General features: G+C 35.6%; 2 protein-coding genes and 1 long non-coding RNA gene across 20 annotated transcripts; 2 read left to right on the top strand and 1 right to left on the bottom strand.

The window, feature by feature from the left end:
- The first annotated feature begins 27,330 nt into the window (after nucleotides 1-27,330).
- Nucleotides 27,331-29,936, top strand: LOC110886548 (gibberellin 20-oxidase-like protein). The gene is made up of 2 exons (XM_022134359.2): nucleotides 27,331-28,055; nucleotides 29,315-29,936. Exons 1-2 carry the CDS (start codon nucleotides 27,526-27,528, stop codon nucleotides 29,880-29,882), a joined length of 1,098 nt encoding a protein of 365 aa, XP_021990051.1. The 5' UTR covers nucleotides 27,331-27,525; the 3' UTR covers nucleotides 29,883-29,936.
- A 1,594-nt stretch (nucleotides 29,937-31,530) lies between these two features.
- LOC110886549 (homeobox-leucine zipper protein ATHB-15) lies at nucleotides 31,531-38,411 on the bottom strand. 2 transcript variants are annotated; one of them, XM_022134360.2, is made up of 17 exons: nucleotides 38,371-38,411; nucleotides 37,997-38,252; nucleotides 37,015-37,174; nucleotides 36,811-36,917; nucleotides 36,641-36,731; nucleotides 36,453-36,548; nucleotides 35,824-35,937; nucleotides 35,487-35,726; nucleotides 35,324-35,398; nucleotides 35,141-35,247; nucleotides 34,335-34,527; nucleotides 34,060-34,245; nucleotides 32,995-33,075; nucleotides 32,757-32,891; nucleotides 32,344-32,660; nucleotides 32,137-32,242; nucleotides 31,531-32,033 (listed from the first exon to the last, which is right to left on the bottom strand). In XM_022134360.2, exons 2-17 carry the CDS (start codon nucleotides 38,197-38,199, stop codon nucleotides 31,737-31,739), a joined length of 2,508 nt encoding a protein of 835 aa, XP_021990052.1. In that variant the 5' UTR covers nucleotides 38,200-38,252; nucleotides 38,371-38,411; the 3' UTR covers nucleotides 31,531-31,736. The 2 variants fall into 2 exon arrangements, with proteins under 2 accessions (XP_021990052.1, XP_035834677.1); XM_035978784.1 differs by lacking the exons at nucleotides 37,997-38,252; nucleotides 38,371-38,411 and adding an exon at nucleotides 37,763-37,907.
- Nucleotides 38,412-42,131: 3,720 nt separating this feature from the next.
- LOC110886550 lies at nucleotides 42,132-48,018 on the top strand. 17 transcript variants are annotated; one of them, XR_002562879.2, is made up of 13 exons: nucleotides 42,132-42,478; nucleotides 42,575-42,681; nucleotides 43,377-43,570; nucleotides 43,681-43,763; nucleotides 43,922-43,982; nucleotides 44,073-44,145; nucleotides 44,219-44,320; nucleotides 44,559-44,859; nucleotides 45,204-45,303; nucleotides 46,026-46,122; nucleotides 46,510-46,590; nucleotides 46,819-46,927; nucleotides 47,665-48,018. It is a non-coding gene; the product is annotated as an uncharacterized LOC110886550 (long non-coding RNA). The 17 variants fall into 17 exon arrangements; XR_002562871.2 differs by having other exon boundaries at nucleotides 43,922-43,978; nucleotides 46,012-46,122; XR_002562868.2 differs by having other exon boundaries at nucleotides 42,134-42,478; nucleotides 46,012-46,122.
- The last annotated feature ends 24,071 nt before the right edge of the window (nucleotides 48,019-72,089 follow it).

Genomic DNA, 72,089 nt, shown 5'->3' on the forward strand with positions numbered 1-72,089 from the left:
CTCATCGTGTACATATAAGACCCCTTACATCTATTCAAGGTTGTTTGATACCTTGACCTCATGACCAATGCCTAAATGGAGGCATTGGGGTTGGGCATTCACATCTAGTCGCCACATACGGTAATCGAGTAATAACAACATCAAAACAAAACGTTGAACTGTCTTATACACACATCTGGTAACTAAGCGCATTAACAAAACTTTGAACTCACCAGCGTCGTCTGACACACTTGTCTGCATGCTTGCAGGTTGTAGGTTTATATCATTGGGACTTGCTGTCTGGGATGCTGGAGTGGTCATGGGTCGTGATACATGGAATCTCAACACAAGCTAAATGATTTATGTACACATGGTTTACTAAACACTTAACAAATGAGTTTTGCTTCCGCTGTACACAATAAATGATATGTAACGTTTGTAACCCTTTATGTTAATGAATGAAGGTTTTATCTAAATATATTTATGAGTTCAATGTGATTGGTGGCTTGGGTCCTGGAACGTCACACGCCTAACAGGGACATTCTCTAGGTGGTATTTTGGGGGTGTGACATATATATATATATATATATATATATATATATATATATATATATATAGGGTAAGGTTCATGCGAGAACCGCGAGAACCAATGTGAACACAAAATAAAATCTAAAAAAAATCAAAAAAGCACTCAAAATTTTTTTTATTTTTTTTAATATTTTTCCTAAAAAATTCGCTATATTTCGTCACCATAAAAAAAAACGTTTTTTTTTTCGGTTAACAGTTATCCATGCACATGTGCACATATATCATTACTTCGACAAATTCGGTAATACGTTATCAGGAATAGACAATTGCACTTTAATTTACAATACCATTCATAATACACTACTTTTTACATTACCAATATTCAAAATGCACATGTGCATCATTAGGTATAACCATGATATAACGTGTTTTGGTAAAAAAGTTTGTGATTTTGAATGGAGAAGTAGGCCCATATACATGTTTTTTGGTTAGTTATATCTAGTGGTTGATGGTTTGGTTATAGTTGTCAATTTATGATGGAATATGTTGATTGGATGGTATAAATGGTGTTTACATACATGTAATAAAGTGAAAATATTGGTAATGGTATTGTATTATAGATGGTAGGAGGTAATGGTATTGTATTATGGATGGTAGGAGGTAATGGTAGTGTATTATGGATGGTATGATAGATGAAAGGGAAAGTGTATTCAAAGTAGTGTACCAAAACACCTTATTTCATGTTGATGCATATAGATGCACATGTGCATTTCTAATATTGGTAATGTAAAAAGTATTGTATTACATATGGTAGTGTAAATGAAAGTGCATTTATCTAATAGTTTTAATGAATTACGGAATTTGTCAAAGAAATGACAAAAATGCACATGCGCATGTTTGTGTATTATGGATGGAATGATAGATGAAAGAGAAATTAGTGTACCGAAACACCTTATTTGATGTTGATACATATAGATACACATGTGCATTTCTAATATTGTTAACGTAAAAAGTAGTGTATTACACGTGTTAGTGTAAATGAAAGTGCAATTGTCTAATATTTGTAATGAATTACGGAATTTGTCAAAGAAAAGATACAAATGCACATGTGCATGGATAACTGTGACTCGGAAAATTTTTTTTTTTTTGAAATTTTTTTTATTTTTTTATTGTAAACTAAATATAGCGAATTTTACAAAAAAATATTAAAAAAAAAAATTTTTTTTTGGGTGTTTTTTAGATTTTTTTAGGTATTACTGTTTGTGTTCACACTGTTTCTCGCGGTTCTCGCAATAAAGGGTGGTTCCTAACGGATCTTTGTCCTATATATATATATATATATATAACAAATCCAAAAAGAAAATAGAAAGAATTTATGTATACCAACAATATGTTTGTGAAAACCCTTGTACTCTTTCAAAACATTAAAGCACGGCACCAGTGGATACAACGGAAAACCCTTTGAAACCTCATGTATACACGGAGTAAATTTTGTGCTTTCATTTATAACTATTTTGATACGACCATAAATTAACACGTAGCTTTTGTATGTTGGATAATCATTAAACTTGAAATTCTCAATTTGAAAATGAGAAACCGAAAAAACATGACCCACGAGTTCCATGCCATCAAATAAGTGAACCAAATTAGCGGGGACAATTGCTGCAAGTCTTCTTCTCTATAATATAAAGTATGTTACTTAAATATAATGTATGTAAACTTAAAAACGAAATAAATAAATAAATGAACTTACATCTTTATCAAGTAAAATAAGTAGTAATTTGTTTTTGCTGACATCATACCAAGTAAATTCAACACGTACAACACTAAGATTATACCATACTCCATAGTGAGTTAGTGAAGAAAAATCAGCTACAGTGTAATCTTCATCCATTTTCTATAAAAAACAAATACAAATACCATAAAAGACTTAAAAAAATCTCTAATAACAAATTAAAAGAATAAAAAATGAAAGAACAAAAAAAGTAATAATTATCAATAAAAATTAAAAGTAAAAAAAATGCAATTTCTAAACTATATATACAAATGGGCCAGGTTATTATATAATGAATTAATGTTCTGGGCCATATTCACTTAACAGGCCAGGTTTGATCTAAACACAAATTGGAAATGGGCCGGGTTCGATATAGAAATACGGATATTAGACGGATAATCCGATTTAAGAAATGGATACTACATAATGCTAGTTAACTCAACCCTAGCCACAAATGTGATGAATCCAGCCTCTTTCTTGTCCAAAATCGCTTCTCTCTGCATCACGCTTTCATCCTCATCATCAGTTTCCATGGCGATTCAAGATGGTTACACTTGTGTACACTCTCTTCAGCTCCGTCATACGTATCATCACTTCAATCGTTTCAAACTTTCAAGGTTTTTACCCCTCTAAACCCTAGCGTCTTATACACCATACTATTTTGTTCGATTAGGGTTCTTTATATTCGATTAACACCTTCATTGATAAACGCTTGTGCAGGATAACGACTGCAGATCTGTGTTTCGCCATTTTTTAGATTAATGGTTATGAATCTATGGTGTTAGGGTTCTTCGGATTCGATTAATACCTTTTGGATTTTAGGGTTTCAGCTATTGACACATGTTCGACCTGTATTTCCGCAGTTCTTAGGGTTAACGGTTGTGGAACGATGATATTAGGGTTCTTCATATTCGAGTAAAACTTTTCGGATTTTAGGTTTTCAATTGTTCAAATATGACAGATCTGAGTTTCGGTAGTTTGATAGGTCTAGGATTGTTCCTTGAAGTGAGTATGTTACCACTGAGATAAAGACGTGGTCTAGATAAGCTCCAGAACATAGACAAATGGAGCTGTGCTGGATCCAAAACTTGGTAGACTCTTGGTAAGTTTTGTTTTTTATGTTTATCACTACATTATTGAATCAATTATTAAAGATTTTTTCTGTCTTAATGGGCTAACAGGAACGTTCAAATGAGGGACAGAAGCTAGACTTATCCTTAAGAAACTGAATCATCTTACAGACCTATACTGCATCTTGCAACCCATGGTATTAATCATATATTATGGCACTGTAAGTGACTCTAACCACTGATTCAAACTCCTTAGAATGCCTATTTGTTTGTTTTAATACAAAATTGTTTGAATTTAAGGATATAATTTACACAATTCTTGTTGTTCACAACTGTTATAGTATGTGTTTTCTATATAACATTTTACAGTAGTTAGTTATGATCTGAGACTGTTAGATTCTACACATTTGATGAAAAAATGGTCTACATATATTAACACACATATGACAAACCTAAATGCTTTTAATTGCATTGTTTAAACCAGTGTTGCAAAAGTCGGATTCCTCGGCCGAGTACTCGGCGAGTACTCGGTCCTCGGACCTCCACCTTGGCGACTTCCTCCTAGGCGGTCTCAACTAGTCGGCCTCGGGAGTACTCGGTCCTAGTCGGCGCCTAGTCGGCCTAGTCGGAGCCTAGTCGGCCTTGTCGGTCTAGGCGGTTAACGTGGTTTGTTGACTTTTAATCGGTCAAACTCGGTCAAAATCGGCCTACTCGGCCTTGTACTCGGACTACTCGGCCTTGTACTCAGACTAGTCGGACTTGTATTCAGAATATTTGAACTTTAAACATGTTTCATTTTAAATTATTCCCAGTTGACATGAATTATGCTTATTTTAACACATAAATAATATATAAAAATTAATTTTCTTTATATTTACCATGTCCGCGTACTCCCCGAGTACTCTCCGAGTACACCGATTACTCCCAACTCCCCAGTCGGCCGACTAGGGACCGCCTAGCGACTTTTACAACACTGGTTTAAACTATAAAAACAAAAACACAAACAAACCTATTTGTAATTAAAGCTAATCTAAAGAGATTAAGAAACCATACTTTATTTCTCCAACTGGTTCTGCAAAGTTACTCAATATGATGCTTTTTAAGATAAACAAAACTGAAAAAAAGAAGGCGACATATCAAAAATCATAGAACTACATTATATAGAGCTAATATCCGATTTTTTCTCAGGGAAGTTAATCTATATTTAGACAGTTAATAAATCATGGGATAGTGGGAAAGTGGGCTGACTTAGTAACCTCTTTATAATAACTGCATAATCGGTTACTAAACCTATAAGTTTTATATCCCAGCTATTTTTTTTATTTGAATTTTTTTATAATCGAAACTGATCTTTTTTAAACTTTCTAACAAAAGCTTAAACTATTGATAGAAGTTATATTTTACACTAATAAAGACATCTTTTTAAAAACTCTTAGAAAATCTTATCAACCATAAATTTCTTGTTTATATACACATATAAGAATTGTATTTGTATATCCTTACTTTTAGAAAACCATATTATTATTATGCTTAACATTATATACTCTTTTACTAATCTACTTTTAGTATCTTGCAGCCCTAAGTGAACGCTACAGAACTGACTTGCTTGCACTTCATGCCATCAGGTGTTATTATTTCTTTCTTAAACTTTTTTCCTTTCCTTGCATTAGGCATACTTGTTGTCGGACTAGTCGGGCCGGTGGTTGCTGGGACACAGGGTGGGCCATCACCTGTTGCATTAACTGTGACATTTGTTTGAATCTATGTAATGCATTATCCGTGTTTGCTGTTTGGTTTGTTCTTATTGTCTAGCTATTTGCATTGTCAGATGTAGGTGGCTTCCTTGGCATGGTTTGCGGTGGCACCTTGAGTGATGGACCACTGATCTGACCCTCTGTCTCGTGATAGCTTGTTGAGTGTTTGTTTTGATTCTTTTGGTGGTATTATTTGTGAGTATGATTTTAACTTATAACATATAACCAATTGTTCAAAAACAACATTAACTTCAGAGATAACAACGAAACAAAAATAATTCAAAAGCATAAATAACATAAAATAAATGATAAACATACCTGAAACACAAGTTACTAAAGGTAAACCTAAACTCTAAATAAAGTCAAGAAGTTATTGTAACATGACTTGCAACATGAGACAACCTTAGGCCGACAATAAGCTGCACATACTAAACATGTTTTACCATTCACAACACCTCCTTCACTATAAACCACACAGTTCTCTTCACTATCATCATTTTCTTCTTCCCCTATAACTCCATCAGTTTTTTCGACTGCCTCCTCTTTCTCCATCTCCACCCCCTCATCTTTTTTTGCCATGTCCTCCGCAGCACGCACAATTCTCAAATGTTTCTTACCTTTAACATGAGTACTCAGATTTTCAGCACTCGTGCAAGTTACATCACAAAGCTCACATTTGAATCCATGAGTGGTAACAACTCCAGCATTCTGACAAATGTAAAATTATATTTAAAAACCTACCAAAATATATTTATTTAGCAAAAACAACAAAACCGGAAAGATTTTACCTTTTTAATATGCCCTTTGGAAGCAATATGCGCATAGTACTGTTGCACACTATGACACACTTTCTTGCAAAGGGGACAACTTAAAACACTGTTGGGTTTTGCCCCGTTTTGTAGCACGATTTTAATTTTTTTATCCATTCTGAATAACAAAAAGAATACTGATTAAATTATTTATACTATTCTAAACGGAAGTTACTATCTAAAAAATAGGAATGTGGGATTATGGGAAGTTATTTGTGAGAAATTTGTGGAAGAGTGGGTGAGTGGAGATTGAAGTTTTATAACTAACAATTTTAAAATAACCGTAAGTTATAAAACTTAAGGATAGATGTTAATTTTATAAGTTTGGGTTTTTAACTAAATTAGACTACCAACTTTTTATATAAATCTAAATATTAAATGTACCAACCAGTATAAATGTTAGTAATTATATTGGCACAACTAAAATAATATTCACATGTATTCAATTTATCAAATGTTAGTTTGATTTATATATACTTCTTTACTTTTAAATTCATACCTTTTACATGATTATTTGAAAAAACGTTTGTACTTGACTTTTAGTAGTCATACATTTGTTACTTGTAAATATTTGAAAGGTTATTATGTTGCAATTCCTTTTGAAGTGTAAAAATATATTTCTTCTATAATAATAAAAATGTATTTAAAAAAGAGAACATGTTTTGTTAATGAAGCATATAATACCTAAACAATTTTTTAAGAGTTATAGTTCACATCAAATTACAAAAAAAAAAAAAAAAAAAAAAAAAAGATAAGACCCTTAGGATAACAAACTTTAAAACATAAACAACTCAGTCATCACACTAACATAATTAGCACAAACATTCTTAAGACAAGCTAGGATATACACGAACTACTCGGTTTCGGCTTTGAATTGATACCCTACAAATCTTATTTTTTCTCTTAAAAGAGGCAATGGAATCCGTTGTGTCACTAAGCTCATGCTCTTCCCCATTATCTTCTTCAGAACTATCCACATCTATTACTTCTGTCTTGTTCTCTTCTCCAAGGGATAACGACCTTTTGTTTGTTCTTCCTTTTACCCAACGGTGCATCTATAATAAAGACGTTTAATATATTATATGACCACATGTATGAACACACCAACAAAATACCTCATCACTAATTCCTGCTCTAGCTCTAGGTCTAGATTTGGATCCTTTAGATCTTTGGTGATTAACTGCTCCATCACATTGTCTGATACATAGACCTTTTTATCATCTTCTTCAGCCCTGTAAGTTGCTTTGACCTTACATGCATTAAAGACAAGTAATTTATCAATATACATGTTTGGATGCATACTCAAATACAATGCAGCATGTTAACTAAGAAGAGATAATATACATACAAAAAAGCTAGATTCATACCTGGATTTTTTTCTCAGTCATAAACTGCATCGCCGAAATTAGTTTGGGCTCATACAACTCAGCCTTGTACACCGGTTCCATCTTCCAGTTAACACAAGCCAACAGTTAAAAAGTAATTGTTACCATCACACAACACACTAAAACATGAGTTCACTACATAAAATACCTTGGAATTATGTATTTTTTTTCAGAACGATTTTGACCATTCTGTTCCTTGCTGATTTAGACATATAATATTTTAGGAGGAAGTATCTTCTTATACTGTCAAAATACATGTACACACCACAAAAACTTGACACGTGGCCACTACATCAATGCCCACTAATTCATTTAACTAAACATACGACGGTTTAGGAAGTTTTTGGCTTTCAAATTACTTGGAGGGAAACAACATATATAATTAAGGTGTTCTATTTCAGTATAAATACATTTTTTTTGCAAACATAAAGTATAAAATGATGCTAAACTTTATATAAAACATAATATCTCAAAAAATGGGTTCAATTTACAAACTTTTACAACTTGCCGCATATACAGTTTTTATTCTTTTTCACAGTTTTGATCATTAGATTTAGGACATAATATTTTAATATTTTTTTTCTTGCTAACTGTTCTATCATGAATTCATCACACTAATATTTGCATGGAGATGGGAACTAACTGGAATTATAAGCTGAATCAAATGAAGAATGCATTCATATCTGTAAGGTAATCACAAAAACTATTTTACATATTTCATCACCCAATACTTATAACTTAGACATCTTATTTTGACTTCAATCTTATTGACATTACAGATAAGAAGGAAGCAAAGGATGCTCCCAAATTTTCAATGACCGATCAAGATGATGCAACAGTTTCAACTCCATGAGATAAGATCTATTCAGTATAAAGGACAATTTTTCTTAACAATACGTTAAAGGATTCATTTAAAAACCAAGGAATATTTGATTCCGAAGCGGACAATCAATTTGGCTTTTATTTAATCGAATCATTGGTAAGTTTTTGTTAGTTATTGTACCTTCACGGATTAATTATAATAATCAGACCTACTATATGTTAATATTTAGAAAGATTAGTTTTCTTCTATTAGTTAGTATACCTTTATTATTTAAAATAGAATAGAATCAAAATTATAAACATATTTAGAAAGTTTAGTTTTTTAGTTACTTATTCTACCTTTATTATTTAAAATATAATATAATACAATAAATATTGTAAACATATGTTACCTATAAAAATATTAAAAACTATTTGTTTAACAAAATTTTATCTATTACTTTATTAATTAGTTTACCTATAAATCTATTAAAAACTATTTGTTTAACAAAACTTTATCTATTACTTTATTAATAATTTTAATCAAACCAAATTTATGCTATTAAATAACAAAATCTATTATATTAATATTATATTAAACATCAAATCAGTTCACATACCCCAATAAAGAAATTTAAAACCCTAATAAATATAAAAAAAATACATATCTACTCATTTCTACTCATTGCTCTCTCTCATTTACGGTGATACTATTCACCTTCTTCTACACTCTTCTTGCCGATCAGAACTTTCAAGCCTAATCAGGTATTTTTTTTTATTTTCTTCTATATTTTACAGTTAGGTTTTACTATGTTCACTTTGATATCTTGATTTCATTTAATTTCAAGTATTACCTCAAAACTGTTTTGGTTTCTATTGTTTTTGTTTTAAATCAGAAATACATACTTCCCATAACCGCTTGACAGTTACCAAAATCGGTTGGCAGTTATCACCTATATGTTCAACTGCATTTCGATTGTTTTTATAAGTTTTAAAGTTTTCGGTTTTTCCAAAAATATATTTAGGGCTGGTGCTGCCAGTTATCACCTATATATGCTCAAATGAATTTCGATTGTTTTTATAAGTTTTAAAGTTTTCGGTTTTTTCCAAAAATATATTTAGGACTGGTCCTGGCAATGTTGGCCCAAACACATAAGTCTAGATAGATAAAATAAAAATAAGAAAACGAAATAATAGATCACTTTGACCCAAAACCCACCTGACTCATTCTAACCTTGCAACCAGAGATGTTATTGTTTTACTATTTTTAGATTAGATTTAAATTTGAACTAATGATTAAAACAACTGAAAAAACCGAAACTTTTCAAACAGTTTTGAGGGCTTGAATGTATATGATTCGAACATTAGTTGTCATTAGTTCATGATTTGAATTTTGTTCAAGAACTTTGTTCAATCGGGCTGATGTGTGATGCTCATTTTTAAAAAAAAATTCTAATCTCATCTTTACCCAAACTCATCCTTACCAACCTGACCCAAATCTGATTTCGACTATTATAAGTATGAGATTTTTATTTTTTGAAAACATTCAGATGGAGTTTACAATACTAACCAAAGTAGCTGATTACAACGACCTGCAAGACCGACTGGTAAGATACATCCTGACCCAAATCTGATTTCATCTCTTTTAAGTATTTGACTTTTATCCTAACATCTGTGTTTTAAATAAAAAATATTGTATATATAGGAACTCCCAAAAATATTGAGCAACCAGCTTCCCAAAAACTGTGAAATAATCAAACTTGTTGATTCTACGGGAATGAAATACAAGGTTGCAGTCGAAAGCTTGGGTCGAAGAAGAAAAATACTACATGGGCCCGAATGGATGAGGTTTTTTCAGTCTATAAAACATAAGAATATAGACAAACTATGTTTCAAAAGATTGAAAGAACTTAAATTTGAGATACTTCTTTTAAACACTGACGGTTTGGAAATCAGAAAGCATTCCTCAGGAAGAGATTACATTCATGGCTGTTTGGTACAAGCTAAAGCAGAAACATACCATCATCAGGTAGAACTTTGCCACCTTGTTTTATATACTATTGTCTCTATTTTCTGAAAGAGAAACTTATAATATATATTCTCTGTTTTGAATAAAATCTAATCTCACATTTCTGAAATGTGAGATCTAAAGGATTTACCGCATGGTTTGCTGTGGCTGCTATCCGAGAGGCGTTTAAAAATCGACAACTTGTTTGCTAAAGTACACGGCCCTAAGCAAAGTTGCAAGGTCGATGTGTGTTATGCTTTCCCACCCGGAAATGAAAAAGGATTAGCTGTCGGTTTCATGGGGTCAGGTTGGACCACCTTTTATGTTGAAAATGACATTGAAGAGGACTACCAACTGCTCTTACAATGGATGGGAAGCACTCCACAAGAGCACTTTAACTTCAATGTCCTGATATTTAACAAAGATGGCATCGGACTTCACGCAGCCACTACACATCAATGCAACCGCACCAAGCACCGCCACCACAACAGCCGCCCCAACTACCAGAAACAATTTGAACACCATTCCATAGAAACACACATGCTGGTAATTAAAAACTAACTATTAATATACTTTATTTTCATTATAATGTTGGAGATTGAATAACAAAACTGATGTGTGTAAAATGCAACATATAAATTACATCAAATAAGGCATAAAACTAACCCTTTTTGAGTACTAATGTTGGAAAAAGAGTGTTTTTGTCTTCCTTTTGTATTTTCAGGATGAAATGAGCTCAAATTCACAAAAGAAGCAAAAAGACAGCTAATTCTAACATAAATACAAGAAAAGGAACAAAAGTGGATTGCCCGAACCCTCAACGGCATCCTCCCAAGCAGAGAAGAGAAAACAGAAGACTGAACACGCCCGGTGCTCAGCCAGCACGGGGCCGTGCCCAAGAAGCAGCAGAAAAGACAAACCTATAGAAGCTTCCATTGCCCACCACGGGGCCGTGTCCAGTGAGCACGGGGGCGTGGTGAAAGTACAGCAGGCGTATTAATTGTAATTGCGAATTACAATTAATGAAGAGAGAAAGTGTCAGACGGGCACGGGGGCGTGTCCAGCGGACACGGGGCCGTGCCCAGCCTTCTGTTCAGCCTATAAATAGGAGTGCTTGGTTTCATTTCAACTCATCCCTTGGCACACCACCTCTCTCACACTTCATCCACCACCCACCACCACCATAACACCATCATCCACCACCATCATCCATTGTCCATCGTAGAGTGTGTGAGTCGTCTCGGGATCCAAGATTGATAGTAAGAGTTCTTGACAATCAAGGCCATGTTTGCCTAAGTCTCTTACATCACTTGGGGAAGACAAGTGTTTAGTATAATACTTTTTATTTTTAATCTTTTGCACTTTTTATTTGGTTTTGTATTAATGACTTTAATAACTAGTTGCTTATGTTTAAGGTGATCTTTCCTTATCGTTTGTCCGTGGTGTCTTGGCATTATTTTACTGTCTATATAAAATAAAAGATTTTCACCATTCATATCTCCACGGTCTATATGGAGGTATGTTGGCTACCTGGTCGGGGGTTAAGGGAACGGTTTGGTAAGGGTCTTGCCCTTGTTCAGCGTTTAGAGGTCCTGCAAGGGACCTGGGTCAATTTTAGTAGGATCTCCTTCAATACCCATAGGTATTGGATGGCGGGGATCCAAACTCTTTGACCCCCTCATAAGTTAACTACTATTAATACTATAACCCGGCTATTTAGGACTGTATCCCTGCTGACTCAGACTACTTAGCCGAGGGTAACGTCACCGCCAAAAGCGGGGCCTACCACAATTTGCATTAATAACTTAATTCATTATCTTCCAATAATCCAACCCCTTTAGGATTGTATCCTTGCTGACTCAAACTACTGGGTTGAGGGTAACGTCGCCTTCAAAAGAGGGGCCTACTACAATAACTAAGATAATCTCTTAAATAAGTGCAAAAGTGCGAAAATAATCAAAGGTTATACTAATACACGAGTCGGATCCAAGTGATTCATCTTGTCTATCTGTTTTTATTTTATTTTTATTTTTCAGCATTTAGTTAGTTTTTATTTTCTTAGTTTAAAAATCTTTTCTAACTTTTTGATTTGATTAGACGTTGAGGATAAACCGGTACTAAAAGCTTTTGTGTCCTTGGACGACCTCGGTATCTTACCAACACTATACTACGTCCACGATGGGTGCACTTGCCCATATGTGTGTTTAGTGTTAGTGAATATCGTGTTTTATAAATTTAAAACTTGGCTAAAAGTGTAAAAAGGGCTTAAATATACATCTAAATTATATAACACCTCACACACATCAAAAACCAACAATTTATTTTTACAGATACCGAAGAACTTTGTTCGGGATCACCAAATCAATGGCTACTGTAATGCTACGCTGTCATTTGGCCATGTTAAGTTTCTGGTACCGCTACATGTAAGGACAGATCCAAGAAGAGTGGATGATGAAAACCATGTCATAATGTATGCGGACTGGCAGCATATCCTGGACGAAGCGGGGATGACTAAGGACAAAGTGATGAGGTTTGAGCTGGTGGGAGAAAAAAGTGTCGCAGGTGATAAGGTCTACTTCGAAGTTTGTTAGATATCAATCGTAGAACTTTTTCGGATTCACTGGTTTATGTTTTTGTTATGTTTGTTGGACAACTTTCCTTTTCTAACTGCATGTAGAACTTTAACAGTCACATCCCATTACGATGTTATCGTAATTTTGGTTCGGGATGTCTAAAATATATAACTGAAATATCTATGACAATTGTCTTGGGCTATGATACAAACAGGGCCAGCCCAAGCCCAAGTGTTTTGAGGCTTGGGCTTTGGCCACCAAATTAATAGGGCACCAGATTTTAATAAAAGGTTGCATAAATTGATATATGATTTGGGCCTGACCTGCCAAATAACGTTAAAATGAATCAATATTGGCTCCAAAATGTATTTATTGTTTATCAAAAAGACAGGCTTATGACCCAGGCATCAAGTCTGAAATATACCGATGTCCCATTCTATATTATGAGAACCTAAAACATGGAAACAAAAAATGTTATGGAAAGCTTATATTAATAACAAAATATACATAAAGGAAATATATATCTATATATAACAACCAAACACATAAAAACCATGCAAAACAACGTAATTACAAATGGCATATTTAGTTAACCAAACCAGTATATAAAGTAAGTAAACATTAAATACAAGTGTTCAAGTAAGAGAGACATAATATGCTACCTTTATAGAAGCGTACACGGTAGCAATTCCACTTCTCAATAACAACATACAAAACACTTAGACCAATGCATCACTTGACATCAAAGGTAAGTTATAAAAAACTTCCTTATAAACAACATTTCTTGTTAATTGGTTAGAACACTTGCCATCATTTTATCAACATAAAATCGTAGACTAGCTCGAGATGTAACACGGGAGGCAATCACATAAAGTTGACCATGTGAAAAAACAGGCTTTACCAAGTAACCACAAACATGTTTAAATGTTTGGCCCTGACTTTTATTAATTGTCATAGCAAAACATAGTTTCACGGGAAACTGTCTTCTCCTAAAGTGGAAAGGCCAACATGTAGAAGTTGGAGTCATATCGATTCTAGAAATAAAAGCTCTTTCTCCGACATGCGTACCCGTAATAATAACGCCCTCAATAACACGATGACTTATTTGAGTAACCACTAAACGGGTCCCATTACACAATCCTTTCTTGAGATTCAAGTTAGTAGCAATATGATTGGTGCCCCAACCTTTAACTTTAATATGTGATTCGGTAAGCCAGAAAACTGTAAAGTATTAAGAAACTCCGTAGGATACATAGCCTGCATTTCTTCAATATTATTTGTACTTGCACAAATGGAATCGAGACTAAATAACTCATGATTGTCACCTGGCAACTTATCAAGAACATGTAGATTAATCGTATCAACCTCATTGTTAGTCGATGATAAAATACAGCGCTCCTGTAGGTAAGAAACATCAGTGAATCGTTCTTCTATATTAGGAAATGTATCTGAAACAACTGATTCAATAGGATTATCTGAAACATGAATCAATAGATCGCGAGGTATATTAATCCAAGTTCTCTCATCTTCCCCGTCTAGCGAAATTGCAGGAAGACGACCAGACCCCATATCTAAAATCCACTTATTGAAATCTCGATGCTGTATTACAACATCGTCATTAACACTTGAACTATTCAACCGCATATTAATTGTTAAAGAAAACACCTTACACGCACCCCATATAGTCGATGACTTATTCACAACCGAAACAACAATCTCACTACGCGGAGCAAGCGGAATAACAGGAAGAATTTGTCGAAAGTCTCCTCCAAGAGCGACACATTTCCCTCCAAATACTCGACGGTCTGCACCAGGTATATTATTTCGACAAATATCTCTAAAAGTACGGTCAACCGCTTCAAATGCATAACGATGCTGTAGCGGTGCCTCATCCTATATTATAAGCGCAGCATCATTAATCAGCCCAGCAAGATCCGTCTCAACATCAATCGAGCAGCAAGAATCCTTATCAAGTTCAAAGGGAATCTTAAAACGCGAATGCGCTGTACGACCACCAGGTAGTAGAAGAGAGGCAATCCCAGAAGAAGCAACAGACAAGACGATTTGGCCACGTGAACGAAAACAGGAAATGAGAGTCTTCCATAAATACGTTTTTCACGTCCCTCCGCTACCAAAAATAAAAACAGCACCACCCGTCCGTCTATCAACACAATCACATACATAATCAAACACCTCCCTTTGTTCAGCATTCAATCCACGAAATAAATCATGAAAAAGCGTCATTTCTTCTTCAATATTGAAGGTGCGCTCAGCCATAATCAACCGATTTTCCATAGTATCAACCAATTGACGATCAATTTGAGGCAAATTAGGAAAATCTAATAAACTTTTACCATGACCAATTAAAACTCTTTCAATCTTAATCAATGTATAATTGAGAATCTCTTCATCTGTGAATACCACATCATCATTCTGCAGCATTGTGCGTCGATTGTAAGCAATATCATCTGATAAGTAAGGTAGACAATCAAAAAATAACCTCCGTTGATCACTAACCGTACAAAACAATAGAATGCAGACAAATGAATCACGAAGTTGATTCCCCAGCTACCATTGAGAAGCTTCACGTATTGAATCTACTCACTCAACATCATATCCTAACAAACCCAACGCATTGCAAGCAGACATATAAGTTGGATGCTCAACACCATCAATCGTACGAATGTCTTTAAAGCTTAATGGCCCACGTTGAACATTTAATAACATACGGAGGTAATACTTTTCACCCATCGATGGGCTCACATAATAAATGCGGCCAATACAAACCGTCCTATGTCGTGGCAACCACTCCTTCTCCTTTTCATGCCAAGTGAACTTTGATGGAAACTCTACATATGTCAAAGAACGACCATGCGGAAACCTTTCATTTGCACGCATCCATTCAGTAAATTTTGACATGCTAGCTGTAGCACGTTGGGCAACTTCCTCAACCTCATCATTATCATGAAAATACACTCTATTACACCCTTCCTCATGAAAAGGTAATCGCTCAACAGCAACATCACGGTACTTCATTTCAAATTCAAAAATCTTCCAACATGCCTCAATAGAAGATATATATCGACAATTTAAATATTCCTCAATTTCATTTTCATTATGTAATAAGGACGCAAACGTTGTCCTATTTTGAGCACCTTCCAAAACCACAGTTGCACGATCTGGACCTTTGTTTATATAAGTAAAAAGATACTTGACTAACATCCCTTGGTTGCACCACTCGACATTAATGTGACAACCATATTTCACCAACAATTCACGGTTATAAGGAACAACATACCGATTATCAAGCTTAATATCTTGAGAACCAACTTTAACAACTCTTGAATTATTGGGCCTCTTATAACACGGCCAACCATCATTTCGGATGAATGTCTCCTCACAATAATTCTTTGGGTACCCTTTACTACATACACCGTTATGCATACAAGGACTTGAAGGGTTGAGCAAACCACATGGACCATGCATCATTTGCGTACGAACAATACCAAAAGCTATAGGGTCTTCCACCTCCGAAGGAAGCTCAGCAGATATATATTTATCGATATTGTCAACCGTATTAATCTTATCTTCAGGTTGTAAAAAAAGCAGAATATGAGAGTGTGGAAGTCCTCGTTTCTGAAACTCGATTGTATAGATAACTAAAAAAATGACCAAAACAAATATTAAACCTAGCTATAGAATAAAAAAAAAATCGTATAATATTTAAACAATGGAAATGCTAGTAACAAACCTGCTTTCGTGTGTCCAAAAATATTCCTTTTCCTTATGTCTTTGATAAGTTCATCAAGTTTAATTTTGAAAACACGGGCAACAATGTCCGGGCGGTCGGATGCACTCATACCAGGGGTTGCTGCTTGAATGTGTCGGGTAATTTCCGGCCATTTTGAATTGCATGTCATAGTAATAAAAAGGTCCGGAGCCCCGGCCCAACGACAAATAGCCATTGCATCCTGATACTGTTGAATCATATATCTTGGCCCACCGGCAAATGTTGCTGGCAAGATAACACGTCGACCAACTGCTTCACAACTTGTTTCACCATCAGTGATACGATCATATAAACCATTATACAAATCCGAATGAATAGTGTTTTGGTTTTGTTTAAACCAATTCATCTCATGTTCAAGGATAGCTGAATAACAGTCCACAACATACGTCTGAAATAAACGGCCAGATTTGTGTAATGTCTTACCTTCATTCCTCCTAAGTTGTAAATGGTAAGAATAATATTCTCTTAATGAAACCGATTGCCGCCTACTTGATGCAGATATATTACATAGAGGAATATTAAGATGGAATCCATCTTCTCCATACGGAAACAACAAAGGATACTGCAACGCCATAAAACTTGGGTGCAATTCAGATATACGCTTTGCACTACGACTACCACGTTCTTCAATAATAATATCACGTGAGTCCGTAGGATTTCCGTCACCTGGAATCAATGCAGCCACTTCAGGAACAATAGGCAAAGAATATTGTCCTTCTCTTCTATTTCGCGTACCAAGCAAGCGAAGCGTAAGAGGTTGCATTGAGTTGTCATTAAACCTTTCACGTGCCATCCTAAAAGCCTGCACCAATGCATTGTTCGCATCAAGCATCAACAGCAAGTCATTCACTAATGTGCGTAGGATGACTTGATCAGACGTTGGTGACACACAATTTCGCAAAGCATAAAAGCGATTATCAATCTCATTTTCCGTGTCATAAACGTACAATTGAGCAAATCTAGGGCGTCCATCAGGATGCATAGGCAACAATGATCCAATATTATGATGGTTGTGGCCATTCAAACGGAATGTATAAGGCCCACGACCATCATTTAAATCCGTAGATATTCTCCCACCGGTTGAGGTAAATGCAAACATCGCATTTAAAAGCTTTATGTTTTCTCTAAACACTCGAGATCGTGATTCCCCATTGTAATCAAGAAGACGACCCAACATTTGAGGAGGATGTCGAAGAAATGGCAAGCAAACCTTTCCTTCACTACAACATAATGAAAAACTTGGAACACGAGGAGTTAAACTTTTAATAGTTCGTTCCTCATACCAAAGCATAGCTCCACAATGAACACAACTATGGTTTGCATCACCGATATCACAATACGACGGACATCGCCCTAAAAAAGGTAAGTAAAGTGTAAGCAAACACTATCAATGTCATATAAGGTGTTCATATATACAAAGTATCACACTAAAAAATATGATGTTTACGATGTCTGTTTTCGTCTTGAAAGACGTTTGCACGGGAAGGTACTTCCACCTGATTCGAATGTAGACATCCAGATGTTTGTGAAACCGTTGAACCTAATGAAGATTGCACAGCTCCATTTGTTCTACTGGTATAATGCACAACGCCTCTGTTGATACGATCAACTAAAAAAAGCAAAGATAACAATAAACCTATTCAATTTAAAAGGCTTAACCCACATAATATCAAATCATAGGTGCTATTGGGTGAAAACACATAACAAACATGAGAACTCAATCAAGCGTACCATTGCAACGTCTTTGAGTACTTGTAGCCTCACATGTTAAATCAGAAGGGCGATCACGTAATCGAGGACGACCCATTTGGCCCGTCCGTCTACGCCCAACTTCAGTCGTTGCATTAGAAGATATATTTTCCTGAGTGGTACGTATAACCGCAAATGAATCCGAAATTGAAGTGATCGGAGAAGGTTGCACATTTTCATTTGGCATACGCATATAGCGTACCACATTTCTGCTAGAACTACCAACTGCATACACAGCAACAGTAGCACTAACAGGTTTAAAGGGTTTACATGGTAAATATAAACATGCAAACCCCATAACAAACGAACAATAAGGGGTGTTAGCATATGAAAAAAATCATAAGAAATACAAGAACATAGATAACCACACCGTAAGAACACCGTTGTGAGGATGCAACATCAGGCGTCACAACAGGAAGTCGCTCCCGCAATCGAGGACGGCCCATACGACCACGGCCCCTACGACATTCAACACGTGTAGATGCTGACGTTTCATGCGAAGGGACCGAAGAAATTGAATCGGAATCAGTTGATATAGGTGCACTCATATCAACACCTTCTGATACATATATCTTTAGAAAAGCATGACAAGAGTCAATTATAATGTCACACAAAACATAAAATGCTAGTAACATATATAATATCTCAAGGACAACCAAAACTTTAAAAATTGCAACATCAAATTACCAAAATAGAAGCAACAACAAAAGAAACATTATGACAACTACAAGGTAACACTTAAACTCAAAGTTACGAAAATTACAAGATAAAACTTTCTCAAACTAATAATCCGGGGAAGCTATGGTCTCTGTGTAAACCGCACCATGCATTTGCCTATAGAAAAACATACGGCAGAAATAACCTAGATGATCCCGTTGCAAATCAATTTCAATCACTTTTCCAAATTTCGTTATAACAAGACATGTCCCTAGCAAATTGTAGTATGTGAAAGAACACATAGTTGATAATGGCATCCACAACTTATAAGGATATGCAAAAACCTTCATCCAACTTTTATTTTTAAGCCTCCACAATACAATTTCTCGTCTATAGTCATAGTTTCCGATACAAACATACATATGAAGCTCCTCGTTTATGTTAACTAAACTTCCACTAACTTCATCGTCATATACATTAGGGAAACATAATTCAGAAAACGACTTTGAATTCACATCAAAACGAATAACCGTCAATCCATCTAAACGACCATGGCATTGGGTAACGACAAAATATAAACCACTACCACACAAAGTTGTTGGCGACCAAAGGTAGGTATAATGGTGGTACGGGAGGTGTTTTAGGAAGCGTACAGTACTCCATGAATTCAGCTCCATCGAATAAATATAAACGGTCATTGTACCTCGTCTACGTTTAATATGTAAAATGTTGTAATCATCAGAAGAGTCAACAAAAAATCCTAAAGCATCACTATCAACTTTGTAGAAACCTTGCGAATTAGAATTTGCCAACTTCTTGAACCTAGTCGTCAATGGATTCCAAACAACCAACTCACAAGTGTTTTGGAGACAAACACACAACATACCATCCAAACTTGCCAAAAAAACATTCTAGAAGGATGAGCATAGAACGGGCGGGTAACACCTCTTGGTAAAATAAATCCCGGGGACTTATAATTTAAGGAATGTACTTCGATAGTCTTCCAACCAACCATCAACAATTTTTTATCAGCCGATGCACGCATGTAATGACAATGAGCCCTTACAAACTTACGATCTAAAATGAAATCTAACCACTCCTTGCAGACAAGCTTACAATGAGCAACATTTTTTGGTGGAAGTCTTGCAATTATATCCAACATTACTAATAAAAATGGAAGGCACGACATACCGCTTTTATCTAAAAACACAATTTACAAAGAAAAATAAATTAAATCATCGTAAGTTTCAAGCATAAGATAAATACTAATAATAGGTCTTGAATATTTATACAAAATTATAACTAACAAAGAAAACATGTATTATCACAATATAGGATAATAAAAATATTAAAAATAAAAAATAAATCAACAAAAATATGTTAACTAATAACAATAAAACAATTATTACAAACTAAAGTACGAATTTGTATCAATATGGGCCAGATATATCACATTTGCATTTTGGGCCAGGTTATCAAACCGGATCAGGTAAACATGAGACGGGCCGGTTTGGATACAGAATACGGATAATCCAAATTAAGAAACGGATACTACATAACGGCAGTTAACTCAACCCTAACCACATATGCGATGAATTCATCCCTCTTTCTTGTCCAAGTCGCTCATCTCTGCATCCCGTATTCATCGAGACATCAACAGTTTCCACGGCCATTCACCATGGTTATACTTGTGTACACTCCATTCTTCTCCGTCATACTTATCATCAGTTCAATCGATTCAAAATTTCAAGGTATTTACCTCTATAAACCCTAGCATATTATACATCATACTATTTTGTTTGACTAGGGTTCTTCATATTCGATTAATACCTTCTTTGATTATCGATCAGGGTTAATGGATGTGGATCTTCATATTTGATAAATAACCTCCGGATTTTAGGGTTTGAGTTATTCAAACATGTCAGAACTGTATTAAGGCAATTTTAGGGTTAACGGTTGTGGATTGATGTTATTATGCTTATTCATATTCGATTAGAGTTATTCGGAATTTAGGCCTTCAGTTATGCAAACATGCCAGATCTGTGTTTCGGTAGATTGATGGGCTTAGGATTTTTCGTTGTCCTCAATATAGTACCACCGAGTTAAAGACATGGCGTAGATAAGCTCTAGAACATAAACAAATGGGGGCTGAGTTGGATCCAAAACTTGGCAGACACTTTGTAAGTTTTATTTCTTATGATTATGACTACATCATTGAATCAGTAGTAAGGTTTTGTCTATTTTAATGTGCTAACAGGAGGGATCATATGAAAGACAGAAGCTAGGCTTATCCTTGAGAGTTTGAATCAGCTTACGGACATATTGTGCATCTTGCAACCCATGCTCTTAATAAAAAATTATGGCACTGTAAGTCTTTCTAACCACTGATTCATACTTCTTATTATGCCTATGTGTTTGCTTTAATAAAAAATTGTTTGAATTTAAAGGTATAATTTGCACAATTTATGTTTTTCATATAAGTTACAGACTGTGTTTTAGATATAACACTTAAGTGTGCTTAGCTTTGATCTGACACTGGTAGAATGTTCACATTTAATAAGACATCGGTCTACATGTATTTGAACACATATCAAACACCTAAATGGTTTTGATTCTATTGTTTAAACTAAAAAAGCAAACACACATTCAAACTGATTTGTAGAAAAAAGATGAACTAAAGAGATTAGGAAAACATACCTTAATTCTCCAACTGGCTCTCCAAAGCTACTCAATATGATGATTTTTATGATAAACAAAGTACGAAGAAAGAAAGCGACACTGTAAAGTCATAGAACTACATTATATAGAGCTAATATCCGAAAATTTCTCATGGAAGTTAATATTAATTCAGACAGTTAATAAATCATGGGATAGTGGGAAAGTGGGCTAAACTGAAAATATTTTTAAAATAACTGCATAATCAGTTACTAAACCTATAAGTTTTATATACCAGCTAAATTTTCATTTGAATTTTTTATAAACAAAGCTGAACTTCTGTAAACGTATCAACAAAAATATTAAACTATTTGATAAAACTTTTTTTTCCACTAATGAAAACATATTTATTAAAAACTTTTATGTGTACTGACATTGGAATACAATAACAATTAAAAATATAATTTTATATTTATCTAAACATAATATATAAGCAATTCTTTATAAACAAATAATACACAAACAAATAGTAGAGTAAAAAGCAAACATTAACTAAAAAAAGAACATTACATCCGATGAAGGAATTTTTCAAAATTCAACAAACATTTCGAAGCAAAAAGAAAAAAAAAAGGATTAGCAAACAACATGTATTACTGAAGACTTGCCGGCACAATAGTTTCCACATACATTGTTGTTCGTATAGCATGATTCCAATCGCTTGGTATGAAAAGATCACATGTCTTCTTGTTCAAATCGATTTCATAAACCTCACCCCAATCTGTCATCACAAAACACTTTTCTTCTGAACTAACATGTGTAATTGAGCACCAAACTGGCGTTGGAATATAACTGATCTTCAGAAACATCATGACCTTTGTCCAATGCTCACCTTCATAACGCCATAGATCCACAGCCATATCTATAAACCCATGACTAACAAACACGTGAAGTTTGTTATTCATATTAACCAAGTTCCCCTGGCATGTTTCACCATTGCCAACATATGGAAACCTTATTTCTGAAAACGTCTCTGTATTCACATCAAATCGAATTATGACAATATCACCAGCAAGCCAAAACTGGAATACAGTAAAATATAAACCATCCTCACAAAAAGTCCCCCCCCCCCCCGACCACACATAACCATTAGTATGGTAATGCCTTTTTTGTAAAAACGGTATTCTCTTCCAATGACTGGTCCTCCTTGAATAAGCCATAACATCAACTGTAAAACGACCACGTTTTATATGTAAAACTCTGTAATCATTAGAGGAATCGATGTATAGGCCAACAGCATCGGAATAGATTTTGAAAAAACCATAAGACTTAGAATCAGATATGTTGATGCAGCTACGGATCAACGGATTCCAAATAAGCATTTCAAACGTATTGCGTAAACAAACACATAAAAGCCCATTCAAGCTTGATAAAATCCACACATCAGAAGGGCGAACATGAAACGGTAGGGTAATCATGGTTTTCTCATCGACTAAATCAACACCCGTGCTGGAAATAAAGCATGATTCCTGTCCGATACTAAGAATTTTTTGTCTAGACCCCTTACTCATATGTCTACAGTGCATCATGACAAACTCCTTCGACGATATACATGACAACCATTCTTTACATACCTTCTTTGCACGACCTACACATTTTGCAGGAAGTCTTGGCAGTATCTCTGACATTATTAAGTCAGGACCAAGGTCAGGCAACTTAGTGTTCGACTCAGAGGTTGAGTAGAGGCACCCCTTCAACTTTTTCATAACTCGTTAGTTTCTGATATTAGAATCTAGAAATACAGTAATACATGAATTTTAGTGATATTAGTGATATCTTATATAGAGCTACATGTCCGACTTTTAATGAGAACAGTTCATTTATTGAGTAAAACTTAGGTAGTTATTCAATCATGGGTTAGTGAGCAAGGATCATGACAAGTGGGTAAGTGGACTGACTTAGAAATAAACTTAACATAACCGAACGATTATATTAATTTCTAAAAACCTAAGGTAGTTACTTGATCATGGCTTAGTGGCCCGATGATCATGGTAACGTGACTAAGAAGGCTGACTTCGACATTAATTCAGTATAACCGTCTTTTTTATAGGTTTTTTTTCAAAATATCTTATTCTTTTCCCGTTGTTATTTATATAACTGAATGCTATTTTGAATTTTCGCTCTAAACAATAGAAAATTTATTATTTTAAAAAAACCTATGAAGGACTAAATATTTTTTAAATACCTAAATAGGCCTCTTGTTTGAGAACACGGAATTTGTTAACATGAAACAGGATATTATTGGGTACTTAATTTTCTAGTTTGTTTTTCTATGAATTATAGGTAACTTCTTATATAACTGTTGAAGTTATGCATATCTGGACTTTTTTTTAAGTATTTTGAAAGTAAAAGAACATTTAACCTTTATAAACATACATACAAATTGGTGAAAACCGCTACTTACATCTTCTTTTTTATTCATAACAGTAATGTTTATTATTAAATAAACAATTAATCATCAACATATATGCTAAAACTTATTATAATAGTAACAAAAACAATAAGTTGTTACGTGTTAAATTGATTTGTGTGTTACTAAAACTGTAGACCAACTATGTGTTAGGAAAACTTAATCTAACTGATTGGTTGATTTTGATGTTAACACATTATGTAATATGTAATATAGTTAACATATAAAACATAGAAAAATCAATTGAAAAAAGGAAACTACATTTAAACTAAAAATAGTTGAACAAACAAACCTTAACAAACACTGACTTGAAAGGAAAAACATAAAAGATGACTATGACAAAACAGGACTTAAACTGAGTAAACTTAAAATGCAACCCATCCAACATGATCGTTGCAATTTTTAGTTATACGTGGAATCTTTGATCTTTTCAATGGACTATCCAAAGAGTCTGCTGTATCACTTAACTTAGACTCCAAATCATCTTGTTGTTTTGCCTTAAAATCATCTTTCTGACCATTCGAATCTTCACTTTGGGTAATATCAATGACCTCATCCCATTTCCAAGTTAGGAGCGCATGCTTTCTTTTAGCTTGTTTTTTCTATATTCTGAAACTACAAGAACTAAAAACATTAGTATAATACATTTTAAAAAAAAAACATATAGGTGTGAAACAATCATGATACACTTATGCAATTAAAACTTTATTTTAAAAAAACACCACCTGTTCAATAACCTCCCTATGCATTTCAGATTTGAATGGACTAAAATACTGTCCATATGAAATGATCTCTCCACTTCCACTGTCCGTCTGAAACAATAAATTGATAGAATTTAACAAATCAGACTAAATATCAAAACAATTTTTATACATTAGCTGTGACTTAAAACGATACCTTCGGAGAATCTTTCATTGGGCTGCATATTTGATTCTTCTTCGGTGTCATTGCATTAAAACCCAGCTGAAAAAATTACAATTGCTACCATATATTAGAAGACTAAATATTTGGTGCAATTCACAAACAATTAGAAACCATCCACATTTAGATAGCAGTTTATAAATATGCACTATAAAAAAGGTACCATAGAAGAATCTTTCTCTAGGCTAAACATTTCAATATCAATTTTCTTGGTTGTTGCATTGGAACTCAACTGCAAAAAAAGCTTAGAATTCTTAACATTTCAATCTTCCTGTATGCTTTGCTAACTAATAATTTACATTCCAACTTACTTTCATTGCAGACTCATCGTCTTCATAAATGTCCACGAAGTCATCTGATATCCATTGCTGTAGATGTGTTGCTGTATGAATATAGGAAAAGCGAAAAAAAGACAGAAGTTTACACTACCTGAACTTGTATTATATAGCCACCAAAATATGCAGTTAAGTGTCCACTACCCACTAAGTCCCTGAAAATAAGGAACACATTTTAAACCGCATTGCAACCTGCATTTCTGATTGGTGCATCTTGATAAACTGCAGGAAACCGCAAGATCATGGGTGAGAGAGTGCTGAACTGCCGTGAACTGCTGCTTCTAGAAGGAATTTAGAGACTTTATACGGCTGAGATTAAAAGTTGATGACTTTGAACGGCTGTAATTAGCCCAAAAGACGGTTAGCAACAACGGGAACAATATAATATAGAATTAAATTCTTTGGCATGTTAAACTTAAACTCAAGCTCGTTAATTAAATTAGCTTTAATTAAGACTTAAGACTGTTTAAACTCAGTTAAATCGAGAGTTAATAGCCAAAATGGTCCCTGAGGTTTGCTCACTTTTGCCACTTTAGTCCAAATTCAAAATTTTTTAAATCTGGGTCCCTGAGGTTTGCATTTTGTTGTCATTTTAGTCCAAATTTCAAAAAAGTCAAATTTTATCAATTTTTTTACTGAAATTTGTTTTTATCCTTATTTCAAACAAGGGCAAAATTATCATTCTATATTATTATTAAATAATTTATATTAAAGAAAATAAAAAAAAAAACCCTTAAAAGCCCCTGTTTCGATCAAACCCTACTCAAACCCCATCTTCTTCTTCCTTCCTCAACCTGCTTTAAACCCTAACAATGGTGGTATGCACATGTGGAGCTCCGACGCAGATTCGCACATCATGGACCACACAAAACCCAGGTCGTTGATTCCATCGTTGCAACAAACCTAAGCCAGTAAGTCGATTAAACTCCTTTCCCCAATTTCATGTAAACCTAACCCTAAATTGTTTAATAATAATATAGAATGACAATTTTGCCCTTGTTTGTAATAAGGATAAAGACAAATTTCAGTAAAAAATTGATAAAATTTGACTTTTTTGAAATTTGGACTAAAATGGCAAAAAAATGCAAACCTCAGGGACCCAGATTTAAAAAGTTTGGAATTTCAACTAAAGTGGTAAAAGTGAGCAAACCTCAGGGACCATTTTGGCTATTAACTCTAAAATCGAGCTTTTAACTAGCCGCTATCAAGTAGCTCTAGCTCACAGCTGCACAAATCATTTAAACCAGTGTTCAGAAGTGAATCTCATTGACATATAGCTTAAAATGCTCATTTTCTCCTGCACTTAAAATGCCCAGGTTATAAATATATATTAAATAGATTGGAAATCCATGTAATAGAATGAAAATATTAAATAGTTAGTAATTAAGATTTATAAATTATATGATAATACATTTACATAAGACATAATTGACATTTTTTTAATTAATATTTAGCTCAAAGAAATCCAACTATATAGTCATATTGAATCTAATAAATAAACGAGTTAAATGTTGTTTTAGTCCTTGTGATTTGGGCCATTTTGCTAGTTTATTTCAAAGGTTTCATTTTTCGTCTGTGGGTCCAAAAAAGTTTCTCAATTGTCATTTTAGTCCACTAGGTTTACTTCATCCATTTATTATGTTAACGAGAAAGACAATTCGGTCATTTTATGTGTCCGAATTGTCTTTCTAGTTAACAGAATTACATATAAAATGACCGAATTGGCCTTCTCGTTAACAGAAAAAATGGATGAAATTAACACAATGGACTAAAATAGCAACGGTGAAACCTTCTGGACACACAGACAAAAAATGAAACCTTTGGAGTAAACTGATAAAATGGCTCAAACCACATGGACTAAAATCGCATTTAACTCTAATAAACAATGATAAGTGTTGGAAACTTGGACGCTGCCATAAGCCCATAACTACTCCGAAATCGAATACTTAATCTAGCTGAAAACGATGGGCTTTAAAATCCATAACTTCAACCTAAGCCCATACTACTTCAAGTAGCCCAACCCAACCCAATGTACACTGTCATCACCAATTGCCATAATCCCCGCCATTTTCGGGCCACCAGCATCACCGGAAAAGCAAAGATGAAAAAAAATGCCATCATTGCTACTTCATCCTTTACTCTCTTTACAGTCATAAAGCTCTCAAAATCATTAAAATAATCATTTCAAAACACAGATATATTAACAACTAATACTATCACTACCTGATTGATCTCATCAAGCTTAAAACAGTTTTTCAAACCCCTCCCTCATGGCAACCTGGCCTGAATCACTCCATCACAATTCGGTCGAGTTTCGAGCCCCACCGCCATCACCAATAGCCTCAGGCCGCCGCTCTTCAGTCGCTAACGACGAGTTTCTGACTGAATTTCTTCACCACTCGCTTCGTGTACCTGATCTTATCCTACCGGATCGCGTCTCTCCTAGACAAAAATCTAAGATCCAGAACCTTCCGAAACTCGATTACAGATTTCTGGATTCGATTGAAGGTGATGTCAATGCTGAGAATTGTGAGGTGATTGCACGGACAGGTTGTTTTGAGCTTGTGAACCATGGGATATCAGATCAACTTGTTCGTTATGTTTCGAGTTATGGTGCGGGAATATTCGAGTTGTCGCCGGAGAAGAAGGCGGTTATGTCCAGATCTGGTGATCGGATGTACGGTTTTGTGGAGTTTTATGGTGAAGAAAAGGAAACATGTGAAGAATTTGCGTGGTGTAGAGATGATGCTTTTAGGAAGAAATTGGATGCAGTTTTGCCTCTTCAGATATCAAATTTCAGGTGATTATTAATAATCTCTTCTCAAATCATATCATTCAAAATTTAAAAATTACTAAGAGGGTGTTTGAGGTTGAGTTTTGAAGGAGATTTTTAGATTATTGAGTTTTGAAATTGTAAATAATCAGTTTTGAGTGTTTGGGTAAAAAAATTAAAAAATTGATTATTTGCGTTTAGAAAGTTACAAAACGCAGTTTTCCAAAAGCAGCTCCCCCCCCCCCCCCTACTGCAACAAAACGCAGTTTTCCAAAAAATGATTATTTGCGTTTAGAAAAGGATTTTCACTTGTTTATTTTTTTAAATATATATTTGCCAAACACTCAAATAGTTGATTATCTGATTATTGTGATATCAAGCAACACAATCAAATTCAAACACTATCTTTCAACATCACGTTTTGTTACAGTTAATTATCTAGTTAATTATCTGATTCTGATTATTCAAAACGCATAATCTATTTTCAAAACTCAAACCCCAAACACCCTCTAACACGAATTGAGACGTTGAACATATACACGAATTAAACTTGTAGCAAAAATGATAACATGATCCTGAAATTATCATTCGTAATTTCAAATTCATAATGTCCCGCTTACAGGGGCGTAGCTACATAGAGGGTATGAGTTCGGCCGAAACCGTACCAAAAAAAAAAAATTAATGTTATATTTTGACATCGCACTTTTAGAAATTTCGCCACGAACCCATAAAATCCTTTAAATCGAATCCTGGAAAAATTCCGAACCCGAAGAAAAAAAAATTCTGGTTACGCCCCTGTCCGCCTGTGGTGTGCGCATATAATGTATATATGTGTAGGCGCTTAGTGAAATTGCACTAACTTTAACGTTATTTTACTAATTTCGTAAAAATAATGTTAAAAGCGGCGGACTGTTAATCATGCATCATGTGGTGGCGTTGCTAGCCGAAAGACAATGGAGTACATGCACCAATCGGTCTTTGTACCGATTTGCTACGTGTTATGTGTCTTAGGTCCAAGGCTTAAGCAAAACTACTATTGAGCTGGGGGTCTCATTGAAAGCCGCCTCTTTATTCGAGATAAGTCTGTTTACATCTTACCCTCATTGGTGGGATTTACTGAGGATGATGATAATGGATTTCAGATTCATAACACGAATCTAGTCATTGAACATTTGCACAAATTAAACTTGCAACAAAAAAGATGACATGAATCGAGAAATTATCATATCATTCATTATTTCAAATTCATAACATGAATCTAACATTTGCAAGAATCAAACTTACAGCGAAAACGTGGAGATCCTAACGTCCGAAATCGAGAAGATATGCAAAATCATCCTGAAGTTTCTACTCAACAACACCCAAGGAACAATATCAGTACCTCACGATGCTAAAGCAAGCAACAAACAAACTGCCGAAACCATTTGCTACTTCTACAAGCACCATCAGGATCCAAACACAAACCATAACGAAAATCACCAAACGAACGCTTTAAAATACGACATGATTCGGATGCTGATAAGAGGATCCCAACATTCACACACGCTATGTGTTCACGTATGCAATGGATCCGAGTTTCATGTCTACTCGAAGAAAGGTTTGGTGTCGTTTTGTCCTGAGAAAGGCGCGTTGGTGATCACCATTGGTGATCGGTTGCAGAGATGGAGTGAAGGGAGATATAAGCATGTGATGGGAAGGCCAGTTTTCAAAGGTGAAGGAGATGATTGTGTTTCAATGGCGTTTATGTATAATCCTCCACCTGTTCCTGTACCTGTGATTATTTCAGTTGGTCACCAAGCTTTGTTTGTTTTGATTTTGGCACTTGTTTATAAGTTTTATTGTGTGATTAACTAACAATGGTTAAAGTGTGGTTGTTTGATTTGTGAAGTTTCTTGTTATTTCTTTGAATTTGATTGTAAATTTTTTATTAATTATTATGCATAATTTTTGTTTTGATTGTGGATAATAACAAACCATGACATTTTACCATTATTGTGATGATTATTTGTGACATCTTAGTTTTATGAAATGTGAGTGATGTCGAATTTACACCAACTTTTATTAGAATAGAAATTTTATAAGTAAACTAAAAGTATTTTAATAACTTCAAAACTAAACACCAAGGTCACACTAACTTTTGTTTAAGATCTTTTGGAATGTGGATTATGAATTCAATGGATACTAATGTGCAAAAACTATGTGTTGGGGTGGTGATGTTAAAATTTGTAAGACTCAGTTTTGACGATTTGTATATTAATTAGCATTCACCTTATGGAAAAAATTACGTCAAACGTTTATAAAAATAATCACGTCGTAACGGAAAAGCCGGAATGTAATAAAACATCGTATTTTAAATGTTGTAAGAGGAAAGAAAAAAAAAACAAAAGGGAGAAAACGAAACCTTGAAGAAGTGTTTGACAACTTATGCGTTTGTATTTCACTGACTTGTATATTATCACGCGTAACTCATTTTGTATAAAATTTACAGTGAAATTGAAACATAGATAAAAAAAGAATTTTTAAGGGTATATTTAGAATTTTATAAAATATTATATTTTAAATTTTAAAAGTTATAAAAGAAAAAACAAAAACTTACACACAAGCCACTTGTCATAACATTGTTGGTTAAAAAAACAACAAAAAAAAAACAAAGCAAAACTTTTGGGTGTGTCCCGTAAAGTAGTCTCTTTTTGTTAACAAAAATATTCTTTTTGATGAAATACATGTTATAGTAGTAAAAGTTATCAACATGCTCGATCCTGATTATTGAGGTTCGCTAATTTTAGTTGTCAAAAGTTAAATTTTCAATTTTTAGAACTTGCTATCGTAACTTTATTTATACAATTTGAAACCGTAAATAAAAATCCATGAAACTATTTTTATTGACCATCTTTTTTTCTTGTAATTATACATCCAAACAATTTATAAGTCATGTTCAATAAAATCACAAAATTCGGATTACGCATAAGTGCCAACAAGTCATTTGATTTATTTAATTAGCTAAATACTATACTGATTAATTTGCTTAACTCACAAATACAGGCAAATTAATCTTGCCTTACTGGACATGTTGAGTTTTAGCCCAATATAAACCAAGGCCCAACAGTCGAGATTGCACCACAGGTGACATCCCATTCCAATTATTTTTCAAAAACTGTAAGGCCGGAAGGTGCGGAGTGCGCCACCCCTGCCACCTCACCAACGATAGTACCGGTGGGGCGCCACCGTCCATACCCACCGATTTAAGAGGGGGCACCATGGTGGTTTCGCTAGCATGGTAACGAAGAAGATTTGGTAGGATTGAGGGGTGATTGGTTGCAGGTGGGGGCGCTATAGTTTGAAGGGGGGTATCCACACCCTGCAAGTTAAGGGAAAGCGTGATAAAGCCCCCTGGCTGACGTGAATTTGACATGGCGCTGACGTGGCGTGATAAAGCCCCTAGGGGCTAAGTGTAAGGGGATAACATGATAAGCCAATCGAATTAACTGAGTTTTCAAGAACATTTGATACCAACATGATAAAAATCTGATACAGGAGACAAATTTTAAACATATAGTCTGTTAACACCAGTTAGATTTTAAGCGAGAAACACGAACAAGTTAACGTTGTCAACGCCTAAACTGGATAAGCATTCAAAAGGAAAGATCCGAAAAGTTAAACATCCTTGACTACCCAACAAACTACCATCCGCTAGCGACCCGATAGGACTCAGACAAACGACCAGTTCATAAACATAAAGCAAAAGCAATACGCTTGGTCTTCCTCATTCACCACTTTCCATGCCACTGCGCGCTCGTAAGAAACTGGTTTCCCCATACTCGACACACATATACCCCCTGGAAGACACGCGAAACCCTGTTGTATTATCTGTGGGAACTCGTAATACAAACCTTTTCTTCCGTTTTCGTCTAGTATCTTCTCCAAACTGATATCTTGAAGCGCGACTAGTGTGGTTTCAAGCATATCCAGACCAGCCTGATTTGCGAATGTGAAAACCGGCATCGCCTGCATAAAACCATAGTGGTTTAGCGGTCTAATAACATGACCAATGTTACATAACTAACGAACCGGTTGTTCAACAATGTTCAATAACGGGTTAACGGCTAACCTTCATTGAGCAGCATATGATTGCATCCGAGTGGTGCCACATAGATTTAAGTATCGAGTCACTCCCGTTATCCACACCTCTAAGTAGCTCCACACCCAAGTAGCACCTGTTTCACAAGCCAAAAATATATAATTTATGATGTTTTATAAACAATTTCTATAAAAATATTTACTATTGCATCCGACCCGTTGACCTATTTTGACATACCTGTAACTGTGGGAAATCCAACGGGCTAAAGTGTGGGCTTCGGGAGTACCAACTGGAGCCTGAACACCACTGTTTGGGGACGGGGATAATGCGGATGCTACCCTCTGAACCGATGATATAATGCTGCGGACGTATTGGCGGGCCATAGCAGATACACTTTCTTGCATATGACTCTCGAATGCAAACTCGAAAGCGATTGTCATCACAGATCTTGCACTACCCGTACCGACATCTCGATCACCGGATAATTTATTCCCGGTCCCTCTTACGTCAAGTGCGGATGCAAGATCAAGGGTGCGATTCGGGCTTGAATCCCCCTGTTGGTATATTACAGTTTTATTTAGATGAACACAAACATTAACAATTTATACATCTAAACGATCACGCGGACGTGCAAATTATAAAGTTGTAACCTTGCAAGAATCAAGAGGAATGATGCGAAAACCGGAAGCCAAAAGCGGTGCTTCGTCAGCAAAGGAAGCGTCGATTGGAGCGAATATAAGTTCTGAACACATGCCAACGGCCTTTTCGTCCATTCCACTGCATAGCTACAATATTTACATAAATGTAATTAGATAAAGAAAAAAAGGCAGAAAATATAAATTTGTGTCAAATATATGTGAAATGAAAAAGAATAAACAAGAACCGTACTTGCAGTAAAAACATGTCTCGGCCCATTAGCGCATCTTCGGGACAAAGCCCAACACCCTCCGGCTTGATCACCTCCAAAAGCTATATACCACAAAGAGGTTAATATTTCTTCAACCGTTTTACTTATAAATGAACTAGGTTAGAACCCCGTGTAATACACGGGTTGAATAAATGTAATTTTATATACCAAATAAAAAAAATATCTTTAAAAACCTCGTTTATTACACGGGTTGAATAAATGTAATTTTATATACCAAATAATAAAACAATATATCTTTAAAAATCTCGTTTATTACATGTGTTGAATAAATGTAATTTTATATATTAAATAATAAAAAGTTATATCTTGTTATATCTTTATAAACCCTGTGTATTATAAAACTTTTGGACTAAGCTGACAAAATGGCCCAAATCACAGGGACTAAAATGACATTTAACTCTTTACATTATATTAATTTATATTTAGTGTACGTTTTTTGTTAATTTCAAGATAAATAAGTTTGAAATCTAATAAATATTTCAAAAGACTATATTATCTCCTATACGAATTGTTTAAATTTATATTAAATTTTATTTTATAATTATCATTTAATTAATATTAATTATAATTAAGTAGGAGATAGAGATGAAAAAAATTTTAAAAAAAAAGATGGCTATTAATTTATATTTAATGTGCGTTTTTTGTTAATTTCAAGATAAATAAGTTTGAAATCTAATAAATATTTCAAAAGACTATATTATCTCTTATACGAATTGTTTAAATTTATATTAAATTTTATTTTATAATTATCTTTTAATTAATATTAATTATAATTAAGTAGGAGATAGAGATGAGAAAATTAAAAAATAGATGGCTCCAATGAATGACACGTGTCCCGTCATTGGTTTCTTTTATTATATAGTATAGATCAGTTTGGGTTATGTTTTATCTCTAAAAAGATCGAACAGATACACCAAGAAAAAGTAAATTATCGTTATGGCCCAAACCCATTTGACAAATTACCTAACCCGCCCATTTTGCCGCCTCTAATACTAAAACAAGTTAATTAGAAGCGACTAACTTACCTCTTCATGCTCGATCGTATGAGCAAGAGGAAGTATAACTTGACCCCCAAAATTACCAGCTCGAGCACCCGGTATGCTACAGGGACCAAGTTTGATCGCTGCAGCCAAGTAAGCATCAACATTGTTGTCGGCCCATTCTGAACGGTGCTCCCTCAAGAACCGAAGCAAGATGGCTGGAGGAACATTCTAGAAAATACACAAAATGTTAAGAAAATACGTACATGAATAAATTTTAAAGTCATATTTCACGTAAACCTTGGTGTTCATCGACTGACCTGTAAAAGCATAGACGCTTTTGCACACAAGACCGCAGTGTTAACAGACGGGTATCCATTTGAGAAGGAAAGATTTAATCCCATTAGCTTTTCGGGTGAAGAGTTGACAAGAATCGTAACATCATCTACTCCATCATTACTCGTTAATGACCATCCCTCGTCAGTAAACCCGTTTACAGCCTCGTTAAATCCCCTAACAAGAACAAACGGGTCAATTCAGGATATGTTTTACCTCTAACAAGTCAAGCAGATGAAATTTAATAGAAAATAGCTAAAAACAAAACCGGTAGGATTAAATTATTATCGAACCAATATAAGTTTATAACTAAATTTGAGGCATCATTTATTGATAAAAATGTTCAAAAAAAGTGCACTGGGGCAACCCAACCCATAGTTGTCAGTAGCGAATAGAGGACGATAGCGACAAACTAGCAATAGCGACGAAATAGCGTCTGTTATTAGGCACTATTTCATGTTTAGCGATAAACTAGTAGAAAATTTAAGAAATTTGTTACATCCATATTTTATAAAAATACGCTATTTTTAAATGTATATTTTTATTTAAATACGCTTCTTTTTTCAATTGTTAAAAAAACCATAATGAGCATCGCTATATATATTTATCAAAAATAAAAAAAAATACAGAAAAGGCCGCTACTTGTCGCTATAAACCCTATAGCACCAATGCACCATATGGGCGCATCGTTACGTAGCACGCTACAGCCGCTATTCACAACAATGACCCACCCGTTTGATCCGACATCTCTATTCGAAACTGATCTAAAAGGTGCGATTTAGCAAGTTACCTGCTTAACCTCTGGCTAAGTGCTCTCAAAGCTGCCGGTCTTCTGCCCCAATTAGGGGCACCTGCCTGAGAAACCTCCTGAGCTATTTGCCTCAGTTGGCGTAACGCCTGTTAAAAAATTGTTAAGCCTTAAAATCCCCGAACTCGTTACAAAAATTAGAAAACAGAGGATTAAAGTTGTTACCATCATAGTCGTTTTTTGAGCAAAAACGGTTGGTGATTCATACAACGGCCGCAGCACTTCAGGTACATTCCATGCCTATTTAGTAATACACATAATAATTCAAATTTCCAAATCATTATACAAGTAAAAAGGCGTCGTATAATCCAGTAGAGTGATTATTTACCTCTAAGTTCATATGATCCACAATGTTTATGATCGACCCGCCTCCTTCACATGGTCTGATAAGGTAACCACTAGGCAGCATTTCTGCCCGCACAAAATTCGGTACAGATGGTATGCTTGGACCATTCTGGGTGTTTGTTAGTGATCTTTCACAGACCACTAGACTGCCGTCTTCAGTAACGGAAGTATATCGCAACAACCAGAAGTCACGAGCTGTAGCCAAAGTTGTAGGGGCGTAAAGCTACAGCATGAAACGAATTCAGCGTATAAGAAAAGGTGTAAACTACATCACTTGACTGATAATCAACAAAAGGATCAAGTGTTAGTTAGTTAGTTACCTGCATGTACAAAAGTTCAATGGTTCCACCGTTGGCGGTGGGCAGAACATCGAGGACATCAACGGCTCGACAGTCGCGAAACCAGGAGGGGCGATCCTTGAGGATCTCAGCAACCTGGAATTTGAATTCAAATACATTTACTCCGGTTTCAAATGTTTTCGTAAAACGAACTATATTCATTTCAAATGTGAAATTGGTGGATCAAATAAGGAATGATTTTTTGGTGAGCATTGTAACAATTGTTTACTTTTTTGGGGAAAGTTATTGTACAAATAAACTTAACGTACAAAACATACGAATTGCATGAAAAGGAAAAAGTAGGCGGTGACATTTTTGTAATAATCAGTAACTATCAAAGTTACTCTACAAATGTACCTGTAGAGTAATTTTGATCTTCTGTAGAGTAATTTTGTAAAATGGTCTTGTAGAGTAATTATTACAAATGATACTGTAAAGTAATTTTGATATTTTGTAGAGTAATTTTGTAAAATGTTCATGTAGAGTAATTATGGTTCGTGATTATACAACGCATATACACATGTCACATTTGGCACGAAAAATCAGTTTCATATGGGAACCGGCGTCTATATAGATGTGCCGTGTGCGTATGTGTATTATATCTTACTTACCCTAGTAGGCTCAAGACTGACCAAGCCGCACGCTCGCGACGCCACGCCAGTGCAACCATGAGAAATAGCAACGATTCCAATGGAATCCGGACCAGGCTACAATAAAAGTCAAAGATACAGTTGCAAATTAACCAAGTCCCTAAATGAATACAACAGCATTTAACAACACATGAGTAGTAGTAGTGTACCTTCATTCCAGGCATCTGGACCCACTCTACAGCGGTTCCAGTAGCCTTCGAAAGAAACTCTGTTAAAGTTTCTTCTGCAATGGACAAAAGTCTGAAGAAAAAACAACAAAACAATTAAACAAAATGTTTTTTTCTTTTTTTAAATCATAAGAATCAAAAAACCAACTGACCCAGCAGGACTAGCATCCCGTGGAGGATGCTGTGGGGTTAATTGCCGTTGACCTTGACCGCTGCTCACCACTGATTCACAGCTACTGTCCTTGCTAGCAACTGTCGTCTGCAATTCAATAACCTCAATCAATTTCTAGGTGTAAAAATTTCTTTTTGGTTTCTACACCACCTAAGATAATTAAAATATTCAAAAAGGCCCTTACATTTTGTGTATGTTGACGGAAACAGCCATTTGAGTACACAAGGTGAGACACTTGCTTCTGCAAGCGGTCATTTTCCTCCATTAACAGCTTGTTCATAGCGGTCAGCTTCCGGTTCACAGATTGAAGACGTGAAGCCTCTTTCCTTTGTTTCTCTCTGCATCTGCATATCAAAATCAAACAAAATATTATATACGCCGTAACATCCACACCTCTCGTACCACCAATATTATCTGCATTGCCCACAAAGACCTCACGTATTCATTTTTGGGTACCCGAATGGACACTTCCAGTTAGGGGTGAGCAATAACCGAATCATTAACCGAAACCGAATTAACCGAAAGTCGGTTATCCGATATTTTTTGTACTACCGGTTATTTGTTGTATTCCCAGGTTTTATACCTCCATTTGATGTATTTCGATTTTATATTTTTATACTTTTATTTCATGTATCTATAGGTTTTTATATTTACGTTACATGTGTATCTAAGCAAAAATTTTATCCCTTGTTTGATTTGGTCATTGACTGAAATTAATCAAACCAAACCAAAAATTAACCAAATTATAACCGATGACTAGGGATGAGCTATACACTGACCAGTACTGAACCGTACCAGAACCGAAATACTGGTACCGAAAACCCCAAAAGTAGGTACCGGTACCGAATATACCCGGTACGTTACGGTTCGGTACCGGTATTTGAGGGTATAAACCAGTAAATACCGGTACCGGACCGGTACCGAAAATGTACCTGGTTCAGTAAATTCGGTACCAGTACCGGGTACCGTTTGCTCATCCTTAGGCGATGACTTCGGTTACGGTACTGCTAATAGCCGAACTGAACCGTGCACACCCCCACTGGAGCACGCTTAACCATGGTGTTCTCTCATCCACATCCATTACGCTCAAAACATGTTGGTTATATTTGGTGTGTACATAGAAAAAAAAAACAAAAACAAAAATGATTAGCATCCAACCCACCCACCTTCGATTTTGGAACCAAACTTTGATTTGTTTGGGTTCAATGTTGGTGAGAATAGGACACTCACGAATGAGTTGTTGACGACGAACAGAAGTGGGTTTGGGGCACTCATGATACAGCCTCTCTAGGGCTTCAACCTGCTCGGGTGTGTAACGAACATATTTGCCGTTATCCATCATTGCACCTTTACCATCTTTGCAGATCATAACTCAAGATTCATTCAACAATCCAATGTAAATCATTCAATCGTCCCTAGCCTCTGGAACATGTTGTTGTTGTTGTTGTTACTCCGGGAAAGAAAAATATTAATGATGAAAGAAAGAGAAGAAGTGTAGAAGATCTTTTGAGTGGTTTTATTGTTTGTTACATTAACTTACCATGTTGATTGATGTGAAATGTGGTGCTTGAAATTGATTTGCTCTTTGTTGGTTTGCTTTTGGCTTGCTGCCACTCTTTTCCATTTGTATCTTCTGAAATATATTTGAATCTTGGTGAAGTTACCTTTTTACCCCCTTAATAGAAATGCTTCGAATTCTTAAATTACTATTTTAATTATTTGTAGAGTAAATTACAAAAATCGTCCTTTACGTATGTCACTTATTGCAAATTGTGTCATTTGTTTTCAATAATTACAGAAAACGTACTCGATGTTTGCAAACCCATGCAAGTTATGTCCTTTAGCCCTTACTCGGTTAATTACTATGGTTAAATCTGACCAAATGGACCCCACAAGGGTATTTTTGTGGTTAAATCTGATCAAATTGACCCACCAAAATACCCTCATGTGAGGTCCATTTGGTCATATTTAACCACAAAAAATTAACTGAGTTAGGGCTAAAGTACATAACTTGCAAGGGTTTGCAAACATTAAGTACGTTTTCTGTAATTACTGAAGATAAAGAACACAGTTTGCAATAAGTGACATACAAAAAGGACGATTTTTGTAATTTACTCTTATTTTTATCTAATTAGGTATACAAGATATAACCAAAAATTGTAAGTAAATTAGAATAAAGTTTGTAAAAATTATCATAACAAATAAAATAAATTATACAACTAAATGAATAGTTTGAACAATATATAAATATATACGAAACGATAAGATTTAGTACTTGTACCTTGATGCCATTATTCTTGTAACCGAACTGCGTCGAAATCTTCGGTCGGACAGTTAATATATGGAAGCTGCTACATAACTTGTCTGGACGATTCAATTTAAATTGCTTCTATTTGAACCGGTTGGATCAGTTAAACCGACGAATTTAGGTGGGTGAATCGTACTTCAAAATCATTTACTTTTTATAGTTTTTCTTCTATTCTCAATTACAAATTCATTTGTTACTTGAGGCTACATCTTTATATATTTGTCTTTGTATCAAAAAAAATAATTAGTACAAAGGTTAAAACATATTCATATGTTGTTTTACTTTAGTTTTATATATGATCTTTAAAAAACTAATCAAGTATCTATAATCAATCTAACCAGCAGATTATTAAGACCGCTGGTTTATTGACTTTGACATAGAAATTTATAAACATGGAATATCATTGTCATCTTTGTAACAAGCTAAGTAACATTAAATAGATCAATATCTTGATTCCTAAATTTATAATTTAAATTTAAATTTAAATTTAAAATAAAATGTACGGTTCACAAATCCTATTTATTGTTTTGTATTACATATGTATTTTAACATTATTATTATTATTAATTTTATAAATTTTATAACATGAATTTATATGTAGTGGTGTGATGATGGCATAGGAGGTAAATATATAGAAAAAAAGGGTTTAAGAGGAGAGGGTTCATAGAAAGAACGAGGGTGGCATGGGAGGTTTCGTGGGACAAAGAGAACACCATGATGACCGCTTTGCATGCGCCTCGCTTTTACCTTCTTTTTCTATTTTTATTCTTTTTAAAAAAGCATTGTCATTTTCATTCACTTTTTTAGTATCCTTCGGTTTTTTAAACTTTCACTTTCACCCCTTTACTTGTTCTTTTTTACTTCAACTCCCAAGACCTTTACCAAAAGTCATTGGCTTTTTTTTAAAGTTAAATGTCATTTTAGACCCTAGGGTTTGCGTCATTTTTTTAGTGTAGTCCAAAGGTTTGAAACGTGTCATTATAGTCCAAATAGTTTAAAACGTTGCTATTTTAGTTTACTGGGTTAACTTCATTCCATTTTTCTGTTAATGAGAAAGGTAATTCGGTCATTTTATATGACCGAATTGCCCTTCTAGTTAGTAGAATTACATAAAAAATGATTGAATTGTCCTTCTAGTTAACAGAAAAAATAGATGAATTAAGTTAACTTATTGTACTAAAATGGCAACGCTTGAAACTGTTTTGACTAAAATGACAACGTTTAGACCAAACTTGCGAAATGGCCCAAACCACAGGGACTAAAATGGCATTTAACTCTTTTTATTAGGTAAACTTCATTAAACCAACCAACCCGGAAACCGGAAGGCAAAAAAAAACTACATAAATACAAATTTACACCATTCTTCCCATGTTACAAGTCCATGTTTCGATCTGTTTTTGAACCATAAGTATGTGACCGCTTTAACATTGCTAAGAATGTTTTCAGCCTTGACTTTGCCCGAAAAAATCAACTCGATGGCTTTTACGAAGACTTATTTTGATTTTTGTTCGTCTTATTTGTTTATGTCGTGACTATTGTTTTTATGTAATACATAAATGTAGAATGATTAAATATGTATTTATAGATATGTAACACATAAATGTAGAATGATTAATGTATTTATAGATATTATTCTAAACACCGCATAAGTTGAAATTGTACTTGTAAAATCATAGTAATAACACAAACAACCCTCAAATAGAAATGATATGATCAATTTGGGCCAAAATTCATAAGTGTTTTGTTGGAATATTAAGGGTGTAGTGTATGATTCAAACACTTTAGGGTGTTTGAGTTTTCTCTACCCAATAATCTCATGCCATGTCAACTTCTTTCCTTCACTCTCCATTTTCTACTCAAACACTAGGACTCTAGGAGTGATTCAAACACCCACTCAATTAAAAAAATAAAAAATTTCATTGGTTCTCTCTATCCTCTCTTCTCTCTCTCTCTCTCCTCCCTTTGTTCTTCTTCACCTTCGGTGTATACTCACCGAAAAAACATCATCTCTCCTACTCCCTATTCAAACACCCGGTATCATTCCCCCCGCGGCAACCCCACTCCCCCCATCCACTCCCCGCAATCACTCTGACCCCCCCCCCAACATTTAATTAGAATGTAGATAGAAATAACATAGAGAACCCTCAAACAAAGGTGATATGATTAATTTGGATCAGAATTTGAAAGTGATTTGTTGGAAAATTAATATCTAACTAGATGTAAGACCCGCCGCGTTACGGCTAGGGTTGCGGCTAGGGTCTTACATATTACGACACAATGAATCAACTTTATATGGCTAGGCCCTTACAAATTACGATGCAATGAATCTATTTTATACTTATCTATCGACCCGCTTGTTGCGTTTTAAAACCACAAACCTAAGGATTAACTACACACCTTTGTATCAAGTTAGATATCCAAATGATCACATTGTGTTTCCAAATGTCTTGTGGAGGGAAATACAAATACTTGATGTTGATTAGGGATGAGCACGGTACATGTTCAGTATTGAACCTGTACCGGTACAGAAAAACGGAAAAAGTGGGTACCGGTACTGAATATATCGGTTCGGTACCAGTACCGGTATTTTACCTGTAAATACCGGTACCGTTCCGATATTGGCACCAAAAGGCGGGGATAATGGGTATCCGCACAATTAAAGAGAGTTGGCCCAAAACAATAACCCACACTACCTAGTTGTTTTGTAAAAAAAAACCAATGTCCAAGAATATATGCTTAGAGTACAACTTCTAATGCACTATAATGTTAAAAATTAATAGTATATAAATATATAAATAATTTAACAAAGTGTACAACCCCAACACATAAAGGTATAACAAAACTAAGCATGAAACACCATTAATGCAAAAGTTACAACAATTTAAAGCCTAAGTGTATTACAAATTGATATTATCTATTATATATAATAAACATAAAGATTTGGGCTGATGTGGTATTAGATTAGAGCATCTAGGATTTCATTTTGGCGGGAAAATGTTCGGATCGTGAAATGGGACGCGGATCCTATTTGTTGATTTAACCGACCCACCTTTTTCGGATCTATTATAAAAGACAATTTATCAATTTTTTCTATACCAAACCCTATACGCCACAGAGAGAATCCATCTCCACACCTTCATCTTTTCCAATCAACTTCTCAATCTTGCCGCTAAACCCTAATTGGAATCAACTTCTCAATCTTGTCGCTACAAACTCTCTCGCCTATCAATCCGCCATTGTTGAAATTTCTACTTGGAATTGCAAATCCACAGCATCTTCATCGCTGTATAGCACCGTCATCACCATCTTAGGGATTCTGACGAAGTTGAAAGAGTTGCTGGTTACTGGATTGCTTAAATCTTGATTCTCATCTCTATGTCCTGCGCATACACTGTTTTTCATCTTTGCTAATTCTGTTATTCGATTTCTTTAACAGGTAACATCTTAATAAGCTGCACACTGGATCGTCCATGTCTCAAATTTTCGAGATTACTTTGTTATTCATCCATGTTTTGTATGAATCTGATCCCAATCCTAAATGATGTGAGTTATATTTATGAGTTTTTACGTTATTTTATATATCATTGTTGCTCTGTACCAAATTTTAGATTTATGTAGTACTTTTGTTTGGATTTTGTGTTAGTTAATATTTGCCAATATATCTAAATTTGTGATGATTTGATGAACGAGAAACATGAGGATTTAGCTTCTAGATTGTTGTTTCTATGCAGAATTTGAGTAGTGAATTTTAGGGTTTGAATTGGATTCTTGATTGTGAAATGGGGTATTTTTAAAAGGATTGATTTTGCATATCTCTTTTGATACATATTGTTAATCAAAACGATTCAAGCAACATGAGTTAACTTTGATTAGTTCATGGAATTTTGTAACATGCTTTAAAACTTAAGAGTTTTAAATTAAATTTGTGATAAAATCATATATTATTTAAAGTTTCGTGAGGTTAAAGAACGGTGAATAGAATGGGACCTAATTAAAATCATGGAACTCGGATATGAAACATGTAAGATGAAACCCTTTTAGGTATAGAGTCAAATGGTTGGTGGGTTAAGCGGGTCTCTTAAATATCTATATATCTGATCACATGAAAACTTCCAGCTAGACCACATCTTACATATATTTGCTTTTTGTGTTCAATTTTTTCTTTAATGTCTAAGTAGTGTGAAATCACATTCTTAGTCCCAAACTAAATTATTGATATGGCATTGATATAATGGCAGTTTTATAAGATCTATGCACCTGAACCCGACCACGACCTGTTTAGCATGAAGTTTAACATAAAGGAGCTTTTTGTTGAGGTCCTTTTTTGGTTTTTTCTATTCTTTACCAATTAATTTTATTAGATTATTGTAGAGAGACATGCCGAGACTGGTTCCAATTGAGTTTGAAAGCTCTTAGCGTTTTCCGTGATCAAGTAAGTGCATGCTCTTAACTTTTATAAAGATTCTATTTTTTTTACGGTTAACACGTTTACGGATCAAATTAAATTATACATATTTTTTTTAATTTCATATATGTGTTTAGTTTCTGATGTATAGCTTCTACTCTTTTGGACTATCCGAAAAATACCAAATGTCCAGCAGGCGCCATTAAATTGAGTTTGAAAGGTCTTACCGTTAATTAGTGCTTGAGTTGGTTTGATCTCTTTAAGTTTAAATAATTAATTACTCTACTTTGGATTAGGAAATCAACAACAGTTTTCAGTTCTTCGATTTTCCCACTTTAATTGTAAGCTGAATCTTATTCTTGTAACTGATTGATGCAGTTGGAGAGCTTCATGAAAACGCTCATGATGTCACTTCAAGATGAAGAAGGAAGTTCTGTCGGTAACTATTAACTAACTACTTTTAACAGTTTAGATAGATTAAAGATTGCATATATGCTTTAAGAAACATAATTTCTTGATGGGATTGCAGGCTAGGAACCCAGTGGTTGCTTCACCAGTTGTGCCAAATCATACAAGCTTATCATCTCAGTCAAATGCTGGAGGTTATTAAATTTCTGGTTTCACTGCACATATTTAATTTCTTTATATAACAAGAGTTTTTCATGTTTTTTCAAGAAAATGATGAAAATGTGCCGCTGCCACCTTCAAGTAAGTCACCAATAACGAGTCAGTCATCAGATGTACTGAATTCCTCTCAAGATGAGCCAGTGACAGATGGTAAATTACATTAATTATTCCATTAGTCTATAATGATATTAATTTCTCCAGTTATGTTTGATTGATAACATTGAAAAGTTATACATGTTGACTTTTTCGTTAAGTGTAATGGAGAAATGACTGAACTTTGATTACTTCTAGATTCTCATGTTCCAGTCATTAATTTCAAATTTTAAAGGATAATCTCATTTTAAAGATGCAATAGTGGCAAGATACCTTTACTCATGTTAAATTGCAGGCCAAACTTTTCCATTACGGGTCAGTAAGATTGATCGTGGAGTCCTGCAGATCAACACATTTTAAAGCAATGGATGTTGCGAAAGATGTATGGGTATTTCTGTCATATGACCCAAATCTCTGGTTGCCATTGTGGTCATCAATAGATGAGGCCCATAAGCAAATCATGAGCGTATGGGATAAGGCCAAAGTGATCAAAGTCAATGATAATGAACTAGAATTTCTCATATGAAGTGATAAAATTGATGAGAATCTTCTGTGGGTCACTCCTGGTGACGAGGGTTGCAATAAACTACACCAAGGTAATGGGAAATTAGAATGGTGTTTCTGTTTTAAGTTTAATTCCAAATGTAATCACCTATAACTAACAACAACATTTCATAATAAATAAAAATAATTTTAAAAAGTTATTTATTAAGGTACTCAATTGGTGCAGGAAAATGGTCCATCTCCAGCTTTATTTTTCTTGCTTCACGTTAAAAGAATGTGAATAAAAGAGTCCTATATTATTAATGAGGCACATATCTGAAAGATGCTAAACAAGATTTTGATTTAATAGGGCATTTCGATTTTTGTTATTAATCTATGTTTCTGAAACTTTCTATAGATTCCTTTCTCATGCATGTCTTTGTTTATTTGTAAATAGCTAGCTGTTTACAGTACTTTGTGAGACTTAAAGCCTAAATTCGATAAGGTCCAACACTCCAACTACTTACATCTCTTTGCAAAACAAGTTTTTATCTCAGGTACTTCTTTCTACTCTTATAATTTTTTCCATGCTACCATCGACCTACATGTACATGGTATATGGGCAAGTTATTATATTTTTTGGAACACTTTAAAGTGTAAAAAATTGCCCAATTAAGGTTTTTATTTATGAGTTTCATTTTCTGGTGTGAGTATGGGTTCTTCTTTGCTTGATATTTGGACAAATTATACATGACTCGCAAAATGGAGAATTAAAAAATGGTACAGATAAATAGAATTTCAAGACTTTATTTGGCATTGTCTTTATTGTAGATTAACTTGAAAAGTATGAACTTTTCAAAGAAAAGACTTGCATTGTCTTTATTATTATTATACCAAAACAATTTACGTTACTATTGCGGGCTGGCAGTTATATTTTTGTGATTTAGTAGATTTCTACTTCTATTTTTAGTTTTTTTTGTTTATCTGTTGGGTTGATTTGGGTAATAATAAATTTGTATATGGTTCAATTCGGCTCAATTCAAATTAGTGAATGGGTCAATTTGAGTCGCCTCAAATCAAACAATGGTTCAATTTGGGTCACCTTGAATTTATTAACATGTCAATTTAGGTCATCAAAAATTTGTCAGTGTGTCAAAACTAACACGTACTATCATACTATATGTTGTCGCCCTGGCCCCAATTTATCCTCAGGTCTGTTGGTTATTTGTGGTTTCTGACATTTAAATAACATATGACATCTTTAGCTTGGTTGCTAAAGGTTTCACAGGTGTACAACCATTTGTTCAGTCAACTTCGGATGCGTAATGTCTCTATATTTGCTTGTGGACAAACATGTTCAGGAAAGACATACAATGGTCTGTTGCATATTTCTCAACCCTTTGTATGCATGTGTTATTTAGTTTCGGTATTACTATATTCAAACTTCACTACCAAGTAAATTAGATGTATTATGCATAGAAGCTGGCAATTCCTTAACCTCTCTATTTTTTTAGTGTTAGGTCCATTTATATTGCTTTTAACATTTAAATTTTTAAATCATCTTTCAAAGATGCAAGAATCAAGTCGAAATATATTAGTAGGCGAACCAATTTCTAATTACTTCGTTAGAATATAGGAGCCAACAATTTTTTTGTGAGGTTTTAGTTTTGGCAATCATGGGACACATGTATTAGGGTTTTTTTCTTTTTTCTTTTTTTTAACTAGCCACGTATATTCAATTCATGTGCTACCATTGTTCACAGAATACCGCCGGCTATATTGAGAGGACACCATAGTTACGAACAAAGGAGAAAGGGCGACTAGAAGAGTCAAATGTATCTCAGGTATTAACATGCTCATTTTTTGTATTTATATCTCAAGTTTGGTGTTATGGTGTTGAATAATATTTTTATAGGCTGCAATTAATTAGTTCTACTGTGTATAATTTTATAAACGGGTAAAAATTACTACTTTTAGTACACCGGTCAAATATATCAATTTAATGAATGGGTCAAACATATCATATTTAGTAAACTGTTCGAATATATGCTAACATCTGTATCTGGGTTTAGCTAAGCTGTTGTGAGCAACTTTTATGCATTTCTCATCCAACATACCTACTGGGTGCCATCGCACACTGCATGTCATAACCAGGAATGGATTATCGTTCTTGCAGCAAAGGTTGATAACACTTTTCTACTTCTACGGATTATTACTTTTTTTATATAAATAACTAACTAAAAGAATAGTTGTATATATTTTGATTCTTATTCTTATTACTTACTACATTCTAATATCTTAGAGTATAAGTACACCAATTAGGTGCATTGCCAAAAATATATTATTTTAATAATTCTTTAATTGTTTGGATAAATGATCTGGAAGGATTTCTTATAAAAAAATTTGGGGAATTTTAGACATGCTTTACCTTTTTTAGCTATTTGTTAAATCCGCCTGACTCGGAATACATAATACATTATATGTATCCATAATGGGCCAAAATTACCTTATCTAAGTGTGTTTGGGGTCTGTGCATTTTTATGGGTTAGAGTTTTGTGTTAAAAGTGGTGTTGGATATCACATTGACTTGATGTATGATACTTCGTGTAATCTTTTCGGGAGAGTGAGCTTGCATTTATGGGATGAGGGTATTTACTTGATTTTTGTATGTGCAAAAAAAGGTCTGAAAAGAGAATAAAATTTTCAGATGTGTAAACTTGGTAAACTTGGTACATGTCGGGTTGACATGTAAATGTTTTTGTCCAAAGTAACGAAGTTTTATTAAAAATATTTAGTGTGAAATTTGAGTACAAAAATTATGTTATTTGTTAATAATTTAAATTTTGAACAAAATACTACTTTGGATAACTTTTGACCTATCTAACACGTTTCCATTAAAACTATATGTTTTTTTTCAGGCTGTGCCCAATGGGACAAGGAGATCAATTGCTTCATTCTATAACCCATCCTATAATGCCACCATAGAACCAGCAAGCCAGCTGATCCAAAAAGAGAACAAAGACGTTAACCATTTTGGTTACCCAAAGTTCGTGTTTGGTGACTACATGTCGATATATACTGAACAGAAGTTCCTCCCAAAAGAACCAAGGTTTGAAGCTTTGAAAGCGGCGAATTAAAGTAACAGTGTCGTGCCATCTTTTATGTTTAGCGTTTAATATTTACGAGTGATTAAGGATTATAAGCTCTTCTCCATGTGACATTGCGCATCTTTATAACATATCTATTTGTATAAATTGTTTTATGTTTTTTAATTAAGATGTTAACCATAAAGTACCTATAAAATAACTCTCCAGCCCGGGAAGCATTTCCCGGGTGATAACCTAGTATTATATAAATAACAATTTGTCTTTAGTGGTACAAGTCACTAAGTATCATGTTACAAATAACAATGCCAACAATTGTTGCAAATTAATATATATATATATAATTAGAAAGTAGGTGATATTGATATAGATTATTAAATGAAAATATAAGGTTGTTATGCATTAGCCCATGACTTTATAGTCTAGTGGCATCTTAGTGGTGAGATAAGGTTTTAGGACCAATAGGTCTTGGATTCGATTCTCACAAGGGGGTTTCCCATATTTATTGGGTTTCCTCCTGAATTAGTGTATAGGCATTATGCCTGCTGGAGATGGATATGATCGGGTGGTTCCGCTGGTGGCACAATGATACTCTAGTGGTCTGTCAGTTATCCAAATTTGTCATTAAAAAAAAGGTTGTTATGCATTAAGTTTATAAGTGAAACCTCTCAAAAAAATCCAGTTTTGGTTAACTTATATATTACAACATTTATTTATGTATATCCAGAAACTAATTTTTTCTAGTTTACTCTCACATCAAAAAAGCTTATCGTAGTTTGTCCTGGACTTGAAAAGTTGTAACTAGTTTACCAATATGTTGATACTAAATAAACTCTAATGCAAGGGCTCTTCCTCAAGGAGTACTTGACGAGGTCATTGATTTATCAGAGATGATTCGTCACTATCCTTTCATTCGTGGTACAGATAAGTGGGTTTGGGAGGCTGAATCGTCTGGTATTTTTTCGGTCAGTTCTACTAGAAACCTCATTCTTCAAAATCTTCCCGAGACAACTCCAACTAATCGGTTCTTCTGGTGTAAATGGGTTCTGCTCAAGACTGTTTGTTTCGTGTGGAGATTAGCTCTAGACAGGAATCCCATGGCTAATAATCTGATTAGAAGAGGCGTTTATGCAGTTTCGAATGTGTGCAGTCTATGTAACAATTTTGAAGATAGCAGGGACCATGTTTTCCTTTCTTGCGAGTTTGCAGCGGAGGTTTGGCGGAGAGTTTCTTGGTGGTGTGGCATACAGTTCTACCTGGCCAGCACAGTTCAATATTTGTTCGATTCTGCAGCGCGCTATACATTGAATAAAGACTGTTTTATCCTTGGGTTCGCGATCCTATATACATCGTTTCGGAGCATTTGGAAAGCGTGTAATGAGGCAGTGTTTAGAGATCAAAGGTGTAATGTGGATCGCACCTTGGACCTGATAGTGTCTCAACTGTACTCTTGGGTTAAAAATAGGACGAAACACCGGACGATAGATTGGTACAAATGGTGCAACAATCTGGAGGATTGTTTCATGTAATGTTCTGTTTCGTTTCTTTTCTTTTTTGTTGTTTGTTGCTGTGGTTTCCCCTGTTTCGCTGCTCATGTACTTTCTTCCAATCGCGCGCAGGTTTCTTTTTATATAGTGTTGTTTGTTGCTGGCAAAAAAAAAAAGAATAACATTTAAGAAAAGACTTGTTTGGGATATTGAAGGGGTATGGTCCTAAAAAGCCGTGCAGACCAATCAAGTCGCGCGCGCTGAACCATACTCCTTTTAAATTAATCTGATTAATCTGCATACCCCGCGCGGGCTACTTAGGCAAAACCTAAGCCGCGCGCGAGGTCCAAGCAAGATGTAACATCAATTTTCACACTTAGCATCCTGAATAAGAGCCCTCAACTCTTAAGCCTTGGGCCGGCTAGTTGGACACACACCAAAGGTCGCGCGAGGGTAGCGGCGCAGGGTCATTTCAGGAAGCATCAAAGGTACGAGTGGCAGAAGAGCGAGCCAATCAGCGTCCAGCAGACTATACCCTAACGTGCTCCACGATTAACAATCGTGCAGAAGACAAAAGGTACACAAGGACGCCTATGTGGCACCAATCAGGGGGCGGCGACAACTGCCCCATGATCTCCACTCACCTACTGATGTCAGAAGGACGACAACCGGGGCACGTGGCTCAAATTAAGGTGCGCCAGCAACAAAGATCTTATAGATGACACTAACGGTTAAAACATTAGTCCCAAGGCCCATCAGTCCATCTCCTTCTATACCACTCCGGCTATAAATAGGGACCTTTATACACAGGTTAAAACATTCTGTTCTCTACTCTCTCACTCTTAACACACACCTATTTCCTCAAAACAAATACTTATTCTCACGCCGGAGAGTGGTTAAGAGGGAAACCCCCATATTCCTGTAACACCTCGAAATTTTGTGTCCAATAATGTATTGACACGTGTCTTGAGTTTACACGTGGCGTATTATATTGACAAACCTTGAAAGTATATAAATTCGAGGGTTATAAATGTCAAACAAGGGTAAGTATACTGTATAGTAACCCTAAATGGTGCTCGTACCTTCAAACGAATAAATCATGGATCGTACGGAAGCGGAACACGGAAGAAAGTGAGAGATTACAAGCTGCGGGGGTTAACTGTGTCAACATGTTTAATTATACCTCTGAGTGACCCTTTGCCATACCCGAGGCTTTTTAACAGTAAAATACGCTCACTAGAATATAATATATAAATTCCGCGAAATTCCGTTTTAAAACGAGAAAGTTATGATCAAATTCGTACGAGAAGGGTTAAAAGTGTCAACAATGAAAGTTAAGACTTTCTGAATAATTAACAAAGTTAACCGGGGACTTAACAATGCGGGTGAATAACATGAGGTCCTTAGTTGTAAATAATCGAGGGCCAAACCGCAAAGTTACCCTTCAAACCCGAAAGGTCAGGTTAATAATTACGAAAGATTTCGTTATTAATTACCGGATTCTGATCATGATTACAAAAGATTTTAAAAACCTGAAAAATCAACCTCTCACGGGCCGCATTAGGATTTGGGTTAAGTTAAGGCGGGCCGCGAGCCACCTATTGATACGCGTCTGATATTTAAACTCAGGCGGCCCGCGTACAAAGAGCATGGTTCGTCCATGCGGGCCGCGTGAGACGCCCAGATGCAGAAACCTTGGACTTGCATGACTTTTGAGCTTGTGAAGGATCAACTAGGCAATAAGTGAGGCATGGGCACCCCCTACTCGACCCATAACATCTAGGGACACCTGCCATTGATCCATACTCACTTGTAGGGTGTGTTGTAACCATCTAAGAGCATACTTTGCACTATAAAAGGCCATTCATGGTTCACAACTTAAACACACCTCAAACACAATTCTCTGATCATTTCTAAAGCTCTCAAGTGTTCTTCTTTAGTTCTAAATCTTTCAACAAATCTCTGTAAGTATGCCATACCTTCCATAGATTTGTTTTTGCTTAGTTTAGTCTAAAAGTCAATCCGTCGTAACTAACGATTGACTTTGCGATAAATCACGAATGGTTCAGTGAATTGTCGAATCAAAAATGGTTATGAGTTGGTATTTACGTGGGTAATAAACCTCTAAAAGGGTTCCCACTGATCACCACTCTAACTATGTCGAATGTCGAGTCAAACGTGCACTTAAAAAGTCAACAGAAAGTCATTTTGCGATTTTGTGCATAATCTGTAATGTATATGCTATGAAACCTGTTTTGATGATCATAAAACATGATATTAAGTATATAAACTTGTCTACGCTCGTTTGATTCGGCCATTTGCTATATTGACCCGGTTCGGAGCCGAATGTCGCAAAAGTTTGACTTTTGCTTTGACTTCAGTTCTGACCCGTTTTAGTACAATGTAGATATGCCTTAGGACTCTCCTAGGACCAGGTCACGTGTTGGTATCACCCTCTGTGACCGGTTCATTGTTTATCCGAGTCTTTTATGCATTTCCGTTAATTACTTAAAAGTTGACCGTAACGCCCTTTTTAAAATAAAACGAGTATTTCGGACACGTGAAGGGACCATAACCTTGCTTACTAAATTCTAAGCATGTCCCTAAAGTTTCACGCCAATCCGAGGTCTAGAATGGGAGTTATGCTAAATAGCGCATTTATAAGAAAACTTTTGTAATAAACGGCGCAATTAGCATAACGCCTACCTAAACCAAGATTCCGTCACCAAAACTTTTACCCACTGTATTAAAATAATATTTTGGGATTTTTAAAGATTTTAATTAATTTTAACCTGCTCATAACCGGCGGTTATGGCTACGGTTCGGTAAATACCGAATATGCCCTTTTCGGCTAAAACTTGAGTTCTACAAGGTCTTTTGACCCGATTCCAGTTGCTACTGATTTTAAATAATAAATAAGGTATTTTAGACTTATCAAACTGATCGGGAAACTCAGATTTCCTGTAGAACTCAGAAAACCCTTTAAAAGTCTTTAAAATAACCGGAAAACCCCTACGGGGCGAATAATGAACTAAAACTCGTTACGGGCATTATGGAAGGTATCCTACTGATACCACAACCTCTTTAAAGTATATTGACTTAGGAAAACAGTGTAGGACTCCAATGGTTACCCGTTGCGCCTATTGCGCGCACGGTTCGGCTTATGTAACTAGTTTACATAAATTAGCTGATACGGGTCAAACCATATCATTTTGACCCCAAAATCCAGAGTGTGAATATTAAACCCATATAAAACAAGTCTCCGAACTTGTTGGGTCAGAATCACATTCCATTCTCGGTTTTCGCCTTTCACGCGATTAAACCGTATCCATCCCTCGAAACTAATCGGTCTAGGCTACGGCTAATATAAAGACCCGTTAGGATTCTAATAGGTTATTTTAAAACCTTCGTTCCAGAATAAGGAGGTAAAAGATATCGGTGATTTAATTGATTAAGGAATATACATTGCAAAGGTAAATACTTTTAACTTATTTTCCCTTATACGGGCTTGGGTTACGGTATATAAAATACCGCTTGATTGAGCATCAAATAATTCCATCGCTTAGGTGGTTAATTGAATAGTTTGATCGGCTCATTTAAACAGTCTTGTTACTTAAAAGCCTTTGGGGGGTTAATGACCATGTCCCGGATATCCTTGGCATCATTTTACGAAATGGCCACGACCTCGACTCCCGGGTGTAGGCGTACACCCGGTATGATGTCTATACTATTAAAAGACGTAGCCGATGGTTTACCCACCTCGGTTTTACGCAAATGTGGTGTGTCTATTGATCTTTAACCCGGCACGATCCGGGCTACTGAACGCAAAGAAGGAACATGTAATTCGTTCACAAGATTATAATTTTAAATAATTCTCCCAAGTTATAAAAGAATTTGTGCCTCGTGCATTCAAATCAATTTTATTAAACATTTACAAAAGAGTCGGTTGAATGTATTTACCAGTGTAAACTGACGTATTTTCCCAAAAAGATTAAGTGCAGGTACTACACGTAATTGGCTGGCATTAGCTCCATAGCATCATTAAGAAGTCTCGCAAGCTTGATGTCTTATCTGTTGAACTACATTTTCATTTATTTTGATCCATCCTGTGGATACTATTCAACTCCTTGTGATACATTTGATATTACAGTAAATGGTTGAATTATATTTATCTTTATGCTTCCGCTGTGCATTTATATATTGTGGTTTGACTATATTGTTGCCAACTACGTCACGATAATCCCCCACCGGGCCCACCGGTGATACACGTGGAAATCGGGGTGTGACAGGTTGGTATCAGAGCCAACATTGAGTGAATTAAACACTATCCTAATGTGTTTAATCTCAGTGACACAATTGCACATACTTGAGTCTAGACAAGAACATAGGACAAATTCGAATTGTTATTCCAATTTTGTCTTTTCCTTTTATTATTGGTATTTAAAAGTTTTATAAAGCAGGAAATATGCCGCCAGTGATTTTCCGAGTGTCACACCCCAACCAATGGCGAAAACATCGGGATGAGACGAAGTGTGAAGATTGCAAGAGACTTCATAACGCTATTTGTGACGATATTTAATAAACCGATTTCATTTCATAACGTAAATTGTCAACATTACAAGAAATTCAAATACAACAAGTTCAAAGAAGTACATAACAACATAAGCAAAATTGATACAACGATTTAAACTTAAGGCGTCTAAATGAGTATCTAGGCATCTTCGCTATCCATTTTCATAGTGTCATCAATCATCAACCTGTAACATGTTTAAAATACAATTCAATGCAAAAGCAAAGGCGAGTATACAAGTTTAAGCATAAGTATAAGTATAAGTATAAAAGTTTAAAACGAATCCACATGGCAACTTAGTCTATACGAGATCAACCTAACGTGGCATGCAATATTTCTAGCCAACCTCTGTTTACGCAAGAAAGTTTAATTAATTCAACATGACCCAAGTTTAAGGGGGGCGGTGCGTTACTCCTATAGCGCTATACATGTCAAATGGAGGCTCGTGAAAGCTAATGACTAAAACATATCACATAAGTATGGTCCACGTAAGCATCCAGTATCATAACATAGTATTCATGTATAAGGATTGTTTTGTGCATTGCATAAAGAATAAGCTTAAGTGTAGTTTAATAGTTAAACATGTTACACCCCAAAAAGTGGTAAACATAAAAAGGGGGTTGCGAGTATACTCACAATATTGCATAGGCTTTCCGATTATCCAATGTGACGAAGTTGATGAGGTTAGAAGGTTGAAGGTGTAAGGGTTAAAGTTCAAGCATGTTTAGAGTCGACATTCGGAGTAAAACAATATGAAAATAACATATGAGAATAACTTGTGAAAATAATCATCTTCAACACATAACACTTGTATGACACTTGGTAACCACAAGGGTTATAATAGTGTTTTCATGAGTTTAGTACTCATAAGAATCATAACAAGGTTTAGGTCTTTAGATGATGTCCTACTATTTTGACAAATGAACATGAGTTTAACATCAAAGGTTCGAATGTACATAGATATTATTTAGGTGATATAGTTTATATTATTAAGTCCAAATGTTCAAGTACTTCAAGCATGAGGTAGAAGATTACATCTTCATTTAGGTACCTCAAAATGTGTCATAGAAGTCATGTAGGAGGTAGGATGACAAGCTTCCATTTAGGCACCTCGTATGCGTTCACCACTACACTTGTTGTAAGAACAAACAAGGAGGGTCATGAACTTAAGATTAGTACAACAATGTAAACAACCTAAGCTATGAGAAATCATCAAATCATGTGGGGATTTTATGTTGGAAAAACCCAAGTTGTTCCATAATCACTCCTATATCAAGTTTGAAGCTTGAACATGACTTGTAGGTCAAAAACACTAAACAAACAGAAAGTATTTGAGGATTATCCTCTGATTTTGTATGTCTCAACCTTGTTTTTAAGCCTAACTAACCATAGGAGTGGTTATAAGCATAAGGACATAGGTTTGAGTGAGTTAAACTCATGTCTAAACAAAGATTAATGAAAACAAACTTAAACAGTGGACTTTGAAGCCTTTTTGCCGGAGTTCCAGGGACTTGTTTGCTATGAAACACCCCTAGAATCGAAGCCAAGGTCAAGCCAAGCGTTCTGGAAAAAGAATGGACCAAAACGGATAAGAAATGAAGAAGTTATGCCCGTTTTTGTAAAGCTCGATGAATCTGTCCGAACTCTGATTTGCAGCAACGTTTTTAGGGAGTTTGAGAGAGTTTTGAGAGTGAGATTAGAGTTTGTAAAGTGAAAAAGTGGCTGGGATTAGAATGGTATTTATAGGGGAGGATTAGGGTTAAGTTGGTTGGTATTAAATGCAAGTAGTTGGGGTTTTACAAAATTAAAATAAAAAAAAAGAACTCCAAATGTTGCTGTTGGCTGAACTCGGCTGTTAACAGCCCTTAAAAGTTCCTTTTTCTTTGTGTGTGGTGACATATTCTAGTTATAAATTAGTACACCTTATTTAATATCAAGTGATGGAAATTAATTTGAACAAACAAAGAATTAGATGATATTGCTTTGGTTTGCTCGCAGCTTGCTGCTGACTTTCATTTATATACATATTTTTTTTTGTTTGAAAACAAAAAACACATATTTAATATGTGACTACATCAACTTTTCGTTGATGTTAGCATATTTTGTTTTTTTTTATTATAGTATTTTATTATTAATATTTTATTATTATTATTATTATTATTATTATTATTATTATTATTATTATTACTACTACTACTAGAATTAACTACGTATTTAACAGTTAACAAGCATGTACAGGTTATGGGTACCAGTATGTCGAGTATCGGTCGCACGTATGTATTTAAGATTTGTAACGTATAACCCGAATATTGCAACACGTATAAGCATGTATAAAAAAAAGAATTTCATTATGATCGAAGTCTCGGATTTGCAATGGTTTGAAACGAAATATGAAATACAAAAGGAACAAGCTTCCAAAAATAGAAATACAAGACACACTTTCTAACTAAGGAAAGTTACGAAAAAGCAGGGCGTTACACCGAGGTAGAGGAAGGGGAAGAAGAGGCAGAGGAGAGATCGTCACTCATCACGATCACGAAGCCGGGCCTTCAAATACGCGAGCTCCTTCAACCACGAGGAGTGAAGAACCGCAAAGGCGAAGAGACCTTTACGAACCTGCGAGGCATTCCACCTCGCACAGCTCGACGCCATCATACCGGCACTCATTCGGGCCAAATTTCGAGAATGACCCCAACAACCCGCAACCCTCCTTCATACCTCTACAACGTTCGGTTTCGCACCGAAATTTTGACGACCCTACTCCATACTTCAGAGCTCAGTTCAATCCAGCTGACTACATCCAGGAACCTTCAGGCTTTGTTCCGTTAGGGCCACAAGATCATTTCTCCGAAGATCATATGGACGAAGATACTGATCCGACAGAACCTGCTCGTGGTACGCCCACGCACCCAATAGAAGTCTCTGATGGGTCATCCTTCCATGGCACACCCTATCAGGGACCAGATAGCTTTCAAGCGTTGTTTGACCGACATGAGTGGTACTACACACCATCTCAGCAGACATCACAACAACCGCGACATCCACAGGATCCCTCTGAGGATTCACGCTTCGTGGCAGTTACGCCACCACCTCCGCCACCGGTACAGCCAGTAATGCCTGATCCGCCAAGACGTAGGAGGACAAATGCTCGTATGTCCACACGAGGAGGAGGGGATTTCCACTTCAGCACCCCTCGACACTCTAGTAGTAGCCACTACCCGCCACTACAAGAAGAAGGACCTTCAAGTCCTGTACAGGAGGCGAACTCCGCACCAGCTGCACCAAATTCGCCACCATTTGGGTATGACCAACCCACCCCTGCTTACACGGGTCCAACGGATTACAACCCGTTCGAACCGTCATCACAAGCACATTACAACTACAATTACGAGCGCGACCCATATGTGGTGTCGGCTAGGTATAATGCACGCTATCCCGACGGAGCTCATGGGAACATGGGAGTACCGGACTACTCAGCACATGGGTATCCAGCACCTCCCAGACCTCCAGTTCCGCAACAAGCGCCACAACCACGTTTCTCACCTCCCGAACAAGAAGAAATACTCCACCGTTTGAGCCGTGTGGAAAGAGACTTCGAGGAAGAACGTAAGAGCCACCGAGGATTCCTCAAGGGCTTAGCGAACCTACTAAAGGGCAAGAAGAAGAAACGTGACCATTAGCCCTTATGTATGTTCTAATGTAATGTTTATTTTAAAAGAAGTCCCTACGTGGACATTTATCGTACTTCAGTCCCTACGTGGACTTATCTTTTAGTCCTTACATGGACATTTATCTTGTATTAGTCCCTGCGAGGACTTGTCACTCGTTTTAAACCGCTATGTAGGTATGTACTATCTAAAAGTCCCGTTTAGGGCGGTGTGTAATCGTATTAAAATTATGGAATGTTATATTATGAATTTCATTTTGTTATCACTATATGTGAAATAAATCAAAACCATTCCTTTTAATTTGATCTGCCTAAATAAAGAATCTTAGAGTGAAACCTAGCCTGGTGTCTTTTAAGATCCGGCCAAGATGGTAAGACCTAATTGAAAAGATTCTGATCCCCTGTTAACCTCTGTAAGCATGTTAACAAATCATGACAGATGTGATTCGTTAAAGTCACACACGTCATTCTTATACAAGAATCCCTTAAAGGATTCCAAAACCCAAACTAATGATATAATAAATCATGGGTTAAATCATCAATAAAGATGATCACTTATTAAACATCCATAAGTGATGTAGTGCCTAAGGGCCAGATTATCAAACATCCGTTAGTGATGTAGTGCCTAAGGGCCAAATTATCAAACATCCGTTAGTGATGTAGTGCCTACGGGCCATAATTGTTGTCATAATAAGACAAAAGACAGTGGTGGTCTATGACTCCCTGTCAGAAGGAGTAAAAGGACTACGGTTCAAACCTTCGTACCTTGATTCTTGTAATCTCGGCTAATATTAAAATAACGTCCTCGTGACTAGGTTTTTATGTCACTAGCAATATTAATTGTGATTAGGATAAGTATGTTCAAATCCTAAATGTAAAGTGAGTAACAAATTAACCAGATATGGTCTTCAATACCATGGTTAATGAATTGCCATAAAAGACAATTCAATGATAAACTCCTAAATAGAATATTTTGTTATCTTCTGCAGCAGATACAAGCTACTATGGCGAATCCTAATGAAGGAAGTAGTCATACAAATGAAGATGAGTATGATAATGCCCAAATAAATCTAACGGGCGCTCAACTTAAGGCACTTGTCGACAACGCTGTGCAAGCAGCTCTGGATCGACAATATACAGAGTCCCGAAGCAGAACAGTTTCCAAACCACCATCAAAGCCAAAGACACAATCCAAGTCCCACAGCAAACCACTATCCAAACCAAAGAAGGACGACGATAAACACTCGTCCAAGCCCAAGAAAGACGACGACAATCACTCGTCGAATGAAAATAGTGTTCGTCACGAACGGGAGTATACTGATGCTTCCCGTGCTAGGGGCTGCACGTACAAGTACTTCGTATCTTGTAAACCCCGAGACTTTACGGGGGAGAAGGGTGCTGTCGAATGTATGACATGGTTGGACGAGATGGACACAGTTGTGGACATCAGTGGCTGCGCTGAAAGGGATGTTGTGAAGTTTGTGTCACAGTCATTTAAGGGCGAGGCCCTAGCTTGGTGGAGGGCGCTGGTTCAGGCCTCAGGAAAAGCTGTACTTTACAGCATGACGTGGGAGGAATTCGTTTCTCTCATCAGGGAAAATTACTGCCCTCAGCATGAGGTAGAGAAGATAGAGTCCGATTTCGTGTCATTGGTGATGACCAATCTGGACTGCCAGGCCTATTTGACGAGCTTCAATACGATGTCTCGCTTGGTTCCTTATCTAGTCACCCCGGAACCAAGGAGGATTGCTCGTTTTATCGAGGGGTTAGAGCCCGCGATAAAGGCTAGTGCGAAGGCCTCTCGGCCAACGACCTTCAGGTCCGTGACTGACCTCTCTTTGTCCCTCACGATGGACGCGGTCCGACTGAGATCGCAGAGGAACAAGGAGGCTGAAAAGAGGAAGCGTGAGGATGATACCTCGCGAAGGCCAGGAAAGAAACACCGTGGAAACGGTGATGGCAAGAGAGGGGCCGAGACGAGAAGGGATGAGCAACGATCGGGGGAGAAGGCCAAATGTAAGAACTGCCAGAAATTCCACTTTGGGAAGTGCAGGTTTGGGCCAAACTCACAATCCCAGTCAAAAACGCACACTTGTGGACTGTGCAAGTCTAAAGACCACAAGACTGTGGATTGTAAGAAGATCAAGGACGCGACCTGCTACAACTGTAGTGAAAAGGGGCACATCAGGAGCAACTGCCCCAAACTCGCCAAGAAGACTGACGAACCCAAAAAGAATAACGCTAGAGTCTTCAAAATGGATGTGAAGGAAGCCCTGCAAGACGACAACGTAATAACAGGTACTTTTCTCGTGAATAATATTTTTGCAAGAGTACTGTTCGATTCAGGAGCTGATAAATCCTTCGTAGACCAAAAATTTTGCAAACTGCTAAACATGCCTATCAAAACTCTAAATGTGAAATACGAAGTAGAGCTAGCAGACGGCACTGTAGAAACCATCTCCACTATATTAGAGGGATGTATGATATCCATTAAGAACCATTCTTTTCCTCTATCTCTACTTCCCTTTAATCTAGCTGGTTTTGACATTGTTCTGGGCATGGACTGGTTGTCGCACAACCAGGACCAGATAGTCTGCAATAGAAAACAAATTGTGCTAAAGACCCCGACTGGTGAATCGCTCACCATTCGAGGGGATACGCAGTATGGACTGCCCGAGAACGTATCTATGCTCAAAGCTTCAAGGTGCTTAAAAAGAGGTTGTGTCATCTACATGGCACAAGTGATTATCGAAGAGCCCAAACCAAGGATAGAGGACATTCCTGTCATTTCGGAGTATCCAGAAGTTTTCCCCGAAGAATTACCTGGGTTGCCACCAGATAGGCAGGTGGAATTCAGAATAGATATCATTCCTGGAGCAGCTCCCATTGCTAGAGCACCCTACAGACTAGCACCCACTGAAATGAAGGAACTGAGGACCCAACTAGATGAACTGTTAGCAAAAGGTTTCATCAAGCCTAGTTCGTCTCCCTGGGGAGCTCCTGTCCTGTTTGTAAAGAAAAAGGACGGATCGATGCGTCTGTGCATCGATTATCGTGAACTTAATAAAGTCACGATCAAGAATAGATACCCATTGCCAAGAATCGACGATTTGTTTGACCAATTGCAAGGGGCTAGCTATTTCTCAAAGATCGACTTGAGGTCGGGCTACCATCAGCTGAAGGTCAAAGATGAAGACGTGCATAAAACAGCATTTAGGACTCGCTACGGTCACTACGAGTTCCTAGTGATGCCTTTTGGGCTCACAAATGCACCGGCTGCGTTCATGGACCTCATGAATCGCGTCTGTAAGCCGTATTTAGACAAATTCGTCATCGTATTCATCGACGACATTCTCATCTATTCCAAGAACGAAGCTGACCATGAGAAACACCTACGATGTATTCTCGGATTGCTACATCGCGAGAAACTCTATGCCAAATTCTCCAAGTGCGAATTCTGGCTAAGAGAAGTCCAATTTCTTGGACACGTCGTAAGCGAGCGTGGTATCCAGGTGGATCCCGCTAAGGTAGAGGCGGTCATGAATTGGCAAGAGCCAAAGACGCCCACAGAGATCCGTAGTTTCCTAGGATTGGCAGGATACTACCGAAGATTCATTGAGAATTTCTCAAGGATTGCTGCGCCCTTAACTTCTCTAACCAAGAAGAAGGAAAAGTTTGTTTGGGGCCCTAAGCAGCAAGAATCCTTTGATATTTTGAAACAAAGGCTGAGCAACGCTCCTGTGTTGACGCTACCGGAAGGTACTGAAGAGTTCGTAGTCTACTGCGACGCGTCACACACCGGCATGGGGTGTGTGCTCATGCAGAAAGGCAAGGTGATTGCCTATGCTTCAAGACAGTTGAAGGTGCACGAAAAGAATTACACCACCCATGACTTGGAGCTGGGTGCCGTTGTATTCGCACTAAAACTGTGGAGGCATTATTTATATGGAATCAAGTTTGTGATCTATACAGATCACAAAAGCCTCCAACATCTGTTCAACCAAAAAGAGCTAAACATGAGGCAACGCCGTTGGATGGAAACCTTGAATGATTATGATTGTGAGATCAGGTTCCATCCCGGCAAGGCGAATGTAGTCGCTGATGCCCTGAGCCGGAAAGAAAGGATGAAACCCATCCGAATCAATGCGAGGAGGATGGAAGTAAGGAATAACTTGATTGAAAGGATATTAGCTGCACAGCGAGAGGCTGTGTTGGAAGCTAATTATCCTAAGGAAAAGTTGGGAGTAACTGAGGAGCAGTTAACTCTTCACAAGGATGGACTTTTGAGATTGAATGGGCGGATATGGGTTCCTATCTATGGAGGACTACGAGATGTTATCCTCCAGGAAGCCCATAGTTCCAAATATTCTGTCCATCCTGGAGCAGACAAAATGTATCAGGATTTAAAGGCAAATTATTGGTGGATAGGCTTGAAAAAGTCTGTGGCCGCTTATGTAGCCAAATGCTTGACTTGTGCGCAAGTCAAAGCTGAGCATCAAAAGCCATCTGGCTTGCTACAACAGCCTGAACTTCCTGAATGGAAATGGGAGTGTGTAACTATGGATTTTATCACCAAGTTACCAAAAACGAGCAAAGGAAACGACACAATATGGGTTATAGTCGATCGACTGACTAAGTCAGCTCATTTCTTACCCATCAAGGAGACTTATAACTCCGATACATTGGCCCAGTTATATGTTGATAAGATTGTCGCCCTACATGGCATACCTGTGTCTATTATCTCTGATCGAGATACTAGATCCACGTCTCACTTCTGGAAGAGTTTTCAACAATCTTTGGGCACACGTTTGAACTTCAGTACGGCTTACCATCCTCAGACAGACGGTCAGAGTGAGCGTACTATTCAAACGTTAGAAGACATGCTGCGAGCATGTGCTATCGATTTAGGTGGTAGTTGGGATAAGAACTTACCCCTAATCGAATTCTCCTACAACAATAGCTACCATACCAGCATAAAGGCTGCGCCTTTCGAGGCATTATACGGTAGGAAGTGTAGATCGCCTGTTTGTTGGGCGGAAGTAGGAGAGGTCCAATTATCGGGACCAGAGATAGTTTTCGAGACAACGGACAAGATTGTCCAGATTCAAGAACGTCTCAAGGCTGCCCGTGATAGGCAGAAAAGTTACGCTGATCCGAAGCGTAAGGATTTTCACTTTGAGGTAGGTGAAAAAGTGTTACTAAAGGTATCACCCTGGAAGGGGGTGATGCGTTTTGGCAAGAAGGGTAAACTGAGCCCGAGATACATAGGACCTTTTGAGGTCATTGAACGTGTCGGGTCAGTTGCCTATAAGTTGAACTTTCCAGAAGAGCTCAATGGAATTCACAATGTGTTCCACATCTGCAATCTCAAGAAGTGCTTCGCCGATGAATCATTGGTGATCCCACACACAGATGTGCATATAGATGAGAGCTTGAAGTTTGTGGAGAAGCCTTTGTCGATTGAAGACCGACAGGTGAAAAAGCTCCGAAGAAAACATGTGCCGATAGTTAAAGTTAAATGGGATGCCAGGAGAGGTCCCGAATACACGTGGGAAGTTGAATCCACGATGAAGGAAAAATATCCCTATTTGTTTGAGTAAATCTCGGGTCGAGATTTAGTTTAAGGGGGTGAGGATGTAACACCTCGAAATTTTGTGTCCAATAATGTATTGACACGTGTCTTGAGTTTACACGTGGCGTATTATATTGACAAACCTTGAAAGTATATAAATTCGAGAGTTATAAATGTCAAACAAGGGTAAGTATACTGTATAGTAACCCTAAATGGTGCTCGTACCTTCAAACGAATAAATCATGGATCGTACGGAAGCGAAACGCGGAAGAAAGTGAGAGATTACAAGCTGCGGGGGTTAACTGTGTCAACATGTTTAATTATACCTCTGAGTGACCCTTTGCCATACCCGAGGCTTTGTAACAGTAAAATACGCTCACTAGAATATAATATATAAATTCCGCGAAGTTCCGTTTTAAAATGAGAAAGTTATGATCAAATTCGTACGAGAAGGGTTAAAAGTGTCAACAATGAAAGTTAAGACTTTCTGAATAATTAACAAAGTTAACCGGGGACTTAACAATGCGGGTGAATAACATGAGGTCCTTAGTTGTAAATAATCGAGGGCCAAACCGCAAAGTTACCCCTTCAAACCCGAAAGGTCAGGTTAATAATTACGAAAGATTTCGTTATTAATTACCGGATTCTGATCATGATTACAAAAGATTTTAAAAACCTGAAAAATCAACCTCTCGCGGGCCGCATTAGGATCTGGGTTAAGTTAAGGCGGGCCGCGAGCCACCTATTGATACGCGTCTGATATTTAAACTCAGGCGGCCCGCGTACAAAGAGCATGGTTCGTCCATGCGGGCCGCGTGAGACGCCCAGATGCAGAAACCTTGGACTTGCATGACTTTTGAGCTTGTGAAGGATCAACTAGGCAATAAGTGAGGCATGGGCACCCCCTACTCGACCCATAACATCTAGGGACACCTGCCATTGATCCATACTCACTTGTAGGGTGTGTTGTAACCATCTAAGAGCATACGTTGCACTATAAAAGGCCATTCATGGTTCACAACTTAAACACACCTCAAACACAATTCTCTGATCATTTCTAAAGCTCTCAAGTGTTCTTCTTTAGTTCTAAATCTTTCAACAAATCTCTGTAAGTATGCCATACCTTCCATAGATTTGTTTTTGCTTAGTTTAGTCTAAAAGTCAATCCGTCGTAACTAACGATTGACTTTGCGATAACTCACGAATGGTTCAGTGAATTGTCGAATCAAAAATGATTATGAGTTGGTATTTACGTGGGTAATAAACCTCTAAAAGGGTTCCCACTGATCACCACTCTAACTATGTCGAATGTCGAGTCAAACGTGCACTTAAAAAGTCAACAGAAAGTCATTTTGCGATTTTGTGCATAATCTGTAATGTATATGCTATGAAACCTGTTTTGATGATCATAAAATATGATATTAAGTATATAAACTTGTCTACGCTCGTTTGATTCGGCCATTTGCTATATTGACCCGGTTCGGAGCCGAATGTCGCAAAAGTTTGACTTTTGCTTTGACTTCAGTTCTGACCCGTTTTAGTACAATGTAGATATGCCTTAGGACTCTCCTAGGACCAGGTCACGTGTTGGTATCACCCTCTGTGACCGGTTCATTGTTTATCCGAGTCTTTTATGCATTTCCGTTAATTACTTAAAAGTTGACCGTAACGCCCTTTTTAAAATAAAACGAGTATTTCGGACACGTGAAGGGACCATAACCTTGCTTACTAAATTCTAAGCATGTCCCTAAAGTTTCACGCCAATCCAAGGTCTAGAATGGGAGTTATGCTAAATAGCGCATTTATAAGAAAACTTTTGTAATAAACGGCGCAATTAGCATAACGCCTACCTAAACCAAGATTCCGTCACCAAAACTTTTACCCACTGTATTAAAGTAATATTTTGGGATTTTTAAAGATTTTAATTAATTTTAACCTGCTCATAACCGGCGGTTATGGCTACGGTTCGGTAAATACCGAATATGCCCTTTTTGGCTAAAACTTGAGTTCTACAAGGTCTTTTGACCCGATTCCAGTTGCTACTGATTTTAAATAATAAATAAGGTATTTTAGACTTATCAAACTGATCGGGAAACTCAGATTTCCTGTAGAACTCAGAAAACCCTTTAAAAGTCTTTAAAATGACCGGAAAACCCCTACGGGGCGAATAATGAACTAAAACTCGTTACGGGCATTATGGAAGGTATCCTACTGATACCACAACCTCTTTAAAGTATATTGACTTAGGAAAACAGTGTAGGACTCCAACGGTTACCCGTTGCGCCTATTGCGCGCACGGTTCGGCTTATGTAACTAGTTTACATAAATTAGCTGATACGGGTCAAACCATATCATTTTGACCCCAAAATCCAGAGTGTGAATATTAAACCCATATAAAACAAGTCTCCGAACTTGTTGGGTCAGAATCACATTCCATTCTCGGTTTTCGCCTTTCACGCGATTAAACCGTATCCATCCCTCGAAACTAATCGGTCTAGGCTACGGCTAATATAAAGACCCGTTAGGATTCTAATAGGTTATTTTAAAACCTTCGTTCCAGAATAAGGAGGTAAAAGATATCGGTGATTTAATTGATTAAGGAATATACATTGCAAAGGTAAATACTTTTAACTTATTTTCCCTTATACGGGCTTGGGTTACGGTATATAAAATACCGCTTGATTGAGCATCAAATAATTCCATCGCTTAGGTGGTTAATTGAATAGTTTGATCGGCTCATTTAAACAGTCTTGTTACTTAAAAGCCTTTGGGGGGTTAATGACCATGTCCCGGATATCCTTGGCATCATTTTACGAAATGGCCACGACCTCGACTCCCGGGTGTAGGCGTACACCCGGTATGATGTCTATACTATTAAAAGACGTAGCCGATGGTTTACCCACCTCGGTTTTACGCAAATGTGGTGTGTCTATTGATCTTTAACCCGGCACGATCCGGGCTACTGAACGCAAAGAAGGAACATGTAATTCGTTCACAAGATTATAATTTTAAATAATTCTCGCAAGTTATAAAAGAATTTGTGCCTCGTGCATTCAAATCAATTTTATTAAACATTTACAAAAGAGTCGGTTGAATGTATTTACCAGTGTAAACTGACGTATTTTCCCAAAAAGATTAAGTGCAGGTACTACACGTAATTGGCTGACATTAGCTCCATAGCATCATTAAGAAGTCTCGCAAGCTTGATGTCTTATCTGTTGAACTACATTTTCATTTATTTTGATCCATCCTGTGGATACTATTCAACTCCTTGTGATACATTTGATATTACAGTAAATGGTTGAATTATATTTATCTTTATGCTTCCGCTGTGCATTTATATATTGTGGTTTGACTATATTGTTGCCAACTACGTCACGATAATCCCCCACCGGGCCCACCGGTGATACACGTGGAAATCGGGGTGTGACAATTCCCCTCTTAACGAGCTTAACGGGGTGTTGATTGTTTTGTAGGAAGGATCAAGCTTAGCTCAGGAAGGATTAAGAAGATTAACCTTTATGGTTGAAACATAAATCCAACTAGTAAACCTAAAATTAGTTCCGTGTTTCTTCAGATATTTAACTAAAAGGGCAATTATACATATTCTCCTATAAACTTTATTAATCTAATCTAATCTAATCTAACTACTATAATAAAAGAAATCCAACTTTTGGACACGTGTCATTCGTTGAAGGTATTCTCAAATCTATATTTATCTTATATTAACTAAATAAATAATAAATTAATATTAAATCTTATCATACTTTAATAAAATATTATCCTCAAATCTAAATGTGTTAATTTAATATATTTTTAAAACAAATACCTCTCTTATCTACTTATCTTATATTATATAAATAATAAATTAATGTTAAATGTTATCCTAATTTATTAAAAATATAACTTTTTTTTATTATTTGGTATACAAAATTATATTTATTCAATTCGTGTAAACATGGGGGTTCTAAGGATATAATTTTTTTTTAATTATTTGGTAGATTTTTCAACCCGACTATACATGGGTTTTTTAAATATACGACGTTTTTAGTATTTAATATACAAAATTACATTTATTTAGGATATAATTTTTTTATTATTTGGTAGATTTTTCAACCCGACTATACACGGGTTTTTTAAAGATACGACATTTTTAGTATTTAGTATACAAAATTACATTTATTTAATTTGTGTAATACACATGGTTTTTAAAGATATAACTTTTTTATTATTTGATATATAAAATTACATTTATTTAACTCGTACAATATACAGGGTTCATAAAGATATAACTTTTTATTATTTAATATATAAAATTAAATTTATTCAACCCGTGTAATACACGGGGTTCTAACCTAGTTACATATCGTTCCTCTTCCTAAAAACTAAAAATATCAAATTTACCCATTTTCGATTATTTTATTAAAAATAAATCATATATAGATAAATTTACCCCTCCGATCTCTAAAACTTAACAAGTATTGTGCACCATTTTCACATAGGGTTGTAAATAGATGAATATATGTAATAATCCCTAACTATAATGATTAAGTTTTTATTTGAATTAACCAGAACTACATGATTTTAAAAGTTTATCATGTAAGATTATATTTGTCACAACATATTCATTGTCGTTAATAAATACATCTACTTCACAAGCTTTTTAGTAGATTGTATAAGCTAATGAGATAATATATGAGACTTTCGTATCAACGAACAAGCTAATATACAAGGCATATAAGTGAACCGAACGAACTTGAATGAGGGATTTTTTGTGTTTGTCCATTAACTTTAACCCACAATCAAGAACACAAATACATAAACTAGCAATTTGTTTTCGTACCTTAACAAATGAATGTGTCCATGTTCGTTTATTTTCTCTTACATTATCAAAGTATGAACACAAACTTAAACTTGGTTCGAAGTTTGAGCGGGTTGATGAACCGTTTTTTTTTCTAATGGGTCTTTTAGGCAATTAGTATTACACATATCTAACAAATATTTTTAAATAAATCTATATCTATACTATATAATAAAAGAAACCATTTATAGGACACTTGTCATCATATTATGCGATTTCTTATGGATAATTATTATTTTAATTTAATCTCTTCTAAATAATTATAGATAACCATTCTAATAAATATTAGTTAGTTTAATATCTTTTAGATAATTATTATTTAGTTTAGAGTAAATTGTCAAAATGTCCCTGAGGTTTGGGTATTTTTGTCATTTTCATCAAAAACAACTTTTTTATACCATATAGTCCTTTACTTTTGGAATTTTTTTGTTATTTTCATCCATATGTCTGACTTTTTTGCCAAAATCGTCCATGAGATTTAAGATTTTTTCCATTTTCATCCAAATAATTGATAGAAAAATAAAGCTTTTTTATACCATATAGTTCTTCACTTTTGGGATTTTTTTTGCCATTTTCATCCATATGTCTGACTTTTTTCCAAAATCGTCCATGAGATTTAAAATTTTTGCCATTTTCATCCAAATATTTGATAGAAAAAATAAAGAAATTTAGATGTTTGGATAAAAATGACAAAAAGAAAATATATTGGTCAAACATATTATTTAAGAAGTAAATAAGCAACCATTTGAGTGATAAAATATAAATTATATTTAAAAAAAACCCATAACAAATCTAATTTTATATATAACGTGATATTAATATTATAAATGAGAAGTATACATTAAATTTAAACTAAATAATAATTATCTATAGTTAACTAGAAAAGATTAAAAAATAATATTTAGTTGGACAGTTATCTATATTAGAAGAGATTAAATTAAAGAGTAAATTGCCACAATCGTCATTGTGCTTTGGGTATGTTTTTCATTTTCATTGAAAACAACTTTTTTGTACCATATAGTAATTCACTTTCACCATATCTATCGCGTACCGAGTATATCCATTAGTTTTTGTTAATACAATTTTCTTATTATTTGGTATATAAAATCATATTTTTTCAAGCCGTGTATTACACGAGGGTTTTTTAATATAATTTTTTATTATTTGGTAAACAATATTACATTTATTTAATCCATGTAATACACAAGTTTTAAAGATATAACTTTTTTATTATTTGGTATATAAAATTACATTTATTCAACCCTTACAATATGGTTTTTACAGATATAACTTTTTATTATTTAATATATAAAATTATATTTGTTTAACCCGTGCAATAAAGACGGTTTTCAAGATATATTATTTTATTATTTAGTATATAAAATTCATTTATTCAACCCGTGTAATACACGGATTATATCCTTGTATGTAAATAAACGAAACTTAGATTATTACATACACAAACATAAACCAATTAATGTAAATGAAGGGAAAAAAAAGGAAAAGCATTATGTTCTGGTACATTCATTTGTTAAATACAAGAACTTTTCATTTAACAATTCATGAGCGGTTTAATAAAGGCTAGGTTGGTTTAAAAGCATGTAGGCAAAACATTTAATAAAAAGGTATAAAATGCACGAGGACTAAAAGTAAAAGAAAGTAAAAGTAGATGGACTTAAAAGGTAATAAGCGAATATTGAGGTAAGCTGGTGTATGATAAAAATGAAACAAATTAAATTGAAAGAAGCGGGCGGGGCCCAGTATGCGCCAGCATAACATACTCACATACATTGAAGTGACAAAGACATGACATGTTGACGAGTGAAAAGATGCTGTGTGAGCCAGACACAGTAAAGAAGGATACTGTAGGGACAGGATCAGTGATCTTGCTGTCTTGGCCGTTGGATCACTGTCATGTCAGTTACTCCTGATTCACCCTCAACAAATTTTAGGAAACTAGAATTGAAAACGCAAAATTTATAACGAAACGTAAAAACGTTAAACCAAAAACGCATGTTGCGATGTGTTAAGTCACAAAATTTAGAACCAAGCATAAAATGAAAATTTTGCGGAAAATGAAAACTACAAAGGACAAAAGTTGAAAGTAAAAAAAGTTGCGATAATAGATTGCAAAAGATAAAAGTTTTGGGTTGAAAGTAAAAAAAACAAATAGTTTTGGGTTAAAAATAATTTTTGAAATACTTTTTGGTGAAAAGTAAAAAAAAATCAATTTTTTTGGAAAACCCCCAAAGCAAAGGTCACGACAACAATACGCATAAGCAATGTTTTAAAAACCGGTAAATATCGGCCGGTTATACCGGTATTACCGCTTTCAGATATAAATTCGGTATGAAACACCCCGGTAAATAAGTGAAACGGCATAAGGTTTATACTGGCGGTAAAATCCGGTATACTGGTTTGAAACATAATACCGGTACTCGCCCAGAGTTATTTTAGTTTGGGTTGTTACTTATTTTTATTATATGTTACTTATCTTACATAATTTTTATATATATTACGATTATTCATAACTAAAACTTCTTATTTAATATTGTATGAAATGAAAATAGTTATCCTCTAGTTGATAAGGATGATGATAATAGTGAATTTCATCTTTTATGCGATCCTGAACTCGACTCAAATGGCTTAAACATATCGTACACTTTCATTTAAAAGAGCTAGTTGGAACATTGATCGCTTTTCGATTATCTTTTGGATTATTTTTTATTATGGATTATCTTTTAACTAGGTTATAACCCGTGGTACCCATGGGTCGCTCTATTTTAAGAATTTAATATTTTATTAATTTTATTAAAACGATTTTTTTTATAAAATTTGTGAGGATATATATTCTATAATTCAATGTTAATCGTATATTCGTATATAAATATATATATATATATATATATATATATATATATATATATATATATATATATATAGAAAGTATCGTACATTACGGCTTAACGTACTTCACGTACAACAACGTGTGTGATTTGTTCTATAACATGCGTGATTAATGTTTTTAATATGCGTGATTATTGTGTTTCAACATGCGTAATTTTGGATTTTTGAGTTATAATGTGCGTGATTTTAAAATAAACGTGCGTAATTACCTGTCGTACGTGATGTACGTTAAGCCTTAATGTACGTTAACCTTCCTCTATATATATATATATATATATATATATATATATATATATATATATATATATATATATATATATATATATAGGGAGCCGCTAGAATGAAAACCACCTCGAGTTGTAAGAACCGCGAGAACTACACCCCACGGAGCGCCGTTCGCCATGATTTTTTTTTACAAGTAGATGTGTATATTATAAACACAGCCGTAAAAAATCATGGCGAACGGCGCTCCGTGGGGTGTAGTTTTTTACACCACAAGTTTGGTGAAAAAAAAAAGAAAAAAGAAAAAAAATTAAAAAACACCAAACTTGTGGTGTAAAAAACTACACCCCACGGAGCGCCGTTCGTCATGATTTTTTACGGCTGTATTTATAATACACACATCTACTTGTAAAAAAAAATCATGGCGAACGGCGCTCCGTGGGGTGTAGTTCTCGCGGTTCTTACAACTCGATGTGGTTTTCATTCTAGCAGCCCCCTATATATATATATATATATATATATATATATATATATATATATATATATATATATATATATATATATATAGTGAATTTCATCTTTTATGCGATCCTGAACTCGACTCAAATGGCTTAAACATATCGTACACTTTCATTTAAAAGAGCTAGTTGGAACATTGATCGCTTTTCGATTATCTTTTGGATTATTTTTTATTATGGATTATCTTTTAATATGTAATCATGTGTTTTTGGATTAGCTTTTGAGTTGATGTTGTAATATATGAACTTATAGAGTTAACTAGACATCCCGGTTGAACCACTCGGTATAACCCGGTTCAACCGGTTGAACCATTTTTTAGCCTAATCCGGTTTGATTTAAAAACCGGTTTTTAAAACATTGCCGCATAACCATTTTTTCTTTAGAAAACCCCCAAAGCACACCCCGTGTTGCGGCGGGGGGTAAAACGGTGTCAA

The sequence above is a fragment of the Helianthus annuus genome, chromosome 10, assembly GCF_002127325.2.
Source record: "Helianthus annuus cultivar XRQ/B chromosome 10, HanXRQr2.0-SUNRISE, whole genome shotgun sequence".
NCBI lineage: Eukaryota > Viridiplantae > Streptophyta > Magnoliopsida > Asterales > Asteraceae > Helianthus > Helianthus annuus.

Bases quoted from the DNA above. Each gene is read 5' to 3' on its own strand.
- LOC110886548 (XM_022134359.2), top strand. From the start codon at position 27,526: ATGGCAACCTGGCCTGAATCACTCCATCACAATTCGGTCGAGTTTCGA. The intron at 28,056-29,314 runs GTGATTATTAAT...TCAAACTTACAG, and splicing joins CTTCAGATATCAAATTTCAG to CGAAAACGTGGAGATCCTAA.
- LOC110886549 (XM_022134360.2), bottom strand. From the start codon at position 38,199: ATGATCTGCAAAGATGGTAAAGGTGCAATGATGGATAACGGCAAATAT. The intron at 32,661-32,756 runs GTTACAACTTTA...ATATACCAACAG, and splicing joins TTCCTCTTGATTCTTGCAAG to GGGGATTCAAGCCCGAATCG. The intron at 32,243-32,343 runs GTATGTCAAAAT...CTTGTGAAACAG, and splicing joins TGGATTTCCCACAGTTACAG to GTGCTACTTGGGTGTGGAGC.